The 72,089-nt window shown below is 42.2% G+C and overlaps 2 protein-coding genes across 2 annotated transcripts in view; both read right to left on the minus strand.

The window, feature by feature from the left end:
- Window positions 1-483: 483 nt before the first annotated feature.
- Window positions 484-49,804, minus strand: MAP1S (microtubule associated protein 1S). Its single transcript, XM_075281076.1, has 7 exons — window positions 49,567-49,804; window positions 37,041-37,142; window positions 25,809-25,891; window positions 20,889-21,032; window positions 17,644-20,773; window positions 4,894-5,129; window positions 484-2,623 (listed from the first exon to the last, which is right to left on the minus strand). Exons 1-7 carry the CDS (start codon window positions 49,679-49,681, stop codon window positions 2,468-2,470), a joined length of 3,966 nt encoding a protein of 1,321 aa, XP_075137177.1. The 5' UTR covers window positions 49,682-49,804; the 3' UTR covers window positions 484-2,467.
- Window positions 49,805-68,408: 18,604 nt separating this feature from the next.
- The window catches only part of LOC142194836 (cocaine- and amphetamine-regulated transcript protein-like), a 4,074-nt gene continuing 393 nt past the window's right edge, over window positions 68,409-72,089 (minus strand). Inside the window, exons 2-3 of the mRNA XM_075264219.1 lie at window positions 69,919-70,002; window positions 68,409-68,516 (exon numbers count right to left, since the gene is read on the minus strand). Coding sequence (XP_075120320.1) covers window positions 68,409-68,516; window positions 69,919-70,002 — 192 coding nt within the window. The remainder of the gene's footprint in view (window positions 68,517-69,918; window positions 70,003-72,089) is intronic.

Below are 72,089 nucleotides of genomic sequence, written 5' to 3' on the forward strand. Positions count from 1 at the left end.
CCATCTCAAAACTGAAAATTGTTCTGGCTATCGGAGGTGCAACATTTCTGGAGATCCTTGGCAGCGAAAGGGTTAAAGAAACCAAGAATGATCTAGCCTCTGAAGAATGGGATGCTACCCCCCCCCCCCCCCAAGAAACGCTGAACTTGAGGGGAAGCCTTGGTTTGTTGGTCAGACATGCTGGGCAGGAATTCTCCCCTTTAGGAATCAGAAGCTCATTGGAAAAGATTTAGGGTGCAGTCACACAGAGTTTTGTGGCGCTGTTTTTGCCACAATAAGAAAAATACAGGCTGTGTAAAGAATACAGGCTGAATATAAGAATCCCATTGACTTCAATGATATTTTTACACATGTAAAAAACTCTTTAAAAAAAAAACGTTGCGTTTTTGATGCGTTTTTTATTCGTGTAAAACAAGCTCATTGAAGTCAGTGGGAGTCTTATTTTCAGAATGACATGGTATAAGAATATAAAAAAAAGCCACAACCACTAGTTTTTTTCAGATTTTTATTTGCTTGTCTACTCAAAGCTATGTGAATTCACAATACAAATTTTGTTGATTATCGTCAAAGTGGTACATGATATATGTAACCTACCCCATCGTTGCATTCATTTGACTGTCAATGACAAAGGGTGTTTAAAGCCCCATTTATACTCCTCCTTGGGGTTGACTGGCACTTTGAACATGACACATTAGAATGTCAAAAACTTTTCTCCACATAAGTAGGTGAAGAGAGGAGGAGGAGGAGGTAATGATCCTTCATTTACTACAGCATACTATCATACAATTAAAAAAACCAAAAACATACCTAGTTAGAAGAATGTATCACATGAAGAAAATGGTGTGTGTAGTGTTTGGACAAGGTACAACTTCTAGAGCCATTGAAAATACAAGTAACAATCAAGGAAGATATTAGCGATAAACTGGTTTCTTTTTCTTGGGCTTCTTTGTTTAAATAAGCATTTTAAAAACATTAAGTTAAATAACAGTATTAAAGATTTTCTTGTCTAATAAGCATAAGCAAAATTCAAACTGTGGGATATATGGAAAGTGCAATTTTCTTTTGTCGGAGTGCACCCCCTGCCCCTTAATTGTAATCTAGCAAACTCTAGCATGACAATTACAATAAAAAGGTGTATATGAAATTGCTCATAAATAGAGATGAGCGAACACTATTCGAAACAGCCGTTTCGAATAGCACGCTCCTATAGAAATGAATGGACATAAGTGATCAAATATTTTCCATGCTATGAGGATGCAAGTATTCATAGAAACTATTACATTATTGTGAAAATCAATTACAACTGTCTGAGAAAAATGGAGAGAATGCAGCACCAGCCAAGAAGTCACTCGTGTTATTACGTAGACTACTACAAGCAAACTATGGAGTTGCCTTTTGAACAGGTTTGTGAACAGAGGGGTATAGTCATTGTTAGTGACAAACTATGTGTCCACATGGAGTAGGATATGATAGAGGCAGATATTCAGGAAACATCTAGTGTAGACATTGTACATAATTTACTGTTGAAGTGTTGAGAAAAGGCTTGATCTTATAAAAGAATGCTGATATGAGTGTTTTCATCTCAGGAATCAGTACCCTGCTTTACCGAGGACAGATTTTCTAATCATAGGAGAACATGCAGGGCTCTTTCCACAGATATTTCAGGTGCACACAGCTTCAGAGACTCATGTCCACATCACATTTACAGGGAGCAATATTTTCACTATGGTATGAAACAGGCGAATACCCACATACATATTTAAGGTGATGGCTTTTATACAAGTTGCCACAAACCTTAGGCAACAACAAATGCAATAGCTTCTGAATCCAAACACCCCCCCCCCCAAAAAAAACAACAAACAAACAACAACAATTCAACTGTAAACATCTGAATGTGAAGTGTAAGGGCCCATGCACAGAGTTAACGCGCGCATATTTTAGCATAATACATGTGAATAGAATTCACGTGTAAAAATAACACTCCCATTGACTTCAATGATTTATTTTTTTTTTTTGCAATGTTTTTTTTACACGTGTATTTTTGGCGTGTTTTTTTACACGTGTACAAAATTTCATTGAAGTCTGAGTGTGTTATTTTTTGATATTTTCTATTTTTGTTATTTTTATGCTAAAATGCACGCATGTTAACTCCGTGTGCACGGGCCCTTAGAGTCTTCAGCATAGCTGGAGGGAAAGTCTATTGTTTACAGGAACCAGATTCCATGCCAGATATATGGGAAGTTCCATTTGTGCTCTTCAGTTGTGCACAAATTATCCCAGTTTCCAAAAAATAAAAATTCTTGCAGGTTCTTCTATGTCGAATGGGTAGGAATGTGGATGTCCTCCAGTGTGAAGTACTGCAGCTGCTAATAAAAAGCCTGTGCAATGGAGTAAGGGAAAACATCCCTAAATCACAAGGTCCTAAAATAATTCCCAATGTACAAGTACATAGCAGGATATGAAATGATTAGAACTCTACTTTGCAAGCAGGGAATGTTTCGCCCTGCATGGATACACTGCTAGTGCTGCCCAACACAATGATACCAAGTGATTGTTGAAGGCCATGTGTTTCCTCATACCAAGCACGAACTGTTGTCGACTCAAAAGTAGGTATCAATGTAACCTGTAAAAAAAAAAACAAAAAAAAAAAAACACTTAATAAAAGTAAAGCAAGAAACACAAGTGAATAAAACTGGCCATATGCATAAGGGTAAATGGATTTTGATTTCTGCAAGCTGCATCCAGATGTATGCCAATTCTACAACAAATCTGACATGTATCAATATTCACATATTGCAGATTTGCCTCAGTATTTTAAAGTCAACATGAGGAGTGGATTCTTAACACAAAGAAATTATCAAATGTGCAGTGTATGAACAAGTATTAATTATGCAATCTGCAACACTTATAAAAGAGGAATGAAATCCCCATACAAAAATCAGCACAAAGAATTACCAAAATATACAAAAAAATCTTTATTAATGAAGAAGATGCAAAACAAGGAAAGATTAAAAATAATTTAAAAACCAGAAAAACCAAAAGGCAAGGTCATGGTGCTTCAAATTGGTAAATATCAAGATAGGCAACAATCACAACTGCATATAGCACAGGTAAAAATGCTAGAAGGCAGACGCAGTAATATACATAGGTACTGCAAGTACGAATATGTTAATAAACAGGTCTCAGAAATAGATAGCTGCCGCAATATGTAGAGAAATATACCTGCTATAACAATGCATATGAAGCACTGCAAGTACCTTATACCAGGGAGTGTGATGGATGTGGATGGATTCGCAGTAGGATAGGGTCCCAATCCGTAATGTATAGCAGAAAAGATCCCACTTGGAGCAAATAGATTTTTTTCTTTGTAGTTGCGTTTATTCACAAAGGGGTGTACAATGCTTGGTGCAAAATTTTGCACCAAACATTGTACACCCCTTTGTGAATAAACGCAACTACAAAGAAAAAAATCTATTTGCTCCAAGTGGGATCTTTTATGCACTGCAAGTACCAGTATACTTTGCAAAAAGAGAAAAGTCTCAAAGCATTTCTTGTGTAGTTAATGTAGAAACACACATCTATATATACGCACTAGCAAATGAATACAGATTGAATACCAGAAAAATAATGAATAAGCAATAATATGCAGTCACACATCTCGGTAGCAAGCACACATCGATCCAGCACCATTCAGTACTAGGAAATATTAAGCACTTCATAGAAAGTATTCCAACACCTACTGTCCACCTCTTGTACACAATAACCATGTGGTCTGAAGTATCATGACCTCCACCTGTAGCCCCTACGCGCATTTCGCCTTTGCTTTGTCAGGGGAGCTGCACCTGTTTCGCATATTAATAAAGATTTTTTTTTGTATATTTTGGTAATTGAGCTTTTGTGCTGATTTTTGTATGGGGGTTTCAATGTGTGAACGAGGTCTTAATACTAGAGATGAGCAAACACTATTCGAAACAGCCGTTTCGAATAGCACGCTCCCATAGAAATGAATGGAAGCGGCTGTCTACGTCCATTCATTTCTATTGCAGTGTGCTATTCGAAACGGCTGTTTCGAATAGCGTTTGCTCATCTCTACTTAATTCCATTAATTTATGCCAACTATGGCGAGAAGCATAGATCTAATGCTTTTCAAGCAACAGCACTACAAGCACTGAGGTGATCAAGTAAAAAGTCTATGGATTTTTTAAATTTATTTAAACTTATTTAGCTCCATGAGCCAGATTTCATTAAATATTTCAACATTCAACTGTTCATACTCATCCCTCTGAAGACAAAAATGAAAGCACCCACCCACCAGGTGGTATTGGTAGTTGTAGATATTTGAATAAGACTGGGGTCACATCTGCACTGCAGTCAGTCACAGAAAGGTGAAAATTGGCGGAGAGAAGAGTACTGCACAGATAGGACTTTCCTCTTTGCTGCTTTCAGTTTGAAAATGGGAGACTTCATCGTAGTCAGTGCAGTCTGCGACTCTCAGCAGACCTGAATGACAGCCCACAATGCTAGCGTGAACCTAGCTTGAGTAATCGATAACCTCATCATTATGGGGGAGGTAGGAAATCAAAAGTGCTGAACTGCCATTTTATTGCCATTTTGCCCTCCATAAAAATGTCATTAAAATGCAAAAAATAAAAGTTATGGCTTTTGGAAGAAAAAAAGAAAAAAAAAGAAAAAAAAGAAATGGCTGTGTTGGGAAGGGGTTAAATGCATCCTGCCCACTGTTAGCCAATTTAAGGTCTAGTAGTGGTCATGGCCTAACTGCAATAAGAAATTGTTCTGTTTAGTAGGCCCTTACGACCACAGGGAAGAAAAAACAAAATAATAATAATAAAAAAAAAAAAATCATATTTAAAGAATCATTAGTAAGAACATTACCTGCATCTCTTGAGGCCAATTACTTTTTCCGGCAAGCAGAGAGTCCAGAATCTTACGAGTAAACTTTTCCTTCACAGGATCTTCTCCACTAATAACATAATAAGAAGAACGCAGCAGCTTGAAAAACTCTTGATCCACTGTCTGAGCAGCAGGTCCACCAGGTAGGTAAGCAAGGTCTACATAAAGTGGTAGTGCAGGGGGTGAAGGGGAGATGGACTGTGATGTTTTGCTGGAAACTTAAGATGAGAAAACCAAAAAATGTGAGTACATTAAAAATATATACCTTTATATATACACACACACACACACACACACACACACACACATCTTTATTTCAATACTACAATAAAGAAAACACTTGAAAACCCTGGCAATGACTGGAAATGCAGTATGGGGTATCAGCAAGCCATGTAGGTGTAACAGTCTTATGTGGGTGGCACGTTCGTTTAGCCTCCAGAAACATAATGGAAACAAACTAAGTGTAAAGTAAAAAAAAAAACACACACACACACACACACACACACACACACACACACCACAAACCCAGAGTTGTAGAAAATATTTTTTACCCATCAACTAAAATGGGTGGGCTTAACTGCCACGATTTCAGAATAAACTAAACAATTGTGGTTACATGACATCTGAACACTAGGAGGAAACTGATACTGCAATAATGAAAAAAAACAAAAAACAAAAACCCCATTCCATGTTACCACTTCTAAGGCATATCATGCCAACTAAAACAAAACTACCCAGAACTACTATAGGTCCATATTTTCTGTAGTTCAAAGTAGCTTCCTTTTCGGCATAAGTGGTGAAAATAGAATTAAAATTGGCATTTTGATGAAATTCAAGGAAATCCTTGAGTTTAAAGAAGATATAAAGTATATTTTATTTCCTGCAGGGAAAGATGAAAAACAAAAACCCAAAGAAAAAACAAAAAAAAAAAAAAACCCAAGCCAAACCATACCCCTCAACAGTCTGATCCTGCAGTTTAGCAGTTTTCTTCCGCTATGGCCAATAAGCCTAAGGAGAGGGACACGGGATGTCACAGCTGGCAAGGACTTCCAGCAAAAGAAGACAGAGCTGCAGGACTGGACCATGCTGGGAGCATATGGGGACAGGAGTGCATGTTTTGTTTCCCATCTTCCCCGGCATAATTAAAAAAAAATATATATATTTTCATTCTGGACAACTTCTTTGACACACCTAAAGGTTCTTGTGCTTAACCACTCAAGCCACCAGAAAACTGCTCTACAGACAGTACTACACACCATATAGTCTAAGTTATATCCACAGCCCTCCAATACATGCTGGAAAGGCCATCAAGAAGTGGGAACAGATTTACATATATTCACCCATTATGGGAAGTAGTATTTCTATATATCTTCTCACAAATATTTTGAGGAATACAATTCCATAGGGGCCAGAGGTAGCGCTTCTCTCTAACTAGATAAATTACCAGTATCTGACCTTCTAGTCATATCACATGCAAATGACAGTAGTCAGAACTACTATAGTCGAGAACTGGAAATCTACAACCCTTGCTACACTTCCAGAAATTATAGCCATAGTACAAAATTATGACAGGCAAGCCAACCCTGGGACGGTCAACAAATGTAAAATAGCATACGGAATCATCTTGTGCTCCTGATCAAATTGAGGTTTCTCTTTTTAACCCCTTCATGCAAAATCACTTACATGTATGTGATTAGACACGAAGGGCAGAACTTCTCCATACACTGTGGATGCCAGCTGTATAATACAGCCAGTACCTGCTGCTAACAGCCATGATCAGTGCAGTCATCTATCACAGCTGTTATCACTTTAGATGTTACAGCAGAACACGACTGCAGCATCTTAAGTGAACAGGTGCCATGGGCAATCACATGCCATTACAGTCAGGAGCCTATTGAAGGCTCCTGGGCTTGACAATACTATAGTTCTATTACATGCTGCCATATAATAGCATTGCAGTGTATCATATGAGCGATCAGACCTCTTAGGAATCAAAGTCCCTAGGGCAGTGATGGTGAACCTTTCAGGGACAGAGTGCCTAAATTGCAAACTAAAACCCACTAATTTATCACAAAGTGCCAACACAGGAATTTAACCTTAATACTGTGTGGATCCACAATTTCAGACAATTACAGACTTGCAAAATATAGTCATGTGAATGGGGCTTTGTAGAGCGTTCTGCTCCACAGTGGGCCCCACACAGTACAGTCTGCTTCACAGTGGCCCCCACACAGTACAATCTGCTGCACAGCGGTCCTCACACAGTATAATCTGTTCCACAGATGGTCTCTGAGTGCCACCTTTTTTTTTTTTTTTTTTTTTTTTTTTTTTTTTAAATCTAGTAAAAAAAATTAAAAATTTACAATATCTATCTCTCTCTCTCCCCCCCACATGGTGAACACCACAGCGAGGGAAAAAAAAAAAAAAAAAAAAGCCAAACACGTTGATCTCTTGCTGTCCAATTTAAAAAAAAATTTTTCAAGGAGGCAAACCATCAGACCTTCACCAAAATCGTGCCAATAAAAACTACATCTGGTCCCACATAAAACGATTCTTATCCTTAATCCTATGTACGGATGCACGGTAGGGCCCAAAAAGATGGGAGAACCAACTGGACTTCAAGACACAAATTTTGCTTGCAGATATTTTAGGCCCATTGCACATTCAAACAAGATTTGAGTTACCAAAACATTTGAGAACCCCCATAAATGACCCCATCTTATAAACTAGACCCCTTAAGGTATTCATTGAGGAGTATAGTGAGCATTTTGACCCTATAGCAGTTTCACAGATTTTACTAACTTTGGGATGTGTAGGTTAAAAATTACTAAAATATCCCTTTATCCCCAACTATTTCATTTTCACAAGGGGTTAAAGGAGAGAAAGCCCCCACAGTTTGTTACACAATTTCTCCTGAACACGGCAATACCCCATATGTGGCCATAATCTGCTGTATGGGGACATGGTGGGGCTCAGAATGGAAGGAGCTCTATTTGGCTTTTGGAGGGCAGATGTTGCTATAATAGTTTTCAGGTGCCATGTCGCATTTGCAGAGGCCCTAAAGTATCAATACAATGGAAACCCCTCAAAAGTGACCCCATTTTAAAAATTACACCCAACAAAGAATGTATCAAGGCGTATTATCATTTTGAGCCTAAAAATGCCTCCCAAAAATTAATGTACAAAATAATTTTTTTTCAAAGAAATATGCCATTTCGGTGCCCAATACGTTGCACCCACTTTGTGGGACCTGCACTCTTAAAACTATTAAAGTGGCCGTCGCGAGGGGCAAAAAATTATATATGCGGGTGTAAACTGCTGCTTGGGCACACAGCAGGGCTCAGAAGGGAAGGAGCACTGTGCATTTTAGCTTTTGGGGTACAGATTTAGAGGGACTTTCTGGGCACCATGTTTTTGCAGAGCCCCGGAGGTGCCAGTAAACTGGAATTCACCAAGTGACCCCATTTAGTAGGGGCAATTTTAGGGTCTCTACAAATGTGACATGGTGTCCAAACACCAACAATCTAAATCTGCACTCCAAACGCCATATAGAGCTCCTTCACATCTGCGCCCTGCTTTGTACCCAAATGGCAGTGTATGCCGACATGTATGACACTGGTGTACCCCGGATAACGGACTTAATGCCATATGTGGGTAGATACTGCTGTTTGGGCACAGAAGGGAAGGAGCGCTATTTTGGCTTTTGGAGCACAGTTTGGTTTTTGGACGTCATGCCATTTTTGCAAAGCCCCTGAATTGCCAATAAAGTGGAATCTGCAGACATGTCACACCATTTTAGACACTACCCCACTGATGGGATTTATCAAGTGGCGTAGCAAGCATTTTTAACCCTTGAGTGTTGCATTTATTTAGTTTCCAGAAATGAATGCGCAGCTGATAATGAAAAGTTAAAAATGACATTTTTCCAGAGATTTGCCATTTCAGCGCGCGATATGTTGTGCCCAACTTATGTCAGCAGAGATACAAACTCCAAAAACTGGTAAGCGGGTATCCCGGGCACAACAGCTTTTAGAGCATTCATCTGATACAAGTCGGGCACAACATTTTACGCACTGAAATGACGTATTACTGGAAAAATGGTAATTTTCACCTCTCACAATCAGCTTCGTATTCATTTATGGATAATAAGTTATAGCAACACCTGGGGGTTTAAAATGCTCTCTGTACCCCTGGATAAATCCTTCAGGGGTGTAGTTTCCAAAATAAGGTCTCCTATCAGGGAATTCCACGTTACTGGCGTTTCAGCTCTGCAAAAGTGTCATGGCATCCAAAAACCAAACCGTCTGTGCTCCAAAAACCCAATAACCCTTCTGTATCCTGCTGTACCCGAATATCAGTTTATACCCACATATGACATTACGTACATTATCCTGGGTACACCAATGTCATACATGTGGCATAGGTTGCAGTTTGGGCACAGCAGGGCTCAGAAGGGAAGGAGCGCGATGTGGCTTTTGGAGTACAGATTCATATGTTTGGTATCTGGACGCCATGTCATATTTGTAGAGCCTGTAAGGTACCAGAAAAGTGGATTCCCCAAAGGAGTGACCCCATTTTGAAAACATCACTCCTCAAAGAATTTATCAGGGGGTGTAGTGAGTATTAGCATCCCAGATGTGACTGCACAGTAGATGGTGAAGAGGGAATATATAAGCTGTGTGGAGTACATTGCAAACACCAAACTCCCTACTATGTCCCAGTAGCTCCTATGATTGGGGGAGTCACTCTAGGGGTCACTTTTAGGGACACTTCTGGTGTCTTTTAGCTCAAACTGTAAATCTGGGGTGTCCCCTGATATCCGCTCGCACAGCTTTATACATTCCCTTCCTGCCGCAGCCAGTTGTATTCTAATGATTTGGCGATTTTTGCGGGTTTTTGTCTTCATATTGCTAGATGCTATATTTTCTTTATTTTTCTGGAGACGTGGCCATATAAGGGCTTGTTTGAGGGATGAGATGCATTTTGTAATGACACCATCTTTGGGTGTCTACATCTTATTGAATACATTAACCCTTTTTTTGCTGGATTTAAAAAAAAAAAAAAAAATCTGGCATTGAGTTTTACCTTTTAAACTTTTCGCCATGCAGTGTACAGTATAAGTAACATGTGACCTTTATTCTGCAGGTCGGTACTATTAGGGAGATACCTCATATGCAATACCAATTCTGTAGAATAAAAAACACATTTAGGGACATAAATCAGGTTGAGGGCTTTTGTGTGGGAAAATGTGTGCTTTTTATGGGTACTGTTGTGGGGTGTATGACTTTTTGCTCACTTTTTATAGCATATTTTGTAAGGAGAGATGGCGAAAAATCACTACTTCCGGCGGGTTTCCCCCTCCCCGTTCACCATGTACATGAAATATAGTTTGTTTTATTGTACCAAATATGCATTGTTTTTATTTATATATTCATTTTCTATTAAAAAAAAAAAAAAAAAAAAAAAAAAAAGGGGGATTTTGGGGCTTTATAACTTTATTCATTTTTATCAGACTTTATTTTTCACCTTTTTTTTTTTTACTTTTTCAGGTGTCCCTTTAGGTTACTTTAATTAGTGATGCTTTGATAAAAGCATCACTAATTCTGTATTAGACGCTGCAGGACACAGCATTCAGTATCCTGCAGAGTGTACAGGAAGTCAGCCGCAGAAAATTATATTTTTATGTAAGCACCTACGGTATTTAATTTACATGCACAAAACTGGTAGGCACTTTCCAGCGATTTTTCCATTTCTTTGACTGTAAATATGTGTGCTATGTATGAACGCCTCACATCTTACAGTTATTTTGGAAAATCCATTTTGTTTGCAGAAAAAAGTTGCTTGAGCCAACAGTCCAGTGGCAAATTTGAATTTTTGTGCAATTTTTGCTTGGAGTCTGTTAGCTGCAAAGTTGCATGAAGGTAGTTGTATATATGGAATATTAAGTTTCATTTTAATATATGGTATTCTGTGCAACCTCAAAAAAGTTAAATTTTGTTTTCAGTCCCAGTGTGCTACATTTAGTAGAGATTTTTAGCATATTCGTGAATGACAGCAAAATATTACTAGTCTTTATCAGTGTTCTTTAAAGTACAATCTCTTCTTGCAGCTGAATTTTGCAGTATATATAAATTCTGTACACCTAGATCTATTTTATATGTGTGGTGTGTGAATACACAATTGAATGACTTAGGTGCAAATATATGTTTCAGTGCATTTTTTTTTTTCAAAAAAAAAAAAAAAAAAAAAAAAAATTGTGTTGGTCATAAAGTTACATGAAGGTGGATGCCATGTCCACTGATGTTTCAATGGATCATCAACATGTAATCTTCAGGTTGTCTACTGTCAATAAATATAGGGATTATAGGTGAACTTTCTTTTCATAGTGGGTAATCCCTACATTTTATAGGATAATTTAACATTTCCAGCTTCAAAGCAGATTTTCATTTCTTCCAATTCTAGTGAAGAGATGTGCATCCAGGAGTAGGCCTTAAAGGGGTTGGCCACTTTCAGACCAATACTGACAAACAAATGTACAATAAAAAGATATACAATTTTCCACTATCCTTTCTGTATCAATTCCTCAGTTCTCTAGATCTCTGCTTGCTGTCATTGATTGTTACTTCTAGAGGATAAAACTCTGACCATGGTCATGTGATTTACGGTCCATGGTCATGTGATGAAGACACAGGTGCACAGCTGATTACCAGGCAGATGTCTGAATATTGTGCTGTGACGTTAACGAGCGGCACCTGTGTCCTCATCACATGACCATGGTCCGTAAATCACATGACCAGGGTCAGACTTTTATCCACTAGAGGTAACAGAATGAATGACAGCAAGCAGAGATCTAGCAAACTGTGAGGAATTGATACAGAAAGTATATTGGAAAATTGTATATCTTTTTATTTGTTTGTCAATACTGGTCTGAAAGTGGCCAACCCCTTTAATCCCTTCCCGACATCCAATGTAATAGTACGGCGCTGCCGGGAAGGACTTCCCGCAAACCACCGTAGTACTACGGCGGCTGCATGGTGCGCACACAGAACCTGTGTGTGCACCATGCCTTGCGAGTGTCAGCAGTATGCTATGGCTGACAATGCCCTTTAACACCCGCGGTCGGAACCGGGTCCGATCGTGGGTGTTAACCCCTGAGATGCCGGCGGCATCTCAGGGGTTTCAGTATATTATGGTGCCGATCGGCACCCCCCGCAACGGTTTCAGGGGGTGCCGGTGTTGGTAATTGACAGCCTGAGGTCTGATCAGTGACCCTGGGTCTGCCCCATGCCGTCCCCTCCACATACCTGGTTGATTCTGCCAAAAAGGAAGCTGTCAGCCCAGTGCGTGTGCACGGGGCTGAGAGCTTCCTGTGCACTGCAATACACGTGTATTGCAGCGTACATGTAGTTAAGCAGTAATCATGGGGACAGAAAAAAAAAAAAGTTATAAAAAAGTAAAAATAAGTTTAAATAAGTTTAAAATAAATTAGAAATAAAGCCCCCAAAATCCCATTTTCCCATATAAAATGATTATGTAAAATAAAGAAAAAAAAAAAAAACAAAAAACAAAAACAAAATTACATATTTGCTATCGCTGCGTCCGTAATAACCTGAACAATAAAATTAACACATTTAACCCAAACGGCAATCATAATAAAAAAAAAAAAAAAAAAAAAAAAAAAAGCCCTCAACCAGCTCTGTCTATTGAAAAATAAAAAGGTTATGCCTTTCAGTAAATGGCAATGCAAAAATAGATTTATAGATTTAATGAATATATATATATATATATATATATATATATATATATATATATATATATATATATATATATATATATACACATACACACACACACACACATACATACACACACACGTGGTCTTATCAGATACTGGGTCTTGCCACAAGGAGGGGTTAAAGCACTTCTGTTGATGCCATATGAAAAAGACTACTTTTGGGTACTGTAGCTTTTTCTGCGAGATCATTGACTGCTACCTGGCTACGATACAAGACATCTTTCTCAAGATGGTCATTTTGATGAACTGTCTGCCTAGCTGTTAGGTGGTATAGGAACTAGGTACTTGGAACCATGTTGGAACCATGGAACCACCTTGGAACCATGTTACTTTTAAATATCCAAACACACCTTCACTACACAAGCACATATAACAGTGTGTGGAATCAGAATTCCACTTTAACTATCACATTAGGCTACAAAAAAAAGTGAAGAGGCCCTAACATCTGTTCACCAAAACAGCTGCCATAGCCGGTTACTTACGGTAAACAGAGACAGATATACCCAGAACACTCACCTGTGTCCTTTGGTCCTACACACTGAAGCACTCACCCCCACAAAGCAGGTCTACTTCACCACACTCATATCTGCAACGGAGGAGCGGAATAACAGCATCGCTTCTGCCACTGCTGGCTTCATGCAGGGCAGAAGCATAGCGATGTTGCTGGCTTCACCTGTGCCGGCATCTAACACTCCCCGGCGCAGACGCCGGCACAGGTGAAGCCAGCAACATCGCTATGCTTCTGCCCTGCATGAAGACAGCAGCGGCAGAAGCGATGCTGTTATTCCGCTCCGGGGTCACATATGCAAAGCCAAGCGGCGAGATGCCGCCGGCCCTGCGTGCACACTCATAGACCAGTCTAGCCTTCACAATGCGAATACAGACCCGGCACCCTGTCGGGTCTGTATTTGCCTTTCCTGGATCTACTCATACCTCACATTCAGCGTCTCCCACTCGCACACCACCTCCTCACCTCTCCCTCTCTCTGTAGGTGTCCCCCAAGGCTCCGTCCTAGGACCCCTCCTGTTCTCCATCTACACCCTCGGCCTGGGACAACTCCTAAAATCTCATTGTTTTCAATACCACTGCTATGCCGAGGACACCCAAATATGCATGTCTGGACCAGATATTACCTCCCTGCTGACCAGAGTTCCAGACTGTTTAGCAGCTGTAGCCTCCTTCCTCTCCTCCCGCTTTCTCAAACTCAACATGGAGAAAACAGAGTATCATTTTCAGCCCATCCTGTATGGCCCCACCACCTGACCCATCTATCAAAGTTAACGGAACCACTATTACCCCTGTCTCACAAGCCCGATGCCTTGGGGTAACCCTGGACTCCGACCTATCCTTCAAGTCACACATTCAAACCCTCAACACTTCCTGCCGCCTTCAACTCAAAAACATCCACCGAATCCGCTCCTTTCTCACCCCTGAAACTACTAAGATGCTCGTCCAGGCCCTCATAATCTCCCGCTTAGACTACTGCAATACCCTTCTCCATGGACTCCCAGCTAACACCCTCACCCCCCTCCAGTCCACCTTAAACTGTACTGCTCGTTTAATTCACCTCTTCCACCCCCCCCATCTTCATCAGCTGCTCCCCTCTGCCAGTCCCTCCACTGGCTACCCATAGCCCAGCGAATTGAATTCAAGTTACTAACGCTAACATACAAAGCCATCCACAACCTGTCCCCTCCATCTATCTCCAAGCTAATCTCCCGCTACCTGCCCACAAGTAACCTCAGATCCGCCAATGACCTCCTACTCCGCTCTCATCCGCTCCTCACACAACCGTCTCCAAGATTTCTCCCATGCATCCCCCATACTCTGGAACTCCTTACCACGACACATAAGACTGACCCCCACAATCACAAGCTTCAAGAAGGCCCTGAAGACTCACCTATTCAGGAAGGCCTACAACCTCCAATAACACTATCACCTCACTGCCATCTGTACAGTATCCCCCTCTCCTTCTGTCTCTAACCCCCTTCCCTCATAGATGTAAGCCCTCGCGGGCAGGACCCTCTACCCCACCGTGCCAGTCAGTCATTGTTAGTATTATATCTACCTGTATATTCTGTGTACTGTATGTAACCCCCAAATGTAAAGCACCATGGAATTAATGGTGCTATATAAACAATAAACAAAAAAGGAAACAAACTGTATTTTCTGTCTTCATGGCTGTGAGGATGTTCTACAGCTCAGGACAATTTTATAAAATGTTAGGTTTTTATATACACAAAAAGTACAATGCTTACAGAAAAAGGCTGTAATAAGGCCAATACAAGAATATACATAAAAAGGGAATAAAGTCAAAAGACTATGGAGATCAGCAGAATAGTATAGAATGATTGCCCGTCCAGTTATTTAACCAAGGAGTCCTATTCATCATGCTTTTTGAAGGATCCCTAACAGGTCGCTTTTCCAAGTCTCCCATCTGTGACAGGCGTTGGCTAATTACATGTACCAAATCAAGAGTGCTAGGACTTATTTGGAGTATATGCCAACGCTCTGGCGAGTACCTAAAATAGGCATGATTTGCTTGCTAAATGAAGTCAAGGCATGTCAAACATGAAGATAAAGTCATAATTTGAGATGGTTATTACCATTTAAAATCCAGATCCTCAATGTCACTGGCCATATTTTGGTACGTGGATGGTTATGACACAATGAATTATGACCTGCGTGCCTAAGCTCTTTGCATTGTCCTGTTAGCTAGCTCAGCTGCAACATCAGTGCGCAAATGTGCCATAGGATACCATGCAGAACCTGTATGCCTCTATGCCCAACCATACAGTGTTGGCCAAAAGTATTGGCACCCCTGCAATTCTGTCAGATAATCATTTTCTTCCAGAAAATAATTGCAAGCACAAACTCTTTGGTATTAATATCTTCATTTATTTTGCTTACAATGAAAAAACACAAAAGAGAATGAAAAATAAATAAATATCATTGATCGTTTTACACAAAACTCCAAAAATGGGCCGAACGAAAGTACTGGCACCCTCAGCCTAATACTTGATAGCACAACCTTTAGACAAAATAACTGCAAACAACCGCTTCCAGTAACCATCAATGAGTTTCTTACAATGCTCTGCTGGAATTTTAGACCATTCTTCTTTGGCAAACTGCTCCAGGTCCCTGAGATTTGAAGGGTGCCTTCTCCAAACTGCCATTTTGAGATCTCTCTACAGGTGTTCTATGGGATTCAGGTCTGGATTCATTGCTGGCCACTTTAGAAGTCTCCAGTGCTTTCTCTCAAACCATTTTCTAGTGCTTTTTGAAGTGTGTTTTGGGTCATTGTCCTGCTGGAAGACCCATGACCTCTGAGGGAGACCCAGCTTTCTCACACTGGGCCCTACATTATGCTGCAAAGTTTGTTGGTAGTCTTCAGACTTCATAATGCCATGCACACGGTCAAGCAGTCCAGTGCCAGAGGCAGCAAAGTAACCCCAAAACATCAGGGAACCTCCGCCATGTTTGACTGTAGGGACCGTGTTCTTTTCTTTGAAGGCCTCTTTTTTTTTCCCCTGTAAACTCTATGTTGATGCCTTTTCCCAAAAAGCTCTACTTTTGTCTCGTCTGACCAGAGAACATTCTTCCAAAACTTTTTTTGGCTTTCTCAGGTAAGTTTTGGCAAACTCCAGCCTGGCTTTTTTTTAGGTCTCTGGGTAAGAAGTGGGGTCTTCCTGGGTATCCTACCATACAGTCCTTTTTCATTCAGACGCCAACGGATAGTACGGGTTGACACGGGCTGACCCTCGGACTGCAGGGCAGATTGAACTTGTTTGGATGTTAGTTGAGGTTCTTTATCCACCATCCGCACAATCTTGCGTTGAAATCCCTCGTCAATTTTTTCTTTTCCGTCCACATCTAGGGAGGTTAGCCACAATGCCATGGGCTTTAAACTTCTTGATGACTCTGCGCACGGTAGACACGGGAACATTCAGGTCTTTGAAGATGGACTTGTAGCGTTGAGATTGCGCATGCTTCCTCACAATTTTACTTCAAGTCCTCAGACAGTCCTTTGGTCTTCTTTCTTTTCTCCATGCTCAATGTGGTACAAACAAGGAAACAGGACAGAAGTTGAGTCAGCTTTAATCCATTTCAACTGGCTGCAAGTGTGATTTAGTTATTGCCACCACCTGTTAGGTGCCTCAGGTAAGTAACAGGTGCTGTTAATTACACAAATTAGAGAAGCAGCACATGATTTTTCAAACAGTGCCAATACTTTTGTCCACCCCCTTTTTATGTTTGGTGTGGAATTATATCCAATTTGGCTTTGACAATTCTTTTTGTGGTTTTCCATTGAAGACAAATTAAATGAAGATAATACCAAAGAATGTGATTTCAATCATTTTCTGGAAGAAAAGGAGTATTATCTGACAGAATTGCAGGGGTGCCAATACTTTTGGCCAACACTATCTCATCTTGACTAGAGGCAGCACCAACAGGACAAGAGCCTGCTTTCAAGTTGTAAAGTTTTCAACAATAAACCTCTCTCACCAAATGTGAATGTAACAACATATATAAGTGATCACAATGGTAACGTATCAGAATGTTATAACACATTGTCATTGCCCATTATATAAACATAAAGCGATTAATCCCTTTAAAAAGCTATGCACTTCGTGGTCATTTTTTTTAAAAATTCTTGCATCTTTAATTGGCCAGAACACTTTTCAGATAAGATTTTATTACAAATTATGCTTGCTTTATCTTCTGCTGCCTTCTTTTGGTTTAATCTGCTATATTCCTTTATTCAAACAGGCCATCTGAGCAGCCGCTTGCCAACTCCTAAAAACTTATTCATGCTCACATTTTAATCTGTTCGGATGAGAGTTTTTCCCAGGAAGGAAGGCTGAAAACATGTTTTAGTAATACAACCCTCTCTTGCTCGGTTCTCACTGGTATATTGTTCTACTAACATTACCTACCTGCTGAAGTTATACGGTTTCCTGCAGAAGTGGATCTGATTGTATTCCCAATACTGTATCTTGCAACAGACTGTTTGGCTTCCACTCCTGTGCGGGTCCTCTCAGACATATCAGCTCTTACCACAGAAGCCTTGCTATTTTTTTCTCCAACTCCCCTTACTTTTCCAGATGGGCCTGCTATTTTGCTGGTGTTATTACGCAAGGTTGAAGGGGATGAATGGCTTTGACTTTTTTTGTCAGCTACATCTGTAGGCAGGGCCTCAGGGTCAACCATGCAGGTTCCAGGTTGAGGTGGTGTGGGAGGTGGATCCTTCAAGGGTGGAGGGAAAGGATCCAAAAGTCTTGGTGTATTATCACCCTCAGAATCAGATGCTCCATCAATGGCAATTGATGAACCTTCCTCAGGCCCAGAATCAGAGATTGTTGGCAAAGACTCACTTACTGAAGTAGGTGGCGTTTCAGGTCCATTAGGAAATTTTTTTCCAGGGGAACATTGAGGCTTAGGTAGTTCCTGTGAAGGATCACTGTCACTGTCTCGTGGACTTGCTATAGCATCTGATTTATGATGCTCAAACTCACATGGTGAAACCAAGCACAAATCAACATCATGGGGAGAAGCTGACCTTTCAGACTGTCCTTCATGTTCATTGGAGTGGGAAGGGCGCACTGGCAAGCTCAGGCCTACCCTACTAGCAGCATGAATATCTGGTGAGACATCTCTAGGAGACTCACTAACTGGAGGGAGCGTCTGCTCAAAGGAAGAAATGGATAGCGATTCATCTACTTCTGTGGAATGAGGAGAGCCCACTTCAGCAGGCAAAGAAGGAGTGGTAATTGTAGGAGAAACATCAGGTAGGTCCTCCCGAAATGGACTCAAAGATAAGCAACTAGTTTGCTTTCCTTGTGAGGAATTAGAGTTCTCTTGAGAAGATTTTGGAGGAGCTTTAAAAGAATTGAGATTTTTTCCATCCCCAGAGGAAAGGACCTGCTCACTACTGTGTTGTGCAACTGCTGGTGAATGGTGCTCTGAACTGACAGGTGAGGTCATTTCCAAAGTCTTTTCTTCAGAGCTTCCACAAGGATCATCCAACCAGTCTTGCCCATGATGGCTGCATTTGTTTTTTTCTTGGATCTCTAGGTTTGTTGGTGTAAGATCAAAATTCACACTAATTTCACTTCTGGGTGTTTTAGCTAATGGAGAAATAGATGTTAGGCACTTTAAGGGACTGGTCTCCATGTAACGGAATCCGTTTGGGCTCTCTGGTTCAACAGCACTTGGACCATTCTCTGTACTTTTCCCAAGTCCATTTTCAGGGTGGGCATTGCTGTCAGACACTGCACATGGAGGCTCATTTACTTTACTAGTATTTTGAGACCTAATAACTTCACAAGAAACTGGGGTGCTGCTCATTGCAGCTACATCCTTCTCAGCTGGCTGAGTTTTAGTTTCCTTAACTTGCTCCTTTTTCAGGGTTTTGCCCTTAACTACATTCTTGCCACCTGCAACCATGTCTTTTTTTATTGCTCCTAGATCCTTTTTCAGTGATCCTACTTTAGAAACTGGCCTTCTGGAATCAGCAGGTGTAACTAATGCCTTCTTTACATCTTTTACCGCCATTCGTGAGATTTTTCCTTCCTCTACTTTGCTTTCTTTTAATTCTCTCCTTGGAGTGTCGATTTTTCCATCATTAAGATGACGCAGATCTTTTTTAGATTCTGGTTTGGCTACTTCTTTTTTTTTATCTGCTTGAATTTCATCTTTTTTCAAAGACTTCTTCTCATCCTTTGTTTGCTCTTTCTTTAGCAAAGCTTTTTCTTTCACGGTTTTCAGTCTTGAATCCAGCTTTGTTTTTTCTGTCGTAGTTTCTGTTTTACCCTTGCCCTCTTTTTGTTTCTCACCCTCTGTTCCACATTCCTTGCTAGTTTCCACAAGATTTTTAGATCTGTCTTTTACATCTGGCCGTAGATCTTTCTTTTGTACTTTAAAGGGCTTCTCTTTTCCTGAACCAAATTTTGGTTCAACACTTAGTCGTCCTGATCCAGACCCCAGACTCTCTTTGCTCTCAGTACGACTTGGTTTTGCACCAATCCTATCTAGGTTACTGCTTCTCATCAAATCCAGATCTTTCCGAGTTATAACTGGGTCTTTCAGAAAGTCTAGATGTTTCAATTTTTCAAGTCCTTCAAAAATTTTGTTCTGAGGCGTGCAACCTGGAAACAGTACCCTAACAATCCTCTCAGAAGGTGCAGAAGGGTGCCAGACAAGTAAAACACAGGCTGAAGTCAAAGAAGTTATAGGTAAATCAGACGTATTATGCTCCTTGTCTCCAAGCCACTTTTTGAAGGCTTCAGCATCTTTGCTGCCCTTTACTGGGTTCAGGATGTACATTTCTAACTTGCCAACACCCATCTTCTGAAACAGTATAACTGGGTTCACAGCTTTCTCACTTCTGTGCAATGGCTCTGGATGAATACTTAGTTTCTGTAAACATTGCATTGTGAGCAAAGCCTCTTCTCGAACCCTAACCAGACTAGGATTTTCTTCAGCAATCAACTTTTCAGCAGTGTTCATAAATACAACACCAAGCTCTGGCGATAGTAAATTCTTTAACCATTCATTGTTAGGTTGTGGTACTTGAGAAATATCCTCTTCTGTCTCGGCTATCTTCCTTTGTAGCAAGCTATTAATGCCAGGCAGATTGTCTAGACCCATGTGAGTAAGAAGGATTGAGTCCACCCTATCCAAATGTCGTATTAATTTCCAAAATGGAGATCTAACATCAGAGCCACCATTCACTAACATGTTAAACCCATTTATAGCAAAGAAAGCAGAGTCTCCTCTACCCCCTGGAAAAACATAGCAGCACGGTTTAGATAATTTCAAGAAACCAACAGTTGTGGGGGATTCCAGCAGTTCAAATGGAGAAGGGGGTTCTAGGGACTCCGAGAGATACTCCTCCAACTCTAGTAGACCCTCAGTCTCTGGAAAGATTTGATCCTTGTTGAACTGCAATCCAATAAAATCTTGTAGGCTGCATTTGTCAATCTGTGATAAATCCCAATTATCTGGGCAAGAAACTGTCAAACACACACGAGCTGTAGGATCAGATGAGCCTAAGGTTTCACCAATCTGAAGAAATGCAAAAACAAAAAAAATATTATATCTATATGTATGACATGTGTGAGCTTTTAGCAACTGGCAAAAGTTAAAATATCCTGTCCCTTCTAATATTCTTGACCATTACCTCTTTGTCTGTAAAAATATGAATAAAGTCATCAATTGAAAAACCTCCTCCACCTTGCAGGACCATTTCCCCAGTATGTTCAAGAAAGGGACCAGTAAATATCAATAGCTTATGTTGTGAGGGATGGCAGATCAACTTGCGGATCTAAAGATGGGAAAAAAAATAAAATAAATAAAAACAAGTTACACAAAATTAGTTGGCCATTTTTGTTTGAGTATGCAAAGAAGTGTCAAACACTATGGAACAGATACACTAGTAAATACACACCAAATTGTTGACAGAATTTGCAGTAAAAGATAATGTACATGCTTTACACCTAATTTATTATGCGGTTTTGCACAATTTCTAACAGTTTCTGTGCTTTAACAAGTAGGTAGGTGGGGCTTGTTGCAAAGCATGTGGGGTTTAACCCTTTTCCTGTCATGGACATAAGTCCCTGTACTGACAGGATTACACAGTAGCAAAGGATGTATCAAGGACATATGCAACACATCCTTGATACTAATGGTGACATCTCAGGAATTATAAGGACTATTAAAAAGGATCTTAGATTCATTTTAACCCCTTAAGGACCAGGCCATTTTTTGGTTTCGCATTTTCGTTTTTCCCTCCTCACATTTCAAGAGCCATAACTTTTTCATTTTTCAGTTCACAGAGTCACATGATGGCTTATTGTTTGCGGGACAAATTGTACTTTGTAATGGCACCATTCAATATGCTGTGCAATGTACTGGGAAGCTGGAAAAAAATTCAGAATGAGGCGCAATTGGAGAAAAAATGCATTTGCGCCATTTTCTTATGGGTTTAATTTTTACAGCATTCACTGTTTGGTACAAATGACATGTTACCTGTGTTCTACGTGTCAGTATGAACGCGGTGATACCAAATTTATATAGTATTTGAAATGTTTTGATACTTTTAAAAAAAAACGATAAACTTTGCAAAATAGAAAAAAAAATTTGTGTCATCATGTTCTAACACCTGTAACTTTTTCATATTTCCATGTATGGAGCTGGTTGTGGTGTCTTTTTATGCGGGACAAGATGACGTTTCTATTGATACCATTTGGGGAAAGATCTGATGGTTTGATCACTTTTTATTAAATTTTTTTTTATAGGCGGCAAAGTGTTGAAAAAAACGCTTTTTGGCTGTTTTTATTTTTTTTGCCGCTACGCCGTTCGCAGTACGGGATAAATGTTTTAATATTCTAATAGTTCGGGCATTTTGGAGCGCAGGGATACCTAATATATGTATGTTTAATGTTCTTTAATTACTTTTATAGGTAATCTAGGGAAAGGGGGTGATTTGAACTTTTATATATTTTTTATTTTTTTAATACTTTTAAAAACTTTTTTTTTTTCTTCTGTTACATTTATGATCAGACCCCTTAGGTACCTTGAAACCTAGGGGGTCTGATCGCTCATACTATTCACTGCAATACTACAGTACTGCAGTGAATAGCAGAATCCCAGCACTTCTATTAGACGATGCCTCTGGCATCGTCTAATAGATCTCGTGCAGAGACAAGCCTGGAAGCCTTCAATAGGCTTCCGGCTGTCATAGCAACCGATCACCGCCCTCATGTGACGTTCAGGAGGGCGGCGATCGGCGAAACATGGCGGCGCCCATGCCGCCGGCGCCGTTTACACACTGCGGTCACGTTTGACCGCAGTGTGTAAAGGGTTAACAGCAGCGATCTGCTCGGGCACCGACCGCTGCTGTTATTGGCAGGTCCTGGCTGTATGATACAGCCGGCATCTGCCCTGTATGGAGCGAGCTCAGCGTGTGAGCTCGCTCCATACATCCCCATGCGACCCATGACGTACAGTTACGTCAAGGGTCGCTAAGGGGTTAAAGAGGAGAGCCCTAACAGATCCAGAGCGGTTAGTTGTTAAAGACACTGTCAGGAATGGAGATCCGCATAAACCCTGTCAAACCCTAGTAAATCTGAAAATATTTGGGGGGGGGGGGGCGGGGGTTGCTACATAGAGAATAAAATTACTCCATTCCCTGCATAAACTGCATCTAATCCCAGGAGGACTTCTATTACCCATGTAATTCCTTTCGCCTATTAGACAACATACTGTACGTTTGCTCTCGTCAGACAGAGGTGTGATGTAATACCCCTATGAGACTAATAAGGCCATTTATTGACCCAAGAGTTTACCAGTGTCCAGATCCTTTGAGCCAAAACAGTTGCATCAAATACACAAACACTATCAATAAAAGTACTAGGAACCCTAGTATTAGTTATGGACGACTTGTCAGGCTGGTCATTGCTCAGCGTCACGGCTGGGCCGTATGGAACACCTCCTCTGACAGTATAGCGCTACCCACAGTACTGTGAAGAGCTATCTGCAATTGCACAGATCTCTTCTCCTGGGGCCCAAAACTGAAAAGCTGCGTTGAATTCAGTGGACTGTATGCTTTCTACTGGTATATAAAACCTTATGTGCCCGAGGACATGAAAGGTCCTCTTTAAAAGAGGTTGTCCAGTAATTAAGATGTTAGAGCCAGCGTCCCTTGTAATAAGTGATCAGCTCGCTGCATCTTCAGATTCTGCAACATAATAGTCCGTCTGTTGACCCTGTGACCTGCTCATCTCGTGGCCTCACCCCTTTTAAACTGAACATGGCCACATCTACCTTTATTTTTGTCCCTACCACCCCAGCATGTACAAGATCCCACCCACCCAGACTAAACTCCCTGGTGCCTTTGATTTTCACCCCCCACAGGCTAGTGCAGAGGAGATATGGGTATATTAATTTCCATGTACATTTGTATGGGGAGAAAGTGGCGCAAAAGAAGTGGAGTGAACACTAATGGATGAAATCTGTCTAACCTCGGCATTAGCCCATTCAGTCTGTGGAATGGAATACAGAGGCATCCAGTTTGCTCTGGGGTGAGAGAGGAAGTTGGAAGTTGTTTAAAGGGATTCTACCATTAAAACAAGTTTTTTTCTAATGACCACGTCGGAATAGCCTTAAGAAAGGCTATTCATCTCCTACCTTTTGATGTGGTCTCCGCCGCGCCGGTCATCTGAAATACCGGGTTTTTCCCGGTATGCTAATGAGTGTCCGGCAGCAATGAGGGCAGGCCCCAGCACTCATACGCAGATGGAGGCGTCTCCACTGCTGCCGGATCTGGGAAATCCAGCCACATCTTCTTCCTGATCTGCCTCCTCCCCTTCTGTGTCCTCTTCTTTCGTCGTCATGGGCAACACATGCGCAGTCGGCTCTGACAGCGAGAACCTGTTAGAGCCGACTGTGCATGCTGGCCGGCGGCCATATTTGCGAGGCCGCAATTGCGTGCATGTGTAGTATGCTCCGCGAAGTATTTGCCGAACAGAGTGTACTGCGCATGCTCAGTAAGGTCCGTACAGCCCTCCGACGTCTGGATGAGTGCACTTGCGCATCGGAGGGCTGTACGGACCTTACTGAGCATGCGCGGTACACTCTGTTTGGCAAGTACTTCGCGGAGCATGCGTGTAATTGCGTGGACGGATTGCCCAGTTCCGGCAGAAGTGGGGACGCCACCATCGGCGTATGAGTGCTGGGGCCCGCCCTCATTGCTGCTGGACACTCATTAGCATACCGGGGGAAAAAAAAACGGTATTTCGGATGACTGGCGCGGCGGAGACCACATCAAAAGGTAGGAGACGAATAGCCTTTGTTAAGGCTATTCAGATGTGGTCAGAGGAAAAAAAAATAAAAAAAAAAATAAAAAAATTTAATGGTAGACTCCCGTTAAGTTTATATTTTATACATCTCTAATTGTATATATGTATTCGACTCCTGAGGGTGGATACGTGGTGTTTTCCTCCAAGAGATGTAGGCCCCACATTACGGAAACAGTATTTTATTGCAGATTTTGTTGTGGTTTATTGCACCAAAGTCAGAAGTGGATGTAAAAAAAGGGAAGTATTTATATAATTTTTCCATTCCTTTTCAAGCCATTCGCAATGAGGGACACCATCACCATGGTGAAGAACTAGGAGACAGAGGTCAGATTGAAGGGGAGCGTGACAAACAAAGGACATAAAACCATCGTGAAATGAAGAAAATGTTGACGATCAAGTGCTAAGAAAATGTGTAGCTAGGCATCGTGAGTGTCAAATGGCAGGGATCTGCTAGACTGCAGAGATGCCACCAGCGATTGTAGGGATTCCAAGTGTCGAAACCGCTCAGTTCCAGGAGTCATCAACACTGGCAAACCAGACCTCCAGGAAGGAGAGCAGCTGTTGCCTCTTTTCTTCGCCTATAATGTTTTTTCCTCCTTCCCGTAAGGTTGTTTTTAAAGTATACCTAATAAAAGGACTTGATTTTTAAGAGAATTTCATCAAATGGCGAGTGCCCTTCCTGCTTTACTCTTTTCTTAAGATACGTTGTTTTGCCTACACCTTGGAACGCTGAGCACCACCAATACTTCAACAGTATGTTAAAAGAAAATCCTTAATCTGGTTTAAATTTCTCTGTTTAAGTGAAGACCTTCAAGAAAATACACTTTAAGAACTAGCAGTGCCATCCATTTTCTTCTTTTTTATATATTTATTTGTTTAGACAAGTCTAAAGTTAGGGAAACAAAATCCTTTGAGTGTTTTGTTAAACAGATTGAGTCCTGTTAGGGTTGAATGATTGAACTATACCAAAATCAAAACATTTTACCTCTGTCATGATTAACTAACAAGTTTAGAATCACCTCTTTTTACATGTCATGCCCCCTTTTTTTTTAATGCAAACCATGCCATTGGAATTAGTTTTTGCTTATTCACATATCAGCAATCATTCAATAGCATACAGTTAGTGACTGCAAAATAGCAGTAATCAATGTAAGCAAGCTTACATAGATTAATTTAGCCAATTTTCAGTTCCGATTAATTGCCCAGCCTTAGTTCCCATCGTTACATAAACCTCAACATACCTCATCACATACTGATATCTTTGAAGGATTAATCAGAACCAATGTCTCCAATGTGTCCCCTGCATGATGGAGACTTCTTTGCCCTATAATCAAATACAACAATTAAAATAATCAGTAATTGACATTTAATACTTTCAGATCAGTTTCTTACAAAATTTGAAAAGCAATTTAATAAGCGTAGCAGGGGAATCATGCCTTAGCAATAATACCGTATTTTTGGACAATAAAAAGCAGTTTAAGCGAGGGGGAAAAAAAAAAAAAAAAACCCAAACAAAACACACCACTTGTTATATACCCCTTCACACACAGTATCAGCAAAAAAAACAAAACCAAAACTGTATGATGTCCCCTGTCAGTGCTTCTCCCCACACACTGAGGGGTCCCCCCAGTATAAAGTCTCATATTATGAGGGGGCACCATTGAAACTTTATACACTGTGGAGGCCACCAATGGGTTTTTTGTGTATGTGAACCTTAAATTTTAGCTAACAATCCCCTTTATCTTCCCTAGCACACTAGTTTGGGACACTGACACCCCTCCCCCCCTTTTGACCATTAAAAGATAATTAAATTGTAACCATTTTATTTATTTATTGCTTTTGTGTCGTGGGTTGTTTACGGAACATTTTTATAATATACTTACCGGTAACTAACCTCTCTAACTGGCTTTTAATAGAAAACAGACTAACATTCTTACTTTTAACCCTCTAACTGAGCTGTTAGAGGAAAATCCGTACACATTTGTATTGCCAGTACGTAGAACTGTAGCATAAAAGGGCATATAAGTCACTTCAAATGTCTACCTCCAGTTTTATAAAATGGGTTGTCAAAATGCTGCCAAGACAGCAGTATGAGCTATAAAATATCACTAGTTATCCCCTTCCCAAACACCTGCCATACTATTAAGGTGGATGCCAGGTCTTTAACCCCTTAAGGAAGCAGGGTCTCGACAACATTTTTCATACTTTCCCTCAGTCTTCCAATATTTATAACTGTCAACATAGCTACGTGAGGGCTTTTTCTTTGCGAGTAGAGTTGTACTTTCATTTGCCACCATTTTGGGGTACATGTAATGTTTTGTTTAGCTTTTGTTTACTTTTTTGGTTCAACGTGAAAACACAATTCTATCAATTTTTTGCATTTTGTTTTTACGGCGTTCATTCTGCATTAAAAATTACACAGCTGCTTTGTTTGACAGGTCATTATGAGTACAGAGATACTATATTTGCATTTATTTTTACTACCTTTTACAAAAAACTTTTTGCAAATGTACAGATTCCCTGGGGTCACCGTATTCTGAAGCCTATAATGTTTTTACTGTACTATTGACAATGATATGTTAGGGCTCTTTATTTATGGCAATTTATCACAGGGGGACTGAGGAATGACGATCTTGTCCCTAGACCACTTGGATGCCATGATAGAGAACAATAGTGAACAAACCGCATCATGAAGATCAAGTAACTCACCAGACAGCTCAGACAGTTATGGAGAAGATTAAAGCAGCGTTAGGTTATAAGAATATATTCCAAGCTTTGCGCATCCCAAGGAGCACTGTTCAATCCATCATTCAAAATGGAAAAGTATTCTACACCTGCAAACCTACTAAGACATGGCGTCCACCTAACTGACAGATCAAATAAGGAGAGAACTGGTCAGAGAAGCAGCCAAGAGGCTGGATGAGCTGCAGAAATTCACAGCTCAGGTTGGAGAATTCGTCCACAGGACAACCATAAGTTGTGCACTCCACAAATCTGGCCTTAATGAAATAGTGGCAAGTAGTAAACTAGTGTTGAAAGAAATACATAAGTAGTGCTGTTTTCAGTTTGCCACAAGCCATAAAGGGGGCACAGCAAATACAGTCATGGCCAAAAGTTTTGAGAATGATACAAATATTAATTTTTACAAAACCTACTGCTTCAGTTGTTCTAATGGCAATTTGCATATACTCCAGAATGTTATAAAGAGTGATCAGCTTAACAGCAATTACTTGCAACGTCAATATTTGCCTAGAAAATGAACTTTATCCCAAAACAGATTTCAACATCATTGCAGCCCTGCCTTAAAAGGACCAGCTAACATCGTTTCAGTGATTGCTCCACTAACACAGGTGTGGGTGTTGATGAGGACAGGGCTGGAGATCAATCTGTCATGATTAAGTAAGAATGACACCACTGGACACTTTAAAAGGAGGCTGGTGCTTGGCATCATTGTTTCTCTTCTGTTAACCATGATTATCTCTAAAGAAACACGTGCAGTCATCATTGCACTGCACAAAAATGGCCTAACAGGGAAGAGTATCACAGCTAGAAAGATTGCACCTCAGTCAACAATCTATCACATCATCAAGAACTTCAAGGAGAGAGGTTCCATTGTTGGCAAAAAGGCTCCACGGCGCCCAAGAAAGACCAGCAAGCGCCAGGACCGTCTCTTAAAAGTATTTCAGCTGCGGGATGGGCTACCAGCAGTGCAGAGCTTGCTCAGAAATGGCAGCAGGCAGGTGTGAGTGCATCTGCACGCACTGTGAGGCGGAGACTCTTGGAGCAAGGCCTGGTCTCAAGGAGGGCAGCAAAGAAGCCGCTTCTCTGCAGAAAAAACATCAGGGACAGACTGATATTCTGCAAAAGGTACAGGGAGTGGACTGCTGAGGACTGGGGTAAAGTCATTTTCTCTGATGAATCCCCTTTTCGATTGTTTGAGACATCTGGAAAACAGCTTATTCTGAGAAGACGAGGTGAGCGCTACCACCAGTCTTGTCTCATGCCAACTGTAAGGCATCCTGAAACCATTCATGTGTGGGGTTGCTTCTCGCCAAGGGAATCAGCTCTCAGTCTTGCCTAAAAACACAGCCATGAATAAAGAATGGTACCAGAATGTCCTCCAAGATCAACTTCTCCCAACCGTCCAAGAGCAGTTTGGCGATCAACAATGCCTTTTCCAGCATGATGGAGCACCTTGCCATAAAGCAAAGGTGATAACTAAATGGCTCAGGGAACAAAACAGAGATTTTGGATCCATGGCCTGGAAACTCCCCAGATCTTAACCCCATTGAGAACTTGTGGTCAATCATCAAGAGACGGGTGGACAAACAAAAACCTAGAAATTCTGACAAAATGCAAGCATTGATTATTCAAGAATGGACTGCTATCTGTCAGGATTTGGACCAGAAGTTGATTGAGAGCATGCCAGGGAGAATTGCAGAGGTCCTGAAGAAGAAGGGTCAACACTACAAATACTGACTTGCTGCATTAACTCATTCTAACTGTCAATATAAGCTTTTGTTACTTATAATATGATTGCAATTTTATTTCTGTATGTGATAAAAACATCTGACAAACACATAAAAACCAGAGGGCAGCAGATCATGGGAAAATATAATATTTGTGTCATTCTCAAAACTTTTGGCCATGACTGTATGTGAAAGAAGGTGCTCTGGTCTAATCACATTCAGCACTCTTCCCAGGGTGAAGTAGGGGGAACAAAAGGGTCATTACTGTGCTTGAAGCACGAAAAACCATCTTGAGTATGTTTTGGTACTCAGTATATGAGCTTAAAGTGCAGGTTCTCAGCTTTAATTTGAAGATATTCATATCAAAATTGGAAGAAGGGTTTTTAGGAATTACAGCTCTAATATGTAGATGTCTCTTTTCAAGGGACCAATGATAACAGGACAATTATCTGAAAAGCTATTTATTGGTCAGCATGGGCTATTCCTTAGTTAATCCATCAATTAAAAGGAGTAAATCCATTAGAGAGATATTGGAAATGATAAGAGTGGCCTAATCAACAGTAGGAGCTTTAATATATCAGACATTTTTTGGAATATTCTATGGCTTCTTAGTAAGGCTGGGCTATTAATTGAAAAATCAGCAAAAGCAAGAATCAACACTGATAACAGAGTATGTCAGTTCCACAGAGGGGAGGGGATAGAAGGGAAACAGCCTGCTAACAGGACAAAAGCAATACAAAAGTACAACATAGAAAATACCATATCATTTTAATGCTGCTCTACCCCTAAACAATTGGACCAAAAAAAAAAAAAAAAAAAAAAAAAAAATGCTAGTGTTAACACTCCCTAACATATACGCTTCCAAGGACCATATCTTTTGAAAAGGTGGACAGATTAAATAAAATAAATAAAAGGTCGAATTGTTCAGGGGCGCAGCGACAATCAAATGATGTAAGGGGGCAACACTGTGGCTCAGTGGTTAGCACTGCAGCGCTGGAGTCCTGGGTTCGATTCCCGCCAGGAACAACATCTGCAAGGGTTTTTTTATGTTCTCCCCGTGTTTGCGTGGATTTCCTCCCATTCTACAAAAACATACTGATGGGAATATTTAAAAAAAAAAAAAAAAAAAAGTACATTGTGAGCTCTATATGAGGCTCACAATCAACATTTAAAAAAAATTAAAACAAAATAACCCAAAACAAATGATGTATGGCATTTAGCATTTTGTACTTGCTGACAGGTCCTCCTTAACTGCGCACACACACAGTCCTAAAATGGTTAAAGCAACAAAAATGTTAACTGAGATTCCAGTGAAGTCTATGGTGGAAAATAACACACATCAGGGATGGAACAGCTGCGAGTAGCAGGCGTTCCCAGCAACAGAGATGTACTGCCTGAATAGATCAACAAATAGCACAACAAATGCAGTCACCCATACTGTGAGCATCTACTACATAACACTTGTCAGAACAGTTCATATTCTTGAAAAAAAGGGTGAGAAATATATACATTTCTCTCTATACATGTCTGTTTAATGCAACAGTTAACAGTCACCTTGAAAATGTGATCCAATGTGCAGACATAGTATAGGGCAGGAGGAGCTGACCACATTAATGTATAATGTAGTTTTGTGGTAATAGATTCTAAATTATTCTATTTAGGTTTTAGTAAAGGAAAATCTAATAGTGTACCTCCAATTATGAAGCCACTTTTCATAATTAGTGCACGATAATATAAGAAACTTTGTAATATCCCTTATTAATGTAGTAAATTCAGAAAAAAAAAAAGAAAAAAAAAAAAAGCTGCATCAGTTAATCCGCAAGTGTGTCTGCAGACTTAAGGGGTTTTCTGAAGAAACAAAAAAATAAAAAACAAAATATGGGGGCCACGATAGGGAAAAATGTACATTGTGAGCTCTATGTAGAGATTCGCCATTTCAGTGTGCAACATGTTGTGCCCGACTTATGTCAGCAGAGACACTCCAAAAACTGGTAAGCGGGTATCCCTGGCACAACGGCTTTTAGAGCGTTCATCTCTGATACAAGTCGGGCACAACATATTAGGCACTGAAAGGACGTTTTCCTGTAAAAATGGTCATTTTCACCTCTCACAATCAGCTTTGTATTCATTTATGGATAATAAGTTATAGCAACACTTGGGGGTTAAAAATGCTCTCTGTACCCCTGGAGAAATCCTTCAGGGGTGTAGTTTCCAAAATAAGGTCTCATATCAGGGGATTCCACTTTACTGGCGTTTCAGCTCTACAAAAGTGTCATGGCATCCAAAAACCAAACCGTCTGCGCTCCAAAAACCAAATAACCCTTCTTCCTTTCTGTGTACGGCTGTGCCCTAATATCAGTTTATACCCACATATGACATTACGTCCGTTATCCTGGGTACACCAGTGTCATACATGGGGCATAATCTGCAGTTGGGGTACACAGCAGGGCGCAGAAGGGAAGGAGCGCTACGCAGCTTTTGGAGTACAGATTCAGATGTTTGGTATCTGGACACCATGTCATGTTTGTAGAGCCTGTAAAGTACCAGAAAAGTGGATTCCCAAAAGGAGTGACCTAATTTTGAAAACTGCACCCCTCAAAGAATTTATCAGGGGGCGTAGTGAGTATTAGTATCCCAGACGTGACTGCACAGCGGATGGCGAAGAGGGAATATATAAGCAGTGCGGAGTACACTGCAAACACCAAATTCCCTACTATATCCCAGTAGCTCCTATGATTGGGGGAGTCACTCTGGGGTCACTTCTGGTGTCTGTTCCCTCATAAGCTGTAAATATGGGGTGTCCCCTGATATCCGCTCGCACAGCTTATATATTCCCTTCCTGCTGCAGCCAGTTGTGTTCTAATACCGTATATACTCGAGTATAAGCTGACCCGAATATAAGCCGAGGCCCCTAATTTTACCACAGAAAACTGGGAAAACTTATTGACTCGAGTATAAGCCGAGGGGGGGAAATGCAGCAGATACTGGAAAATTTAAAAAATTAAAATGGTCAGAGTTTTTGGGTGCTGGGAAAGGGGAGGGGGTGTTTTGGTTGTCTGTCTGCCCCTTCCCTGAGCTTGAGGACTGTTTTTTCTTCCCCCACTTGGAATTCAGCCTGGCTGACTATAGGATATCTGCAGTGCTATTAACCCCTTCCCAATGGAACAGGAGCACTGCAGATTCCCTATATTCAGTAGACCGGGTAGTTTCAGACACAGGGATACCTAATGTGTTTGTATTTCACAGTCATTTTCTACTTTTATATGTATTCTAGGGAAAGGAGGGATTAAGAACTTTAATTTTTTTTTTTTTTTGCACTATTTTATGGGAGATTCTATACATTGATATTGTGGCTGGTCATAGACTCTCCCATCTTAAAAAAAAAAAAAAAAAAAATAAATAAATTTTTTTTTTGCTGACTCGAGTATAAGCCGAGGGGGGCTTTTTCAGCACAAAAACTGCGTTGAAAAATTCGGCTTATACTCGAGTATATACGGTAATTTGGCGATTCTTGCAGACGTTTGTCTTCACATTGTTAGATGCTATATTTTCTTTATTTTTCTGGTGACGTGGCTAAATAAGGGCTAGTTGTTTGCGGGATGACATGCATTTCGTAATGACGCAGTTTTGGGGTGTCTACATCTTATTGAATACATTTTATTAACCCTTTTTTGCTGGAAAAAAAATAAATAAATAAAAAAAAAAATCAATCCTGGCATTGAGTTTTACTTTTTAAATTTTACACCATGCAGCGTACAGTATAAGTAACATGTGACCTGTATCCTGCGGGTCAGTACGGTTACGGCGATACCTCATTTATAGTATTTTTTTATGTGTTACTAGTTCTGCAGAGGAAAAACATTTGGGGACATAAATCAATGTTTTTGCATCGCCATCTTCTAAGAGGTGTAACATTTTTATTTTTAGGTTGACAGTGTTGGTTGAGGGCTTATTTTTTGCAGGACAACCTGCGCTTTTTATTGGTACTGTTGTCGGGTGCATATGACTTTTTGATCACTTTTTATAGCATATTTTGTATGGTGAGATGGCGAAAAATCATTACTTCCAGCGAGTTTTTTCCGGGTTTTTTTTCCGGCGTTCGCCGTGTCCATTACATATTATTTCAGTTTTATTGTACAGATTGTTATGGACGCGACAATACCAAATATGCATGGTTTTTATTACTTTTTAGTTTTTTTTATATAATTCATTTTCTATAGAGAAAAAGGGATTTTTGGGCTTTATAACTTTATTAATTTTTTTCACACATTTTATTTTTTTTTCCATTTTTTTCACTTTTTCATGTGTCCATTTAGGACACTTCAATCAGCAATACTTTGCTGATATAGAATGCAATGTGAGACACAGCCTGCACGTGTCCCACATAGCATTTCGTAGCAGGATGTCAGGCTGTGCAGACGCACAGCCTGACATCAGAAGGTCCTGGCAGGATCACCAGGTATGTGGGGGCTCCGGTAGTCTGGGGTCACTGGCCAGACCCCAAACGACTTTTTACTGGGGGGTGCCGATCAGCTTCAATTGCCGGCGGATCCCTTTCGATCGCGCCGCGATCGAAAGGGTTAAAACGTCCAGTCGGACTCAGTTCCGACTGGACGTTATTGAGGGGTGGGGGAGGGGGGTGGGGTTAGGTGTTAGTAACACCTAACCCCCCCTCCCGCACCCCTCCCCCTGCCAAGGAGGTCTCTGAAGACCGGCCGTATTTTTACAATAGGCCGGTCTTTAGAGACCAGGATCACTGGCCGTAATTTTACGGCCAGCGGTCCTTAACCGGCTAGAGGATAAAACACTGACCCTGGTCATGTGATTTACGGTCCATGGTCATGTGATGAGCACACAGGTGCACAGCTGATTACCAGGCAGATGTCTGATTGTGCTGCGATTATAACGAGTGGCACCTGTGTGCTCATCACATGACCATGGACTGTAAATCACATGACCAGGGTCAGACTTTTATCCACTAGAAGTAACAGAATGAATGACAGCAAGCAGAGATCTAGAAAACCGGGAGGAATTGATACAGAAAGTATATTGGAAAATTGTATATCGTTTTATTGTACATGTGTTTGTCAATATTGGTCTGAAAGTGGCCAACCCCTTTAACTTCTCTCTAACTGACCCCCTCCTCCCGGTTTCTATTTGCTAGGCCGCCTACTACACCATCAGCCTACATCATTAGAATAAAAGATATCCGTCACAACACCTTTAACCCCTTAAAGACTGAGCCAATTTTAGTTTGCATATCTGTTTTTTCCTCCCCACCTTCCAAGAACTATAATTATTATTATTTTTTTTTTTAAAGGGGCTCTATCAGCAAAATCATGCTGATAGAGCCCCACATATGCGTGAATAGCCTTTAAAAAGGCTATTCAGGCACCGTAAAAGTTATATTAAACTACCCCCTGTTTTAAAATAATAACCTAAAAAAGAATGTGATCTACTTACGGATCGTGCACGCTGGGCGGGCATTCAGGGTGTGTCTTCATCTTCATCCACGCCTCTTCTTCCTCCGTTGTCCTCGGGTCCCGTCCTCCTCCAGCGCTCACGAATGGATGTCCATTCGCAAGCGCCGGAGGAGGATGGGACCCGAGGACAACGGAGGAAGAAGAGGCGTGGATGAAGATGAAGACACACCCTGAATGCCCGCCCAGCGTGCACGATCCGTAAGTAGATCACATTCTTTTTTAGGTTATTATTTTAAAACAGGGGGTAGTTTAATATAACTTTTACGGTGCCTGAATAGCCTTTTTAAAGGCTATTCACGCATATGTGGGGCTCTATCAGCATGATTTTGCTGATAGAGCCCCTTTAAGAGTCACATAATGGCTTATTGTGTGCAGGACAAAATGTACTTTGTAATGGAATCATTCAATATCCTGTACAATAAGGGGTAATGCGCCTTATAGTCCTGCCTAGGTTCATATATAAGGCCCACCGGACTATAGGGCGCAGCGCTGTCCGGTGCGCCTTATGTTTACTACCGTATGTCTTACATTTACTATGTCTTACTTTCGGGGTAAGTCTTACCCCGATTAGCCCACCCCCCAAAAGTCCCACTACGTCTTACGACCGGGGGTGTCTTACTATCGGGGAAACATGGTAGAACTGCCTTAAGCAAAGAGGGGATAGTAACTTCAAATAGTTTACCTCTGGTTTTATACCACATACGCTACCATGAGTGAAGTGCTAGCTATAAAAGAATTAGAGATACCACTAGTTAAAAACACAGTTGGGAATGTGATTTTACATTCAGCATGAACTCAAGTTCAAATTCCCAAATGTGTTTTTCACTAGTGATAGCTCAGGTTCGGTAATAGCTAGTTCTCCAATATTAGCTTTCTTGTGATACCCAAACCATTTTTCAAGTCACAATAAAATCAGAAATACACCCATTTGAACTGACTGTGTCCCCTTTGTTAAAATGCTTCAGCACTGCATTTGCAATACAAATGTGTACAGACATTCCCTAGTAAAAGCACAGTTAGGCTTAGTTCACACGTAAGTAACGTGTGGCTTATTTTGGCACCGGAAAAAAACGCTTCCTAATTAGGAAGCTTTTTTTGACGTTGGCACGCTTTTGTAAAAACAGCTTCCAGGGGGGCTTTTTCCCCATCCTTGAAGAGAACAGGCCGCAAAAAACGCGTCGCTTTTTTACCACGCTGTTTTTAAACACGCCTCCCATTCACTTCTATTGCTTTCTTCAGGCAGAAAACACCTGAAGAAAGGTCATGCTGCTCCTTTTTCTCTGCTAGCAGAAAAAAAAAAAAAAGCTAGCAGTCTACATAGATTATTGTATGGAGGAGGATTAGGACGTGGATTCCGCTGTCAAAATCCTCCTCCATGTCCCTGTGTAAACTAGCCCTTAGAGTAGACCTGGGCAAAGCTCGGCCCCCGGGCCATATCCGGCCCTCTGACTGATTCAGTCTGGCCCGCACAGCTTGACTAGGGAGGCGTGTCTAGGTGGCGTGTCTTAGTGCCGGCAGGACAGTTCAAGAAGATGGAGACATGTGGAGCGTGTCATAAGGTACTGAGAGATGTAAGGTGAGCTGCAGGGTGGAGAGTGCATCTGTGTCCATATGTGTGCGTGTGTCTCAGTAACCTAGGGGCAGAGATGGAAGGAGAATGTTATACTGGGGCAGAGATGGCAGATGGAGGGGGGGACATGAAATTGGGCAAATAAAGGGGGATATGAAACTGAGGGAGAAATGGAGGGGGGGGAGGGGGGACATTAAACTGCGGACAACTGGAGGGGGCATTAAACCGTGGAGGAAGCTGTAGGGGGACCTGTCTGCCTCTAGTCTCCCCCAGTTTAAGGTCACCCTCCAGCTACCCCTACGGTTTAATGTCTGCTTCCAGCTTCCCGATTTTAATGTCCCCCTCTAGTTGCCCCCAGTTTCATGTCCCGCTCCAGCTGTCAATTTATTGCCCCCCTCCAACTACCCCCACTGTTTAATGTCCCCCTCCAGCTTTCCCAGCTTCATGTCCCCTCTAGTTTCCACCAGTTTAAACTGGGGCACCAGGAGAGGGACCTAATACTGTGGGCAGTTGGAAGGGCACATTATAATGTAGGGGAATATAGTGTATGGGTGACTGTAGGAGGATTATACTTTGTGGGGGCACATGGAAAGATGATTGGGAATGGGCGGAGTCAACATAGAAGTGGGTGGAGCTAAATTTGCCGTGGCGCGGCCCTCTAGCATAGTTTCAATTTCTTATGTGGCCCCATGGGAAAATTAATTGCCCATCCCTGCCTTAGAGAGTTGATAGAGAAAATGTTACAGCCTGTTAGGAATTTAGACAGGATAATAAAGTATAGTAGAAACAGTTACATTTTAAGTCCATTTCATGACCTGTTGTTATGTGAATAGATAGGACAGCATTTGTGAATATAAAAAGTCCCGACCACAAAAGTTCACTCATTCTATATTTAACGTGTGAACTAGACAAAGACAAACACAGTACCCTGCAATAACTGGATAACCGTACCTTTAACCTCTGGGGAGAAAGTGGCTGAATGACGAGATACAAATAGTTTCAACTGTTCGTCCAAATTACAGATTGATGGATCTATGGCCCAGGAACAGAAACCTATATTAAAGAAATAAAAAAAAATAAAGTTTATTGTTCACATGAGAAGTACTGACTGTACTGACCAAATGATTTATTTATTTATTTTTTTATATATTGAGAAGCATTTTCCAGGATTATATTGAGGACTTCTCCTTAGACCTATACTCTGAAACCTTGCAGCCCCCACCAATCAGTTCTTTGAAGAGGCTACAGCCTACATTATATAGCAGCTGCACATAGTATTGCCAACAGTCCATGTGACTAATGTACCCGACTGTGGAGTTCAGTCTCACACTGATCTGATATTGCTGACTTATACTGGGGAAATCTTCAACATACGTAGCACAAAGTTTTCCGCACGAATCAGGCGGAGAGAAAATTACTTATTGCAGTACTTTTCTCTGTACATGATTCGTGTGGACACCACGCAGAAAACACACAGACCCCATTATCCTCCTCAGACCCAGAAGTCTCATAATAGAGTTATTTTACGTACAAAGGAAAAATATACTAGAACAAGGCCAAGTAACATTAGCTACAGTCTTGAAATTTAAAAAAAAAAAAAAAAAATTCACATGACCTTGACTGTGCACCATAGTGCACAATGGGCTCTACTCGGATAAAAAATTATCCACAATGAAATTATATTGTTTAAATCGTGAGGTCTGAGAAGGTTAAAGTCTAGGTGGTCCTGTGGTTTCTTTGCTACGCACTTTTTAATGCTTATAGGTTTCCGTCAGGGGGTCCCCAAGTGGTCTCCCCGAACAGAATACCAAACAAACATGTGAACCAGGCCAGTGTCATATGATTAAACTTTGCCCATGTTGAACTCTTTTTTTTTTTTTAGGAGGTGTGGTGCATTTAACTTTGTTTGGTTTCCACTTTTAGCAAATAAAAAAATTTGCATTTTTTTTAATAAAACATACTTTAAATCACAAATTGCATGAAGGAGAAGATGTTTACTTAAAAATAAATAAAAATATAGTAGAACAAGGCCAAGTAACATTATATATAATTTTTTTATTTCAAGACTGTAGATAATGTTACTTGGCCTTGTTCTACTATATTTTTATTTTTAAGTAAACATCTTCACCTTCACGCAATTTTGACAGAGATAGATAGATATTATAGTATATATTAAGCCGATGGCTGATCAGGTAATGGAGGGGGTGTACATCTCACCCAGACTACTCAGGTGGGTGAGATGAGAAAACTCCAGGAAGGTTTGTTCTCAGCAGACAACTTTCGTCTGCTGAGCATTTTGGTAAATGCTCAGTATTGGGCTGGATTTTTAGGAATGACAGGTAGGTTGGTAGTGGGACCTGTCATTCCACCCCCCTCCAGTTCACACTTTTTTTTTTGAATTTCTGTTATTCTAGGTGAGGTAACCTAGTCTATGTTTAGTTAGAGCCTAGCTGGGCAGGTATTCATTTCTGTATTGTTTCCTTTTGTTGCTGCACTACAGTTTTGAGTGAAAGTAAACTCTACCTTTGTTTTGGAATTAAAAAAAAAAAAAAAAAGGACTTGTGTGTCTATGCCACCCCAGACAAAAATATATACATTTAGTATAATTGTTTTTGATGTTGCAAAATTGAAAATTGATCTGGCCACCAGAGGTACAAAAGAACCAACAACTGTTTAAGATGGCCATACAACTTCAAATAGTGGACTCATAAGCAAAAAAAATAAAATAAATAAAAATTCAATATGCCCAGTCCTTCATTCATCCAACAATATCTGTCTGGGGAGAATTTCCACACCTCTATACACTTAATTAACCTCTTTCTGTAATATAGCAGATATGTAGTCTTTAAATATCGTGCCTTCTCTGAAGCAGATAGAGTATCATAACTGGTTTCTGCTGTTTCATACACTGGAGATCCAACAGTATTGCCCACAGTCGGACTCTAGCCCAAACGTGGGCATTAACCCTTTTATCAGGCCCCTGTTCCACCCCAGATACCACTCGAGTCACATACACACAATACAGTGTATTTTTTAATTCAGCAGTCTCATCTATTACATGCCAGTGTTGAAAATGGCATTCACACATCTCCTGTCTGTACAGAGCTATGCAAGCCATTATTTAAAGGGAGCTGTCTGTGATTTAAGTCGATGGCCTATCCATGGAGGTTTGACACCATGCAGAGTACATGTTTCACTATTATATGGATTGTTAAGAACACAACAATAACATATGTATTGTTTTTATAAATTTTTAGGCTTTTCTTTTATATAGGAAAGGGGTATTTTGGGACTTCATGTATTTGAGATCTAAAAAACATATATAATTTTTTTTTTTTTTTTTTTTTTTTTTTTTTTTTTTTTTAAACCCACTGTTTAGTGATGTCCCACTAGGGAACCTGAACCAGCGATGCTCAGTTAATCTATGGATGGGGGCTCCTTGCAGCCCGGGGTCACTGGCCAGACCACGGGCAGCAGAAAATACATAATGGCACCCCCAATCTCACCGTGGGGGACATTAACATAGTGGAACCCCTTGAATGCTGCACTCATGTTTGACCGCGGCACCAAAGAGGTTAAAAACCCCCATTGCAGCTCAACTCTCACTGGGAGTTAATGGAGCAGGTTTAAGATGTCATTTACAGTGAGTGAGCGGCTAGCCAGGGGCGTAAAAACACATGATTTTGTGTTAAGGCCCAGGCGGCCAGAACATACCATTATGTATGTGGCCATTAAGGGGTTAAATTTACATTTCAATGTAATCTTGTCTGACTTTTACAGCAAAACGATCCATATTTAAGCTGAAAATGGGGCTATAAGAATAGTCTGGACTAAGTCTGCTTTGGGGGAGCGGGCAGAGGATTCCAGTAGAAGATTTCAAATATCTTTCCAGCCATATTTTACTTTGAACAGGTAATACTACTGGCCTGGACACTTACACATTGTGCTTCATGCTACCCTGCACCCCTACTACTGTATTTACGTGGTCACAGAGAGAGATATTGCCAAATGGAGCAAAGCCATGTGTTCAAAACAACAGAAAGAGTCCTTGTGCCAGGTTGATATGCCTTGGGTGCCGACTCTGGCAATAGTGTTGGGGGTTGCGGATCCCTGTGATATAGGTTTCAAAAAAAATTTATGCACTATTAAATAAAATAAATAAATAAAAAAAGGAGTGTATCAAAACTGGGTGTTTGGTAGACATAATTTACCTATAATCAATAGTTGGGTGATATAGCCTGTTTCAGATATATCTTACCGTGCCAGTTCACTAAACTTAGAGGCTTTTTTTGTGTTTTTTTTTTTTTTTAAATAAGCAATATGCAGTCCATGCTATGCTGGCTCTTCAGCTACATGTTTCTTGGGAACTATAGAATTTTTACATTATTTATTCCCCCATTTTGGAAACTTGTTACTGATTATTCATAAAAGAAGAGAGGAAACCACGCTGCAAGCATTTGCTGTAGTGTTTCAGAGTAAGGGTAAACCATATGACTATAATACGAATGATGAGCCTAAATCTTGTGATTAAAATTAAAATTAGCATGGACAAGATATGAATATGCCTTGTATACTCCAATGCGGGGCTAAAGAGGACCTTTCACATCTTCAACGTGCAGTATTATATACCACTAGAAAGCCAACAGTGCCCTTTCTAGCGCTAAATAAAACCGCACGTTGATGAGGACGTGAAAGTCCTCTAACTGAGGTTTTGTGTTGTAAATGGACAGTTAGTAAAGTCTGCAGGAAGTAGCCGCATCCTGAGGCAAAAGCAGCATGTGTTAAAGGGATATTCCCATGTACATAATCATATCTATATTTGTAGATAATTAAAAGTTAAACATTTTTGCAAATATAAGTAATTGAAAAATTCTGCCGAGTTTTAAAGATTTTCTCTAACTTTCTTAGTGGTGACGTCTGTTGTCTTGATCGGTTGCCAATGGATACGACCACTAATGCAGAAACTTAAAAAATAATTATGTAGATGGGAATACCCCTTTAATGACATATTAATAGAAACAGACAGCCCCTTCAGTCTGGCTTTGTTCTCGTTGACTAGAAGGGTCAGTTCAGATTTTTTTGGCGAGGATTTTGACGCTGAATCTGCCTAAAAATCAGCCTCCCAATAGAACTGTATTGGGAGGCATTTTTTGGAGGCTGATTTGGAGTCTTTCAGCGTCAAAATCCTCGCCAAAAAAAACTGTTAACTGACGCTAATGAAAAACAAAGAAGCTTTCTTCAGTTACATTTGTTTTGTAACAGAGGGGGGTACTAACTGCAATTGTCTTTGATGCCTGGTGCAGTCATCCTGTGATGGATGAGCACAATGAATCATGGTAGTGTGAACCCACCTTTAGACCTCTATGGCATATCCAAAGATTATGCCAAAAATATCTGAAAGATGCAAGCCCCACCTTTTACCCTCAACCCTTCCCCTTCAAAGAAAAGCAGGGGGGGGGATGTGAATGGCGAAGTGGCCATCCATGAACTGCTCCCTCCATTACTTTCTATGGCAGTTATTGAAACAGCCTAGACCTAATAGAAGTGAATGAACAGTCCCATCTCCACACACAGAATTCAGTGGTGGGACAAACACCGATCTGATATTTATGGCATATTCTGTGTAAACCCCTGTGGTGCACTCTGTCCTATATAGGCTATCCCTGTGAGAACACATCAACTGTTAAGTAAAGTTCAGACATGAAGGATTACTTGAGTATGAGTAATAGATTTGAGTTTTCAAAATCCATTCACATTTACAATATTTTAACAATAAATGAGAGGGGAACTTTATAGCTTTAGAGTATGAACTGGTCTAGGTGATATAAGCACAGGCTGAGAAATAAAATCTGATTTATAGTCGTACAGGATTACCAAAAGTTTCCACCATCTGTCTCACTACATGTCCGCTGTGAATTTCTTCTATGTGGCATACTGCCATGCTACAGCTCAATTGTTAGTTTCTGCATTTATGGATGGCCCTCAGTTTCGAAGCTTGTGAACAAATTTTAAAGTATTTTACTCTGTCATGCTTTGTGCACAGATATTATTTTGCTTCAGTACTAATACAATATTGCTGTGACCAGTATGACAGAGATGGGTTCTTTCTAGTAGTTCACTTCCATAGTCCTCACAGATGTGGGTGAATTTTGGAGTTGTTCCTAACATCCCACAACAGGACAGTGGAAGCTAACAGGCTTCCCATTGAAGAATGCGTGGAAGTTTAGGCAGTAATGCTGCCAGCTATGCTGTCCTCAATAAACTGTAAGGTACCAGCTTCCCTGTGCAAGGACAGAATGTAATAGTGATACGACTCTACTCATATATAATAAAGTTTCTAAGGGACACTAAATCAAGTCTGATTTATTAAAAAAGGAGCCCATCCATCCTGATGCTGCCGACAGGTTTCCCACCCCTCACTTCATTTTGGAGATGCAGAACTAAGCACAGTTCTTTATCAGTACACGGTGGAAATGTTTAGTCTTAAGGAATAGGAGCTATAAAAAAAAAAACAAAAAAAACAAAAAACAAAAAAAAAAAACACTTTGCAAGTCTTCAGTAGGTGATACCTTAGGAACTAACAGCTTAATATCCTGTACAAGTGGTTTGCTCTAACCTTGCATGGTCAACACTTGTGCCGGTTTTTTGGGGGTACACTTAGCAGAGCAATTGTATTAGAAAAGTTTGGAAATTTACATTTCTGTCCTAAATTGAGTCCTATTTTTTTGTGGAAGATACTAACCGCTGCTCTGACACAAATGGCCAGTTAGAAAAAAGAAGCGTCAAAATATTGCCTGACGTGCACAAGTGGAAGGCCACTTTATAAATCACATTTGTCGTTTGCCTTAAAATAAAGTTGAGACCTTGTTCACATCTACATTCGGTATTCCTTTCAGAAGTCCACTTGGAGACCCCCCCGAACGGAATACCGAACGCATTAAAAAGCGGTTAGCTAAGAAATCACACAGATCCCATAGACTATAATGGGTCTGTGTTTTCCCCACACAAATCATGCGGAGAGAAAAGTGGTGCTTGCAGTACTTCTCTCTGTATGATTCGTGCGGACACTGCGTGGAAAACACATGGACCCCATTATATTCTATGAGGTCCATGTGCTTTCTTAGCCAACAGCGTTTTAATGCGTTTGGTATTCCGTTCTGGGGGTCCCCAAGAGGACTCCCCAAACAGAATACAAAACGCAGATGTGAAGCATGCCCAAGACTGATTCATGGCTTCACAAGTTCTGCTTGTGCTGCCCACTCTATAGTGTGCTGTAGGACTGGGGTACACAAACAATTGCAGCTGCATTGCACAACATTGTGACTGCTCCTATTTTGTTAAATCTAATTGGCTATGAGAATTAGTTCTCAAATGTCCTGAGGGAGGTCCCAATCGCAATATATGCTCCAGGTATCACTTTTACCCAGCTTCACTCTTTTACCCTATTAACAGTATCAACCTTTTCCATCATCACTGATATCCAAACTGAAATCTCACAACTGCTGATTGTTGTCACCGCAGCACATCTGCGATATGCCCCGTGCAGAGGGCAACAGCTCTTTCTATGTGTTCTACTGATAGCTGCTTTGTAAGAGGGGAAATAATCAGATTAATTTGACATTCCAGAGGAGTACAATTCTGATTTTTAGCAGAATAATGAAATCGCTGATTAGACCTCTATGCAGATTCTTCTGTCACCACACGCTATGCTCTGATTCCTTAGGCCAGGGCCCCACGGGACGTAAACGCCGCGATCTGCCCGCAGCAGAGACGCTGAGGGAATAATCGCGGCGTTTTACAGTGCAAGCAAAGGGGATGGGATTCATGCGAATCCCATGCCCACTTTGTGGAAGAAATTGCAGCGCGGACACGCTGCGATTTGCTAAGCCGTTGCGGCTTTGCAAATCGCAGCATGTCAATTATATCTACAGAAACGCTGGCGGCTTTCCCGTAGATATAATGTTAAGTGAAAGTCCGCAGAAGAAAACTGAACTTTCACTTAAAAGCGCTTCAGAAAGAACCGCAATGCGTTTGCCCGGTGGGGCCTTAGCCTTACTGTAGTCAATAGATGCGTGGTAAGCATAGGAAGCCAGTGTCAAATATATCTTATCCTAGGTTCTCACTTGTGCCAGCTATATGTCAGCTGCCAAACTATAGAAAAAAAATATTTATCTGTCTATATCTATCTATCTATCTACACATACACTGGGACAACCTGAACAGACACCTGATCCGTGGTTACCTGACTATCATAGGGTATGCCAAGTTTCCACCCAACAACGGCAAAAAATGCAAAGCGTTTTTCTCTCTGCATTTTTCAAGCAGAATGGGGAACGGAATCCCCAAGAGTAGAGCAGGCAAAGGTATGAACCTAGCCATAGTCAATTAAGGTCCATAAAACAAACAAACCAAAAAAAAAACGTCCGTTTATTGACAAATCGTTCCCACTCACCCCTTTATTCATTCTGAGCAGACAGAGAGCGAAAAACTGATTGCAAAACAAACAGATTACTATTTGTTGATATTCAGTTTGGAACTGCCTCGCATACCCCTCAATTATAAAAAACTTAAAAAAAAAACATTGCTGTCTGTCCTGCAAGACCAATGTTTTCGCCGCCCAAAAGAGCAGATACCAATTGGAAAAGCTTCAAACGCACATCTGCACATTGTTTTTACAGCCCATTGGAATCAATAGGTTTTTTAAAAAAAAAAAAAAAAAAAAAAAAATATTCAACACCAGTTTGAGATGTTCAAAAACAGACTTCCCATGGAGAACCGAATGCTGATGTGAAACAAGTCTGACCCCAGCTCTCTGTGCAAGCTTGCTAATATTTTGACTGTTATTGCTTAAAGAAACCAAAATTGAGATAAATGTAAAATTGCCCAGCCCCATCTACAATGGCACTCAACCACTTATTTTCATGGTACCAGTTAAGGACCGTTATTATGCAAAATTTTGAGTTTGGCTGAAACGCAGAAAATGTAGGTTCAGTTTACCATAAATTCATAGAAAATCTCTGTTAACAATAGCATGGGGGGGGGGGTTGGTACACACTTTAACGGCCTGAGGGCTATGGTACCCCTAAAGTGGTTTTCCAGGACAAAAAGAACTATTAGTACTATTAATAGGTGCACCCAAGCACCTTTAGCAGTGTTTTGAGCGATTTCTGGGTACTCTGAAGTCTTGGCATCCTCTGCATTTGTTTACGTCTACATCTTCCTACAACTCCCATGATTCGTTGATTCATAAGAGACTCACTCTCCCCCCTCCTGTTTCCCTAGCTAGCCTGCCTACCCTTAGCAGCCATCTTTAGACTCCTAGTTATCATTCAATAACCTTCTCCTTTGGCTGGAATATTGTAATCACCTCTGTATAACCCTCGCCTGTTATGGGCCCTATTTCTGCTTACCAATTCCCCACTACTGCTCACAGGCACCTCAACTTCCCTTTTCTGCATTCACGTGTGGAATCGGTAAGTAAGGCCATTGTCAATCGTATTTGTTGTCCCCAACAAATACTGCCATTATTCTGGGGTCTCTTTTCAGACCCTGGAGTATAATAAACAAAGGCCCAGGGGAGGTGAGCAAACATAAAAACCAGGGTTACTCACCTCTCTTACACTCCAGCATGACTACCTGCAATATTTGGGCCTCTTTAGTGACATTCCAGATGTCAGGTGGCCCAGGCCGGCATCATTATGCATTACAACGCCAGCCTAATCCATGTGACATTTGTGCCGACATTGAACAGGGTAGAAAAGCACATGGGAGAGGCAAGTACAACTGGTTTTTATTTTTGATCAGCTCCCATGGGCCCCCAAGTCATAATACTCTGGGAGCTAAAAAGTATAATAGTTCACGGGTGGTCCACTGTGGGGTATTGTACACAAGATCCCCCCCCTCCCCATTATACCACATGTGGGGGGCATTGATGGGACCATTATGTAATTGTTAACAAAGGCTTCAAACAAAGCCTTATTTTATTAATTATAAGTGACTGACGCTACTTTGGGGTCTCTTTTTTTTTTTTTTTTTTTCTCTTTTTCACCAAGGAATACTTCACTTGAGATGGTTGAGAACCTCTGCTTTCGAGGACACCCATGTATTGCCTTGAGCATAGAAGCTGTTGCAGAGAAAAAGTGTAGCCAATGATGGCAACACCATCACGACTGAGGTATAATAGCAGATATGGGTGGGTCGGGATTCATCTAGGTCAGTGTTTTGGTTGTCATCTAGATTTCAAAGAAGCAAATGGTTTAAAAGGGATCCTATCACTCACACACTTTTTTTCCCAGGTACCATGTCGGAAAAGCCTTAAGAAAGGCTATTTGTCTCCTACCTTTTGTCGTCTTCTCCGTGCTGCCGTTCGCCTACAATCCCGGTTTTTCTCGGTATGCAAATTAGCTCTCTCGCAGCACTGGGGGCATCCCCAATGCTGCGAGAGAACTCTCTCTAGCGCCGTCTCCATCTTTGTCCGCAGCGTCCTTTTCATCTTCTTCTGGCGGTGGCTTGTAATATCTAGGCCTTGGGCAGAGCAGACTGTGCATGGCCTTGAGAAAAATGGCCACTTGCACAGTATTTTAAGCGGCCATTTTTGCTCTGCCCAAGGCCTAGAACTTACAAGCCACCGCTGGAAGAAAAGGACGAAGAGGACACTGCTGACGGAGATGGAGGGAGTTGTCTCGCAGCATTGGGGATGCCCCCAGTGCTGCGAGAAAGCTAATTTGCATACCGAGAGAAACCGGGATTGTAGGCAAACGGCGGCGCAGAGAAGACGACAAAAGGTAGGAGAAGAATAGCCTTTCTTAAGGCTATTCTGACGTGGTACCTAGGAAAAAATAAAATAAAATTGTGTGTGAGCGATAGGATCTCTTTAATTAAATTTAGAATTTTTTTTTTTTAATATAGGGCTGGGCAATTAATCGAAAAATAACTGGAAATTGAAAGTCAGCTTAATCATTAATTGGGAACTTGCTGACATTGATTACTTCAATTATATTGCATCTATGACATCCTTTCCTACACTGCGATTGGCCAAAGTATATGTCACTATCCAATCAGGATTGCTGATATATGAATACCAGAAACCAAAATTCAGTCGCATGGTGTAACATATTAGTTAGGGGTGTAGTGTGTAAAGAGAAAAGGGAGGGGGGGGGGGGTCCTAACATCATTCATTAACGGGGTTTTCCCATCTCAGCCAGGCTGTATGCAGTGTCTGCTTCTCACTTCTGGTATTTCTGTCTCCCTCCTCCTGAACAGGACACAGAACACTGCTGCAGGTCAGCTAATCTGCAGATTCTTGTACAGAACAGACTCCGTGTTATCTATGCGTTTACTTATAGAGATAACTGACCGGTCTATCAGCAAAGTGCAATTATCTGAATGGATTTTGATTGTCCTGCTGGTAACCAATGGGAGGTATAAGGTCACATAGCAGGCAAAGAAAGCAGAATTTCTAAAGCAATATATTTAGGAAAATTTACATAATTTACCAGTATAGATAGGATCCTTGAGATGGGACAACCCCTTTAATCATAATTTTCATTTGTCTCACAGACAATTGTAGTTTATGATTTTATTGGAAGATTTTACTGTAGGGCTTAATGTTTATTTTTAGCATGCAGTGGTCTGTGGTAATAAGCATGATGCAAGTGCACAGCACAATAAAATGAATTAATCATGTGATCAAATGATTTGGGACGGAGGAAGCAAGAAGTCATAACACAACTGTCGTACAGCGCTCTGAGTTTGTCCTGTAAAAGAGCATAAAATAAAGAACCAAGTTTTCCTACGAACTGCAAGTGCCGTACCTGCTATACTTCTACTATGCTTTTTATTAAAATGAACTAAGGGGGTGTTCACACTACCGTCTGTGTCCGACAGCTAGTGTCTGCTGCCAATGGCCGTTCAAAATCTTGCACGGACATTAGCAGCGGACACTAGCTGTGTCCGTGACATTTTGCATTCATTTAAATGGCGATCGGGTGCATTCTTTTACTGTCCGTGGGTGTCCTTAACTGTCTGTTCCCAAAGATGTCCGACTCTTCAAGCGGACAGCAAAACCCGACATGCAGGTTTTTGCTGTCCGCTCTCCCATTCAAACAACGTGATGAAAGGGGCACGTGCCTCTGCTCAACTTAAAGAGGACCTTTCATCAGATCGGGCACAGGCAGTTTTATATACTGCTGGAAAGCTTTCCCGACCTGTGCCCAGTGTAAAGCGCTATCGGTCCCGATACCCTAGCGCTTTACAGTCAGAAGGGCGTTTCTGACACTTAGCCAGGGACGCCCTTCTGCCCAGCGGCGTCTATCGCGCTGTACAGTGTGAGCGGGGAGGAAAGCCCCAGTCTTAGAGCACAGCGCGATAGGCGCTGCTGGGCAGAAGGGCGTCCCTGGCTAAGTGTCAGAAATGCCCTTCTGACTGTAAAGCGCTACTTTACCGGGAGCGGTAGCGCTTTACACCGGGCACAGATCGGGAAAGCCGACAGTGTACTGAATTCAGCGCACTGTCAGCTTTCCAGCAGTATATAGAACTGCCTGTGCCCAATCTGATGAAAGGTCCTCTTTAAAGCCCATGGAGCTGCATTGCCCATGCCTACTTGCATAGACTCTCTTGATAGTGATTCATGTGCTTGTATGGTAGAATGGGAGAGTTAAAAAAAAAATAAATAAAAAAAAAAATATCAGTCAGGCGCTGCCTATTATGCCATGGACCCAGTAGGTAGGGCCGATTCCTGTGACGGGTAGGCTAGGTTAACATCTGCGTCTGCACTGAAAATCAGTAGAGAGCAAAGTGCTGCAGGAAGAACTTTTCCCCTCCACCAGTTCTAGTATAAAAACGGCTGAAACCAGTCGGACCCCATTATACTTTGGAGGTACCTGCTGTTTTATCGGATGGGTTCTCCATTGTTTTTGTCCTGACACAAGTGTGACACCTAGCCTTAGTACAAGGTCTTGCCTTGTCTGGGTCAAACCGAACAAGTTAGGATTGTATATAAGAAAGCTATAGTTCGCCTCTACTTCAACAGCCCAAACTGGCAGAAACCCGACAGACCCCATTAGAGTCCATGGGTCACCATGTTGTACGCAGACAGGTTTCCATCTTACAGATCCCCATGAGGTCTTGAATGACAGAGCCAAACAACTGTGAACCTAGGGCAACACTTCACTACAAGGTGATTCACACTGACACCTGAATAAACAAACACTCACACCCTCACTCCAGTCAGCAAATGTCTGCACACTCCAAAGTCACTTCAGTATTGGGTCAGGAACTGGGTGATACATAGGACGTGCAATACACACAGGGAGACATACTGGAAGCCCGCAATGTGGGCACCATACACAGCCCCCAGCCCTGCACACACTGGGACATAGAGCCTATACACAGAACTGTATGTACTACGCTGGAGAAGCAGGCGAGCGAATACGTGAGAGCTGTGAACATCACACCCGGCTCCACCCCGGGATCTCACCTCTTTTCAGCTCACTCACGGCCAGCTTCACTAGGCTGGGTCCCCGACACATCTCCCCACAGAGTACCAAACAGGAGCAGCACGGATGCCCGGGACCCGCCCGAGGAGCCGCCATCTTGCATGTGACATCAACACGCAAAACTGGACGGAGACTGGTAAAGGCTAAATACTAGACGCCGTAAGGACCTTCTGACGTCATAAGGTCACATGAACGGATAGGCGTGTCTTTACTTGTAAGAAGGTCCCTCCACTGTATCCTGTGTAGTGGAGAAACATGGAGAGATGTGAGGTGCACGATGTAGGGGGAAGACATGTGGACTGCAGGGTGTAGTGTAGGGGAGAGAGATGTGGGGTTCAGGGTGTGGGGGAGAGAGATGTGGGGTTCAGGGTGTGGGGGAGAGAGATGTGGGGTTCAGGGTGTGGGGGAGAGAGGTGTGGGGGAGAGAGATGTGGGGTTCAGGGTGTATTGTGTGGGGGAAGAGATGTGGGGTTCAGGGTGTGGGGAGAGAGATGTGGGATTCAGGGTATAGTGTGTGGGGGAAGAGATGTGGGATTCAGGGTGTATTGTGTGGGGGAAGAGATGTGGGGTTCAGGGTGTGGGGAGAGAGATGTGGGATTCAGGGTATAGTGTGTGGGGGAGAGAGATGTGGGGTTCAGGGTGTAGTGTGTGGGGGAAGAGATGTGGGGTGTGGTGGGAGAGAAACACTGCTATTATGCAAAGCATAGCATAAAACCGGCGCTTCTAGTGCAGGCTATATAGCATAGGCTGCAGTAGGAGCGAAAGACCAACAGGCCGGGGACCCTGCGCAACGCTGAATTCAGCGCACTGTCGGCTTTCCCGATCTGTGCTCCGGGTAAAGCGCTATCGGTACCGTAGCGCTTTACAGTCAGAAGGGCGTTTCTGACAGTTAGCTAGGGACGCCCTTCTGCCCAGCAGCGCCTATCGAGCTGTACTGTGGAGTGAGGAGGAACGCCCCCTCCCGCTCCTGATAATACTCGTCTATGGACGAGCTGTGTGAGCATAGCATAAAACCCACGGTTCTATTGCAGCCTATGCATTGTATAACACCGGCTCTTCTATTGAACCCATGCTACGTAGCCTGCAATTGAAGCGCCAGTATTCTGCAATACATGGCATAAAACCGGCACTTCTATTGCGGGCTATGCTACGTGGCCTGCAATCGAAGTGTCGGTATTATGCAATGCATTACCATTGTAATGCATTGCATTACTAATCACACACCCCGGGGTTCGAGACCCCTGGAGAGTGCAATAAATGCAGAAACAAAATTTACAAAAAAAAATGACAAAAAATAACCTAAAAAACCCCCCAAAAAACAAAACGCCACTTTCCCTAGAACACATTAAAAACTCATTACATACTGTGAAAAAAATACATCTTAGGTAGGGACTAAGGGCGGCGCGGACGAAGTCGCGGATAATGCTAGTTATCTTATAATTCTTATGACCTTATCTTGTCCCTTTATTGTGAGATTTACAAACATTATTTACAGAGAGCGGTCAGCGGCAGCCAGGGACCAGAACACGCTCACCGAGGCCACGGTTACGCTCCCGTATGCTGGCATAGATGACCCCCGACGACTGTACTATGGTACTATGAATGCAGCGTATTTTCAGACTGTTGAATTATTAGTACATCTGGATCGGTGTATGTAGAGTTTTTAGAGCAGATTTATTAACCCCTAGGCGATGAATGCCATACTATTATGGTGGCAGCCTCCAGCCCACGCAGAGTCTGCTGCATAATCCCTGGTCTGATCACTAGTTTTAACCCCTTACATGCTGCGGTTAAACATTTAAGCAGCTCTGTTTATCTAATGACCCACAACCCCCTTCCGCCTGCGACAATATCGAGGAGTGCCGATATGTATTTTTCGCAGCCCAGGGTCTGAGCAGCTACCATAAGCTGCCAGGAGGGCAGACATCCTCTATACCTGTGTGAATCTATTGTACCTGTGCCAGAGGGGACACTCAGAGCCCTGCATGTGCACCGTAGCCAGGATCGCTCACTAACAAGGAATCTGGTATAGAATTCCCCGATAGTGAGCGATCACTGAAAGCCATCAGTATAGGCCATGGGACCACGGCTTACACTGACTGTAGACTGTGACCTCTGCCCCGATAGAGATGCTGATGACATAAGTCATCAGCGCCTGCATTGAGAAGAGGGAGGATGCTACTTACCTTCTCCTCATGGGACTGCAGATAAGTAGCTTATAATACTATGTGTAGGCCCTCTGTGGAGCATATAATACTGTGGAGGGCTACTGTGGAGCATATAGTACTGTGTGTGGGGCTACTGTGGAGCATATAGTACTGTGTGCAGTGGACTACTGTGGAGCATATAAAATGTAAAATATCAATCACTTTGCCTCCATTACTGAGAGGCAGAAAAAATGATGGGGTGGTCCTCAAAGAGGTCTGTGTTCCCTGGTGGGTATAGAAAGCTGAGGCCCAGCACCATGACCACCTGTCCAAGGGACAGTGGTAAATGTAATGCAAATATAGAGGAAAAAAACAGTAACACTAGAGCGCTGGTAATGAAGACAACAGTGGACTGACCAGTGAATAAAGGTCTGAAAATTTATTCCACAAGACTGTACATAAAAAGGCAACGTGTTTCACCACCGTCCTGGTGTCTTCATCAGGCCACTTCAACATTAAAAAGATATAATATAGAAAAAAACATCAGTACAATATTACAGACAAATGCTAAATAAAGTAAGACTTGAAAAGTACCAGTTACATGCAGAAAATAAAGCAAAGGAAATAGCATTGTCTAATAACAATAAAATACCAAACAGACTGAGAGAATAAAGATAATCATAAACATATCAATAATAATTAAAATCACATAAAAAATACAGTAAAATACAGTACAAATGCTAAAAAAACAAAAAGGGGTTAATGACTAGAAATTATATAAGATCATATTGTAACATCTCTGCCTGTTCGGGTCACTGCACCACCCTCTGCTCGCATGCTGCGGCGCAGGAGGCAGGTGCAGTTTGGTTCTTGGCTTAAAGTTTTTGGTCGCATTGTGTGAACTCGGCTCTAGTTCTGTGATTGTATTTGCACCACACCCGTCTTCTGCCCTTGTTGCCTCTGTCCATTAAGTGGTTAATTTTGTCTTGCCTGTGATAGACAGTCTGCCTTCCTGTCAACTCCAGGGGCGGGTTCTTCCTCCCCTATTTTATCTTGGCTCTCATTCACACCAGTGCTTGCTATTGCCTTGTGCATACTTGCTCCTTACTGTCACTATTTCTGCTTGCATTCTTATCCTTGACCTTTGGCTTTCCTCCCTGACTATTCTTTGGACTCTGATTTGTCACTACATCGCTCAACTGTTACTGACCCTTGGCTAGTTGACCTCTCTTTGTTGTTGTCCGTCTTGTCTCCGTTTTGTGTTTCACATATCCAGGAAGGGACTGTCTTCGTGGTTGCTGCCTATTACGTAGGATAGGGCCTGGCAATAGGAAGGGTCAGTTGGGGGCTTCAGCTTAGGGCTCACTGTCTCTTGTGTCCTGTCCCAGCTACCGGGGAATTGCTGTCCTATCAATTCCCTAACACACATACAATAAAATAGAAAAAATGACCCATCCTATTAATAAGTTTGGATGTTTGTGGGTTTGTGTGTTTGCAATCACGCAAAACCCGCTCGACCGATTTGGCTGAAAGTTTCCACAAACATAGTTAATACACCTGATTGCGCAATAGGCTACTTTTCGTCACAATAGCGCACATACAGTACGTTTGTGCCAGGACCCCCACAAAACCCAAACTCACACCACCATCTCTGCAATCTCACACACTTTGGACCATAGCAAGCCACAAAATTCATATTGCCCTCTGCAGCCTAGCCCCTAACCCCACACAATCTCATATACATATACTTTACCACTTTGCCCCTCACCTTAACGATACTCCAGGAGGTTCTCTTTAACACTTCGGAGCAGCCATGTTTGCCGACCCCCACCGCTCTGACAATCCGCGACACCGCCCACCCATGTCAATACCCCTAGGAGGTCTAATAAATGCAAAAAAAAAAAGTTTAAAAAAAAGTAAAAAAAAATATAAAAACAAATAAAAAGGATTAAAAATTCAAATCACCCCCCTTTCCCTAGAACACATATAAAAGTAGTTAAAAACTGTGAAACACATACATGTTAGGTATCCCCGCGTCCGAAATCGCCCGCTCTACAAAGCTATACAAATATTTTTCCTGTTCGGTAAACGCCGTAGCGGGAAAAATGGTCAAAAGTGCCAAACCGCCGTTTTTTCACTGTTTTGATTCTGATAAAAATTTGAATAAAAAGTGATCAAAGCAATAACATTTCCCGAAAATGGTAGAACTAAAAAGTACACCCGACCCCGCAAAAAAAGACGCCCTATACATCCCCGTACACGCACGTACAAAAAAGTTACGGCTGTCGGAATATGATGACTTTTCAAAAAAAAATTTTTTAACAGTTTTGGATTTTTTTAATGGGTCAAAATGTAAATAAAACCATATAAATTTGGTATCCCCAGCATCGTAACGAAACACAGAATACAGGGGACATGTCATTTTGGTTGCACAGTGAACGCTGTAAAACCAAAGCCCGTAAGAAAGTCGCAGAAATGCATTTTTTCTTCAAATCCACCCCATTCTGAATTTTTTCCCTGCTTCCCAGTACATTATATAGAATAATTAATGGTGGCATCATGAAGAAAAATTTGTCCCAGGAAAAATTAAGACCACATATGACTCTGGGAGCGGAGAAATAAAAAAGTTATGGGGTTTAGAAGGAGGGGAGTCAAAAACGAAAATCAAAAAATGCCATCGGCGGGAAAGGGTTAACTTCAAATACTTCTGTCCCAAAGTCACTATGAAAAGTTTCTCACAACACCTTATAGCAGCTCAAATACAAATTAACTTCAACACAAAAGTCTCACGTATTCTCTGAATTATAGCAACAACAAGATACAAACTTACATTTCATATCCCATACCTTATACACACTACGAAAACCTTACCCACGCCTGTATATACCCACTTCTACAATCACCGCAGACAAAGTCGCGGGTACCAGCTAGTAAAATTATAAGTGTATATAGATATTGGAAATGTAACACAGTATTGGTGTGTAACCCAGTATCTAATGGTCTAATAGTCTGGGTGAACACAAACTACTGAGCAGATCAGGGCTCGTTCACATCAGCGTTGTGCTCTCTGTACTGCAGGTTTCTGTTTCCTGCATAAAACAGAGGCAGGAGACGGAAACCTGCGGGAGTCTTTCATACCCATTCATTTGAATGGGTGAGAGAGCTGTCCGGCCGTGAGCGGCGGTGAGCGTTTTATGCTCTCTGCCACGAAACCAGGTTTTATAATCCGGACACAGAGTTGGACATGCAGTACTCTGTGTCCGGATAAAAAAATCCGGTTTCGCGGCGGAGAGCATAAAACGCTCACCGCTGCTCACGGCCGGACCCGGTCTGTGCTTTCCGTCTTCTGGCATGCAGAAGACGGAAAGCACAGAACGGAAAGAAGAACGCAGGTGTGAACCTAGCGTCAGTAAATGAGAAGATGATAAAGTGCAAAAGTAGTGAGTAAAGGAAAAGAAACATGCCAGATTAACAAGGACGAAAATAAAATTAATGGGATGAGGGAATGAAAAACGGCACAGACATATGGAGGAATGTGAAATAATGGTATCTAAGGAGGAAAAGCTTACCCACGTGGAGTCAAATGGAAGACAGATGCAGAGTGATGGAACAGGCAGAATAAATGTACACCATGGGGAGAGCACGAGGGACAGGCGGGAGCGAGCGAGGAAAGCCGGCAAAGAGAGGTGGCCGCATGAGCAATAGAAGACGAGACCGGGAGGGAGCTGGGAGGAATTCACGAGGAGACGACACGGCAAAGTAAAAGAGGCAGAGTGCTGAGAAACGGCAGAGGAGCCGGCGGGCTCACAGCGCATGCGTAGGAAATAAAGGAGCAGATAAGAGCGGTAACTAAGAAGGAAAAGGAGCGATGAGCGATAACGGGCAGCAATGAAAGGATGGAGAGGCAGGGATGGGTGAGTGTAGAGAAATTGAAAAGACACAGAAGTGAGAAAGTGGGGAAAGGTGGAAAAAGTGAAAGAGGGTAAAAAATACGGGGAGTGAGAGTAGACTAGGAATAAGAGATAGTGGTTTGGATTTATGTCTTTTTATACAAATCTTTGAACTAAGACAGCCATAAAGAATCTGGGAACTGGGGATTGATTAAACTGATACGCAATTTTTCAACTTTTTTCTGTTGTTTTCAAATGAATAGGTGTATCTGAATGGATTTTTTCCGCAGATTCTGAAAATGATCTTCAAATTTCCGTATCACGTCAGGTTTTTTCAAAAATGATGGAAATGTGAAAATTGAAAACAACGTAATTTTTTAATAACATTGCTATATGACAACGTTTGTAAAGTGTGAAAATGTTCTCCGGAGGGATGGAATGATTGTGTAAGGAATAGATAAACATAAATACATATTTAAAAGCAAACATACCTAACATACTGTCCGGTTGGTACATCCCATCACTTGTATCACCGTCTGAATCGGTGTCTGTTGAGGGCTCGACAATGGATGGGGATGGCACAGGGATGTATTCGCTATGGGGCACTGGTCTTATGGCAGATGGGATATTGGGATACACAATGTTGCACTTACTGGTTCTGGTATGGCCCAAGATTTTCACTGTGCAGAAATAGCAGTCATCACTGTGATTTTTTGGCTCACGCTACACCATGGGTACACCGAATGGCATTGATGCCCTTTTTCCACTTTTCCAGTTCCTCAACCCCTCCACACATGCGACTAAACTTTGTTCTGGTCTGCTAGTTTAATCCCGAAGTATTGGAAATAAGCATTTTTCACGAAAGGCGTAATATTTTGCCTTCGTTTTTTTCCTGTTGTATAACAGTCACATATGTAGCAGAATACGTCTGGATGATTAACACAACCACGTGAAGCCATTGCACACACCACAAAGAAACAACCAAACGCGACCAGTCCCTTCTTCGCACTGACTAGATCTCCCCAGAATGGCGGCACGTGACCAATAGAAAGAAGGGAGTGATGGCGTGAGGTATGAGTCATACTGCCGTGCCAAGATAACATTATCTCATTCTCTGCTTTTGTTAGTGCAGCAAATCATGACGTCATACAGATAAATAAGTTGCATTTCCATTGTTGTATTTATTCAATCAAAAGTTCACACAGTGCCGACAAAGCCTTGATCGACTCAAACAAGATATTAAGCACTATATACCAAAAAATAATAATATATAAAACTTAATAAAAGACAATTACGCGTCTTCTGACAGACCTTATGCAGAATATTTTACTTTTTTTTTACATAAAAAAAATTTGGTTACAATATTCTGAATAAAGTCTGTCAGATGATGTGTAATTGTCTTTCATTAAAGGGATTCTACCACTAAAACACATTTTTTTCTAGTTACCACGTCGGAATAGCCTTTAAAAAGGCTATTCGTCTCTTACCTGTGGAAGTGCTCTCCGCCGCGCCGTTCGTTCAAAATACCGGTTTGTACCGGTATGCTAATTAGTTCTCTCGCAGCGATGGGGGCGTCCTCATCGCAGGAGCAGCGATGGGGGCGTCCCCATTGCAGCTCGAAAACCGACCGCAGCGCCGCCTCTCTGGTCTTCTGTATCCTCCCTTGCTTCTTCAGCGTACTGTCGGACGCCTGCGCAGTACGCTCTGTTCAGCGAAGATTGCCGAACGTACTGCGCATGCGCGAAATTGCGGTCCCAGCCATAGTGCGGGCACCGCAATTTCGCGCATGCGCAGTACGTTCGGCAATCTTCGCCAAACAGAGCATACTGCGCAGGCGTCCGACAGACGCTGAAGAAGCAAGGGGAGGACACCGAAGACCAGAGAGGCGGCGCTGCGGTCGGTTTTCGAGCTGCAATGGGGACGCCCCCATCGCTGCTCCTGCGATGAGGACGCCCCCATCGCTGCGAGAGAACTAATTAGCATACCGGTACAAACCGGTATTTTGAACGAACGGCGCGGCGGAGAGCACTTCCACAGGTAAGAGACGAATAGCCTTTTTAAAGGCTATTCCGACGTGGTAACTAGAAAAAAATGTGTTTTAGTGGTAAAATCCCTTTAAGTTTAATATACACTACAGTCCTATGAAAAAGTTTGGGCACCCCTATTAATCTTAATCATTTTTAGTTCTAAATATTTTGGTGTTTATAACAGCCATTTCAGTTTGATATATCTAATAACTGATGGACACAGTAATATTTCAGGATTGAAATGAGGTTTATTGTACTAACAGAAAATGTGCAATATGCATTAAACCAAAACTTGACCGGTGCAAAAGTATGGGCACCTCAACAGAAAAGTGACATTAATATTTAGTAGATCCTCCTTTTGCAAAGATAACAGCCTCTAGTCGCTTCCTGTAGCTTTTAACCCCTTAGCGACCCTTGACGTAACTGTACGTCATGGGTCGCATGGGGATGTATGGAGCGAGCTCACACGCTGAGCTCGCTCTATACACGGCAGATGCCGGCTGTATCATACAGCCAGGACCTGCCAATAACAGCAGCGGTCGGTGCCCGAGCCGATCGCTGCTGTTAACCCTTTACACACTGCGGTCAAACGTGACCGCAGTGTGTAAACGGCGCCGGCGGCATGGGCGCCGCCATGTTTCGCCGATCGCCGCCCTCCTGAACGTCACATGAGGGCAGTGATCGGTTGCTATGACAGCCGGAAGCCTATTGAAGGCTTCCAGGCTTGTCTCTGCATGAGATCTATTAGACGATGCCAGAGGCATCGTCTAATAGAAGTGCTGGGATTCTGCTATTCACTGCAGTACTGTAGTATTGCAGTGAATAGTATGAGCGATCAGACTCCCTAGGTTTCAAGGTACCTAAGGGGTCTGATCATAAATGTAACAGAAGAAAAAAAAAAGTTTTTAAAAGTATTAAAAAAATAAAAAAAGTATAAAAGTTCAAATCACCCCCCTTTCCCTAGATTAGCTATAAAAGTAATTAAAGAACATTAAACATAAACATATTAGGTATCCCTGCGCTCCAAAATGCCCGAACTATTAGAATATTAAAACATTTATCCCATACTGCGAACGGCGTAGCGGCAAAAAAATTAAAAACCGCCAAAAAGCGTTTTTTTCAACACTTTGCCTCCTATAAAAAATTGAATAAAAAGTGATCAAACCATCAGATCTTTCCCCAAATGGTATCAATAGAAACGTCATCTTGTCCCGCATAAAAAGACACCACAACCAGCTCCATACATGGAAATATGAAAAAGTTACAGGTGTTAGAACATGATGACACAAAAAATTTTTTCTATTTTGCAAAGTTTATCATTTTTTTAAAAGTATCAAAACATTTCAAATACTATATAAATTTGGTATCACCGCGTTCGTACTGACACGTAGAACACAGGTAACATGTCATTTGTACCAAACTGAACGCTGTAAAAATTAAACCCATAAGAAAATGGCGCAAATGCATTTTTTCTCCAATTGCGCCTCATTCTGAATTTTTTTCCAGCTTCCCAGTACATTGCACAGCATATTGAATGATGCCATTACAAAGTACAATTTGTCCCGCAAACAATAAGCCATCATGTGACTCTGTGAACTGAAAAATGAAAAAGTTATGGCTCTTGAAATGTGAGGAGGGAAAAACGAAAATGCGAAACCAAAAAATGGCCGGGTCCTTAAGGGGTTAATCAGTTCCTGGATAAAGGTATTTTGGACAAACAATTCAAGTTCAGTTAAGTTAGATGGTCGCCGAGCATGGACAGCCCGCTTCAAATCATCCCACAGATGTTCAATGATATTCAGGTCTGGGGACTGGGATGGCCATTCCAGAACATTGTAATTGTTCCTCTGCATGAATGCCTGAGGATTTGGAGCGGTGTTTTGGATCATTGTCTTGCTGAAATATCCATCCCCGGCGTAACTTCAACTTCGTCACTGATTCTTGAACATTATTCTCAAGAATCTGCTGATACTGAGTGGAATCCATGCGACTCTCAACTTTAACAAGATTCCCGATGCCGGCATTGGCCACACAGCCCCAAAGCATGATGGAACCTCCACCAAATTTTACAGTGGGTAGCAAGTGTTTTTCTTGGAATGCTGTTTCTTTTTGGACGCCATGCATAACGCCTTTTTTTTATAACCAAACAACTCAATTTTTGTTTCCAAAATGAAGCTGCCTTGTCCAAATGTGCTTTTTCATACCTCAGGCAACTCTATTTGTGGCGTACGTGCAGAAACGGCTTCTTTCTCATCACTCCCCCATACAGCTTCTATTTGTGCAAAGTGCGCTGTATAGTTGACCGATGCACAGTGACACCATCTGCAGCAAGATGATGCTGCAGCTCTTTGGAGGTGGTCTGTGGATTGTCCTTGACTGTTCTCACCATTCTTCTTCTCTGCCTTTCTGATATTTTTCTTGGCCTGCCACTTCTGGGCTTAACAAGAACTGTCCCTGTGGTCTTCCATTTCCTTACTATGTTCCTCAAAGTGGAAACTGACAGGTTAAATCTCTGAGACAACTTTTTGTATCCTTCCCCTGAACAACTATGTTGAACAATCTTTGTTTTCAGATCATTTGAGAGTTGTTTTGAGTAGCCCATGATGCCACTCTTCAGAGGAGATTCAAATAGGAGATCAACTTGCAATTGGCCACCTTAAATACCTTTTCTTATGATTGGATACATCTGGCTATGAAGTTCAAAGCTCACTGAGGTTACAAAACCAATTTTGTGCTTCAGTAAGTCAGTAAAAAGTAGTTACGGGAATTCAAATCAATAAAATGATAAGGGTGCCCATACTTTTGCACCGGTCAAATTTTGGTTTAATGCATATTGCACATTTTCTGTTAGTACAATAAACCTCATTTCAATCCTGAAATATTACTGTGTCCATCAGTTATTAGATATATCAAACTGAAATGGCTGTTGCAAACACCAAAATATTTAGAACAAAAAATGATTAAGATTAATAGGGGTGCCCAAACTTTTTCATAGGACTGTATATACCAAAAATAATTTTTTGGTATATAGTGCTTAATATCTTGTTTGAGTATGTATTTATGTTTATCTATCCCTTACACAATCATTCCGTCCCTCCAGATAGGATTTTAACAAGATACAAACGTTGTCATATATCAATGTGATTAAAAAATTATGTTTTTTTAATTTTCACATTTCCATCATTTGTGAAAAAACCTGACGTGATACGGAATTTTGAAGGTCATTTTCGGAATCTGGGCAAAAAAACCATTCCGATACACCTATTCATTTCAAAACAACAAAACCTTGCGTATCAGTGTTATTTGTTTTTATATGTATATAGTAATAAGCCTCTTCCTTCCTCCCTCCTGAAATCCTATCCCTGTATCCAGCCTGCAGAAAGTGTTTTTAGATATATTTGAAGAAGGAGCTCAGAGGAAGCTTCGAAACGTCATATTCTGTCATCATTATGAGTTAGCCATTAAAAAAGGTATCACCTACCGAAGACTTGCAAGTTTTTTGTTTTTTATATGGCATATTAGGGCAACTAAAAGAACACCAGATACTTTACTTCCACTGTTAGAGCCAACAAAGCCTCTTCAACCCGCATGGTACTTTCAATTAGATATTCTCCAATAAATATTCTACTTTCAGCAATACAAAGGCAATTGCCCAAAATTGACTTCTCAAATTGGATTAAAGGGATCCTATCACTCACACACAATTTTTTGTAGGTACCACGTCGGAATAGTCTTAAGAAAGGCTATTCTTCTTCTAACTTTCATCGTCTTCTTCATGCCGCCGTTCGCCTACAATCCTGGTTCTTGTCGGTATGTAAATGAGCTCTCTCACAGCACTGGGGACGGGCCCCAGTGCTCAGACAGCACTGGGGGCGTCCCCAATGCTGCGAGAGAACTCTCTCCAGCGCCGCCTCCTATTCTTCAGCAGTGTCATCTTCAGCCTATTCTTCCGGCGGTGGCTTGTAACTTCTAAGGCCTCGGGCCTTGGGCAGAGAAGACTGCGCATGCCCACAGGCCCGAGAAAATGGCCGCTTACAATACTGTGAGCATTACCATATAGGCCTGAAGCCCCCTAGTATTAACATCGGATCCCGGAGAGGTAAGTAACACTGTTTATTATGTTCCCTCATCTCCCCTGGGGCTCTGATTATTATACTCGGGGGTCTGAAAAGACCTCTGAGAAGTGAGGAGTCAAAGATGTCTGTGTTTCAAACTTTAAAGAGTCAAGTTACAGCTGGAAGAAGTGGTCATAGTGGCCCAAAGGGAAGAGACGGGAAATGTGGGAAGACGTCTCCTGTGAGTATTACTGCACAAAATATTACTGCATTGTATTTATAGTAATGTTACCGCTAGCACCACCAACCCCCCCACTGTCTGAGGCGGACGATCAAAAGATGAACAGCAGAGAGGCTAGGTTCACCACTGGTAGTCAGTATTAGAGATGAGCGAGTAGTATTGGATTGAATACCTCCCCTGCATAGTTTTTGCTGTAAAAAAGCGCCAGGGAAGGTGGGAGGGGCATCGAATTTTTACTGCGTTTAACCCCTTGGTATTTGACCGATTACACCAATAACTATGCAGGGGAGGTATTCGATCAAATAGTACTCATCATCTCTAGTCAGTATGTAATCAGTTTTTTAACCAGTTTTTCTTCCCCCTTCTTCATTCTGAGCATGTGCAAAGTGGACACAAACTGATTGTTTTCAGTATATAAGGGCGGGTTCACAACTGCGCCCCTGTTTGCTTTAGGCAATCCAGCTGGGTTTCCGGCTTCTGCCCCGAGAGACAGGACAGGGGACGGAAACCCGGCAGTCAGTTTTCAAACCCATTCAAGTGAATGGGTTTGAAAATGAGCGCCCGAGAGTGTTTTGTACCTGTCTGTGGCGAAACCGTTTTTTTTTTTAACCGGACACAAAATCCTGCATGTCCGACTTTGTTTAAAAAAACGGTTTTGCTGCGGACAGGTACAAAATGCTCATGGGTGCTCACTTTTCAAACCCATGATGGGGCCAAGATCCAGTTCTACCAAGACCTCTCCTTGCTTACTCTTCAAAAACGAAAGCACCTCAGACCTCTGCTGCAACTCCTCCGAGATCGCCATATCCCGTACCGCTGGTGCTTCCCTTTTGCTCTGAAAGCTAGACGTGAAGGATGCTCTGCCACCCTTAGAGTTTACGCGGATCTTGAGGCCTTTTGCTCTACTCTGGACATTCCCTTACCAGATTGGCCCTCCTGGGAGCTCCTGCCTCCACCTACTCCTCCAGTCTGGACTGTCCAGAAACCTAAGAGGCTCCAGTTACCTTCTCCTACTGCTCCTCCCAGGAGACCGAGAATGGACCCTTCTGGAATGACCCGCTGATTCCCTTTTCTTTCCCCATTGAAGTTGGAGTCCTTGATTTTGCTTATGTTTCTAGTGTTTTTTCTTCCTTCCATTTAATAGGTCCTGTGATTTTTTTGTCTGTTGTTTCCATCATTGCAGGTAGGGTAGGCTCACACCTCCCCATATATATTTCTCTTTTTTTTTGTACTATTGGACCGTCTGTTGGTGGCTCCCTCATGTCTCCCCCCGTTCCCACATCTAGGGGGCTGAGTCCAGCTGTGGACCCTTGATGTGGGCCCACGTGGTGTTGTTATCAACGCTGACATGGACGATGGTCCTTTGCCCCTGGCCAGGGGACTTAGCCCTGGCCGGTTACTATGGTTCTCTCTTATATTTTGTTTCCCAGTTGATTACTTGCCTTTATTTGTGTTTTTGTCTGTTTTGCCCTTAAGTGTCCTCCCTTCTCCTCCCTCTGTATGTTTCCTCTAGGTCCCAGGTCCTCCGTCTACTGATCAAGGTATCCCTTTGGAGCTTCACCTCTGCCAGTGTGTCCCTTTGGTGGGTGAGTGCACCTTCAATCTGCCACTGTCCCTTTTCCTTGATCCCCAATGGTTAGATGTGTGACGATTAATGTTAAGGGCCTGGGCTCGGACGCCAAGCGGCGCCTAGTACTTGGAGAGCTCCGTTTTCTCCAAGCTGAGGAGACTCACTTTAACCATACGGGGACTTTCAATTTTGCTAAACACTACTTTCCCACAGCGTTTTCTGCTTTTCATGACCTTCACAGGGCAGGGGTTGCCATCCTCCTCTCTCGTGCATGCCCGATTTCTATTACCGCTTCCCACCTTGACCCTTGGGGCCGCTATGTTATTCTGGAAGGCCTCCTCCATGGAGCCCCTATAGTCCTATGTAACCTCTACGCTCCCAACTCAGCTCAACTTACCTTTTTGCGTCGGATTTTTTCCCGCTTGCGGTCACTCTCGTTGGCGGCCTGGTTGATTGGCGGCGACTTCAATATGATCTTCTCTGAGCGGGTCGATTGCCTCTTTGTCCCCCAGACTCCTGCACCTAGCAATCAAGTCTGACTCGCCCAGGAATTCCGTTGACTGATCCGCTCCCACTTGCTGTATGACCTCTGGCGGGTAGTTAACCCTACGGCCCGCTCCTTCTCCTTTTTCTCCCATCCCCATAACACCCACACGCGGATCGATAATTTTTTCGACAACGCTCAGATGCTCCGCTTTCTCATAGACTCTGATATCGGTCCCCTGTCATGGTCGGATCACGATTCGGTGATTGTGACCCTGGCGCCTCAACGAAATGCTCCTTAAGTCGCTGACCTCTCTCCCCATACTACACTCTCACCTGACTGATTATTTTTGGGACAGTCTTGGTTCGGTAGACTCTCCTGCAGTTTTTTGGGAGAGGCCATTGCATAGCTCTGGCTACTAAACTTAAACGAGACAAGCAGGCCTAGGAGCATCTTCTCCGAGCTCACATTTCCTCTTTGTCCGCCTCTCTTGCGGGTCATCTGTCTCTGAGGGCCCTTCGTCGCTTAGTCCTTGCCTAGGCGGATCTCCACTCTTTGGAGATGCGACATGTGCAACGGCTCCTGCTGTACTCCTGCCAGCGGTATTTTGAGAGGGGTAATAAACCCCATATGCAACTGGCCAGGACCCTCAGGGATCACCATGCTGCCTCCACCCCCCATTCTGTCCTGGACCCCTTCAACGTCCTCCAGCACCATCCAGATGCTGTAGCTCAGGTGTTCCACACTTAATACACTAAACTATACAATCTGCCTCCTCCCCGGATGACTGCCCAGACAGACGGCCAGTCTCTCTTGACCGATGACCTAGTTGATTGTAGCCTGCCGCGTCTCCCTCCTACCACCTTAGCGTGCCTTAATTCTCCCATCACGGCTGAGGAACTGGACACTCTTAAGGACCTTCCTAACAGTAAATCCCTGGGCCCAGACCGGTTTACGTATCATTACTATAAGGTGTTTCAGGAGGAACTCTCCCCTCATCTCTTGAATCTCTTTAACTCCTTCCTCTCGGGCTCTTCGATCCCTCCGTCGTTGTTCCACTCGCTCCTTACGTTGATTCCCAAACCGGGTAAGAATCCCCATAACTGTGCTAACTACCACCCAATCTGAACACTGACCTGAAACACTTTACTAAAATCTTGACGAACAGACTGAATGCTTGGCTTCCTCTCCTTGTCCACAAAGACCAGGTGGGCTTTGTCCCTTGCCGCCAAGGTTGTGATAATACCAGGAGGGCTGTGGACCTGGTGGAGGTAGCCAACCATTCATCTACCCCATCTCTTCTCCTCAGTCTAGATGCTGAGAAGGCCTTTGACCGTTTGAACTGGTCGTTTATGCAGGCTACCTTGGTTGCCTTTGAGTTTTCAGGTTCGTTTCTCACAGCTATTGGAGCGCTTTATTCTTCTCCCTTGGTGGCGGTCAAGCTTCCCCACGCTTCTTCACCCACCTTCCCCATCCGTAATGGCACCCGTCAGGAATGCCCCATCTCCCCCTAATCTTCGCCTTGTGTATAGAGCCCTTGGCGGCTAAGATCCGTCAGTACCCTGAAGTTAGGGGAATCCTGGTCCGGGATATGGAATTCAAAGTATCTCTTTTCGCGGATGATATCCTGCTCACCCTTTCCTCTCCTCATACCACTGTTCCTAATCTCGTGCATTTGCTTGACACCTTTAGCAACTTCTCGGTTTATAAGGTGAACCCCTATAAGACTGAGGCCCTCCCTCTCAATATCCCGACGCCTGACTTTGCACTACTCCAGGCTAATTTCGATTTCCAGTGGTGCTCTTCCTCCATTTGCTACCTGGGGTCCAAATTACCTCCTCCTATTCCACCCTCTACTCGGCAAACTAGCCACACCTATTTCACGACCTGAGATCCCTCCTTGATAAATGGCAAACCCTCCCCATATCCCTCCTAGGTAAGATCACCGCGGTTAAAATGACCCTTCTCCCGAAGCTTTTGTACTATTTTGAGACCCTTCCTGTGCGGTTCCACGTGTTGAACTTCGTGGTTTATAGAAGGCCGTCTTTCGTTTCATTTGGCAGGCTAAGTGTCACCGTATCCCTCGTTCGGTTGTCCTGGCTGGTAGAGACTGTGGGGGTGTGGCTGCCCCGAACTTTACATTACTATTGGGCTTCCCACCTGCATTGTATTCCATTTTGGGCCACTGCCCCAATGTACACCAGGTGGATGGAGATTGAAAAGCTCTGGTTGGCTCCCATGCATCCCAACGCTTTTCTATAGGTGGCCTCCCCTTTCCCCGTTCCCCCCTCTCCCTACTTATTGGGCCCCATTCGCTTTAACTGCTCCATCTGGTTGACCTGTAAGTCCCAGTTTTCCCTAATGTCCCCGCGATCGTCGATGGTTGACCTGTAAGTCCCAGTTTTCCCTAATATCCCCGCGATCGTCGATGGTCTCCATCCTTTACAATCCCCTCCTACCCTCTGGCTTGTCTTCCACCATGATCAAGGTGTGGTCCACAGCGGGTTTATTCTGTGTTGCCAATATGGTACACCCGGTGTCGTTGGAGCTCAGGCCCTTCGATTATTTTGTGGCTAATACAGATCTTCTCCGGACCGAATGGTTTCACTATTTTCAGGTCGCTCGCTTCATCCGATCTCTCCATGGATCCTCCAGTGTTTCCCTTCCCACAGCCTTTGAGAGGATCTGTCGTGCTGGCACGTCCACCAAGGGCTTTATCTCCTCAGTTTACCGGCTCCTCTCTTGTCAGGCGCTTGGCTCCCCTATTCGACATCGCTATATGTCCAAATGGGAGGAGGCCCTGGGTGTTCCTATTTCTCAGGGACAGTGGCAGATTGTTTGGTCGCAAGCTCAGAAATCTTCCCAGTGCATCACTTTCAGGGAAACACAATTTAAACTCTTGATGCATTGGTACCACACACCGACCCTCCTCCATGATTTGCATGATTTGAAACCTACTCTCCTCCTGAGGTTCTGGCGCTGTAACACTGCTGTGGGTACCTTGAATCACATTTTTTGGACCTGCCCCCTCATACTAGGCTTTTGGCAGGAGGTTAGAGCATTAACGAACTCTCTTTTCTTACAAGGAGTTCCCTTAGATCCCCTTATCTATATCCTAAACCTCCCACCTAGGCATCTTGGTAGTAAGACTTCCAGACTGTTTCTTCAACTTTGCACGGCCGCTAAGACCCTTATAGCCAAGCATTGGAAGAGTTCTAATCCCCCCTCTGGCACAGAACTCTTGGCCCACATTAAAGGGGCTCTATCAGCAAAATCATGCTGATAGAGCCCCACATATGCGTGAATAGCCTTTAAAAAGGCTATTCAGGCACCGCTAAAGTTATATTAAACTACCCCCCAGTTTTAAAATAAAACCCTAAAACAGAAAATGATCAACTTACCCATCGTGCACGGTGGGCGGGCATTCAGGGTCCGCCGTCTTCTTCAGTCACGCCTCCTCTTCCAGCGATGTCCTCGGGTACCGTCTAACTAGCTAACTGATATTGTTAAAAAATGGCGCGGGTGTATGTGCAGTAGCATGCTGCTTCTACTACGGCTACTGCACATGTGCCCACGCCATTTTTTATCAATGTCAGTTCGCATGATTTTGCTGATAGAGCCCCTTTAAGGATGTACGGAGTCTTGAATTTTTGACGGCTAGTCTTAATGATTTGTTGGACGCTTTCAACTCCATTTGATCCTCCTGGGACGTCTGTTGCACCCTGCAAGGCCTGTGACCTAGAATCCCCCCCTCCAACCCCCCCCCCCCCTCTCTGTCTCTGTGTGTCTGCCCCCCCCACAACACACAGATAACACTGAGGCCATTCTCTACAAGTATGTGCATATTATCTGATCTATTGTGATAATTCAGTTCAGCAAGGTGGGGGATACAGAAAGTGAGAAGAAGAGACTACAGGCAAATTGCTGAAAGAATAAGATGGAAAAACTCCTGTAATGTACACGTGGTTTTACTGTATATTATTATCTGTTCCTGAGTGGAATAGTGTGAGGGTGGATTAAGAGACAATGCAGATATGTCTTTAAATAAGAATTCATTATCAAATAGTATACAGTACTTACATTTATTTTAAAAATGTTTTGGAGCAAAACCATGACATATAGTCACTGGGAGACCCATACCTTTCCAGGATCACTAGGAAGTCAATGGACAATACAATGACATGTACAGGATAGAAGGAGAGGGTTGTAATGTCAGAAAGTCTTTATTCTGTATCTATCTGGGATTGAAGTAGAGGTGGAAATCCACTGAATGAACTAGTTTTATCTTCTTTAATAGACAGTATGAAAGGGTGATCAGGGAAATGAAATATGGGACAAATCAGAACATTTTTGCTGGTTTTTGTGGCTTTCATTAAGTGTCTCCTCTTCATAAATAGCGCTTTGACGGCTTACAAACATTTGAGGATATAGAAATTACAAGATGTTCCCCTTGGACAATTACAAAGCTTCCCAATTCGTGCTCCTTTCCTTACTGCACATTGCTCACCAGCATCACACTACAGGAAACAAAGATATCAACCAAGAGAACATTAATTAAAAACATTAATAAAAGAGACCCAAACTCTATTTAAGCAGTCTGATTCATGAGGGATTTCACCATTAAAAAAAGATGGACATGAGAAATGAGTTCTGTTCTTTTTAAAATACTGACTTTCCTCTCCCAAGTTAACTTGCATGTATGAATGGCCTTTGTACATATTATTGTTACACTGATTTTCAGAAGTATATGGGAATTGTGTAGCTATGTGTAAATGCCTTCTTTATGGAGGGAGTTTGAAAAGTTGGTTTTAAATTTGCTTGTTGGTTGTGATAAAACATTTCCAGCTCTAGTAATAGGCTAAGCCTAGGTTTTCTCCTGCTGTATCTCCCTCTCCTCAGTCCTCCCTTCTTCCCTCTCCATAGACCTCTATAGACATAGGTCGAGACAGACAGAGCAGTGATTTTCATTGTGAAACTTGTTTTGGCACAGGACTGACTCCCTATTGGTACATGTGCAAATAGAGTTGGAGCAATTGGGGGAAGAAATGTAACTGAACTGTTACTGATGCTGAAAGACTGTTCACTGGATGTTGATTTACATGAAGATGTGGCTCCAAAGCTGAATAACAGAGAAATGTTTGGAAACTGCAGAATCACCTCTACAAAGTACTGGGGTTAGGTTTATAATGAATTTACTGCCTAGAGAATCATTTTATGAAGCATATGCATATTCCTGACTCTCCCTGATGCCTAAACATCATAGCCGTAGTAGATTCGAACAACAATTTACTCCAGTTTTTGGAATAAATTATATTCAGTTTGTCAGACTATGAGAGGTCATTCCCCCAACCACTAAGCCCCTTCTTCCATTTTCAAAGTCTATATATGCAAGAAAACTGTGAATAATTACCCTGTAGGTAAATGCAACATAAGGCCTCAAATGCAAATTCCCTTAAGGCTCTGTACAGCAGAGATATACTAGGTCATAAAACAACATCCATTCAATTTATGAGACCCCACTGTTCATGGTTTGTATTTTTTTGACATTGCTAGCTATACATGCCATTTTCTAGTCATTTAGTGAATGTAACAGCTTTAGGCCCTTTGCGGATGGCTGTGGGCTGTCCACTGGCTGTAACTGAATGGCATGGGCGGTACATGGATGTCATTCATGTGCTGCCCATGCACCGGCTGTACTTCTGTGGCCCCATTCATTCAATGAATAGGAGCCATGGAAGCACAGCCCTAAAAACTGGACAGGACCTGTATGGGTGATTTTGGTCTACAACACAGTTGATTGTAAATATCATATCTGGCTTTCTAAATATCAGGGCATATGTAAATTAAAAAGTATTTCTAATATTGTACTGTAATTGCTAGCTTATTTTACCCATACAATCTTTAAAAATCACCACATACCGAAGGCACCCATCCTAGCTTCTTGTCCAGGGGAAGGATCCTTTTGCTTTTGAGTTTCTCCAGAACTTCTTGTAGAGCCTCTATCTGAAAAATGAATGATATGTTATTGATATGCAAATTTATAGGGGGTTCCCCACAAAACTTAAAGGGATTCTACCATTAAAACTTTTTTTGTGTGGATAAGACGTCAGAATAGCCTTTAGAAAGGCTATTCGTCTGTTACCTTTAGACGTGGTCTCTGCCGTGCCGTTCCTCAGAAATACTGGTTTTTACCGGTATGCAAATGAGTTCTCTCGCAGCGATGGGGGCGGGCTCCAGTACTCAAACAGCGATGAGGGCGTCCCCACCGCTGCCAGAGAAGTGTCTCCAAGTGCCGCCTCCATCTTCGTCCGCCGCGTCACAAAAAAAAAGTTTTAATGGTAGAATCCCTTTAACCATATTTAATTTTGTAGACAATAAAAGTTAAATATTTTTGGAAACATACATTTTTTTAACATCTATCATTATTTACATACCGTGTTTTCCCGAAAATAAGCCCAAGCATGGTTTTTAATGATTTTTAGAGTCTGCTTGAAATATAAGCCCTACTCCAAAAATAAGCCATAGTTACAGTTCATTAATAGAGATGAGCGAGTACTGTTCGGATCAGCCGATCCGAACAGCACGCTCCATAGAAATGAATGGATGCACCTGGTACTTCCGCTTTGACGGCGGCTGGCCGCTTAACCCCCCGCGTACCGGCTACGTCCATTCATTTCTATGCGAGCGTGCTGTTCGGATCGGCCGATCCGAACAGTACTCGCTCATCTCTATTCATTAAATAATAGTGTTCAAGCTGTTATACAGGTAAAAAAGTAAATAGAATACAGCAGGACAGATACAGTAGACCCTTCATCAAGGGAAGCAGACAGTCCCCAAAAAATCGACATTGACTTTAAAGGAGCTATCCAAGATGACTAACAAAGATTGAGCACCAGTATTACCAGCCTCTCATACACAGATCGGGTGCCCCGCTGGCATCACTTAAACCCTGAGTCCAAGAATTCTGACTGCTTCCGGCCATGAAGAGCGGCCAACTGCTACGCTTGGATATGTATATCCTAAGCTCTGTCTACATCAGTTGTTTAATGTATTTTGCTCTCATCCTGTGATGGATGAGAACAATGGACATTACATAATGGTAGTGTGGATCCACCCAAATAGTACCATGCAGTGGCCTCTAATAGGAGCAATAACATACCTACAAACCAATAACAGTGCTACAAACCCATAAAGAAATGCAGAGATTTTTTATTTGTTATTTTTCATGGATATGCCAATAAACCTGCAAGTGCACCCGGATCAAGTCCAGTTTGTAAAGTTTTTCTTTAGATATTTGTGACTCAGACAGAAGCTGGAAATGTCAGTAAAGGGGTGATATTGGGCCACAATTCCAGAAGAAAGCTGGCACAATTTGTATCTGTACATAAATCTGTCAAATCAGACATATCCCCTACTGCCCGTGAAGGCTTATTTACATATCCATGAAAAGATGATTATCTCTGCATGTCACCGTGTGGCACTATTACTAATCTGGGTGGCATTTTAGACTTGACAGACTCCATTCAATCTACCTAATATACCTGAATTGCAACATAAAAACACACCTTGTTTCCAAATCCTGGACAACTCCTTAATGTAGCCAACAATCTACCCAACCAGTCACTCAAGAATTTTCAGATCTTGAGTACTGTTAGGCTTTTCTAAGGCTGGGTTCATACCAACACTTGAACTCCATTCAGGTTTTCCGTCCCCGAACCTGCTTAAAAAATACAGAGAGAAAAGCGGTACAAGCTGCGCTTTTCTCTTAATTTTTCGCCCTATTTGGGCTGAAACCCGGCGGAAACCTGGCAGACTCCATTATAGTCTATGGGGTCTGAGGGTTTCCGTAGGTAAACACTTTTTTAAGCGGATTAGGCTTCCGTATGGGGGGGGGGCAAGCGGATCCCCCAATGGTAACCCGAACGCAGGTATGTACCAAGCGTTAGTAACTACTGTAGTAAACATATATTATATGGTATAATAATAACTATGTAATTATGATTTTGTATGAACAATATCAAGAAAATGATAATGTAGAAAGCATGGTACCACTATGATCTGCTGATGTATCATTGAATTGACAAATTATA

This window comes from Leptodactylus fuscus, chromosome 1, assembly GCF_031893055.1.
Source record: "Leptodactylus fuscus isolate aLepFus1 chromosome 1, aLepFus1.hap2, whole genome shotgun sequence".
NCBI lineage: Eukaryota > Metazoa > Chordata > Amphibia > Anura > Leptodactylidae > Leptodactylus > Leptodactylus fuscus.

Bases quoted from the DNA above. Each gene is read 5' to 3' on its own strand.
- MAP1S (XM_075281076.1), bottom strand. From the start codon at position 49,681: ATGGCGGCTCCTCGGGCGGGTCCCGGGCATCCGTGCTGCTCCTGTTTG. The intron at 25,892-37,040 runs GTACGGTTATCC...ATTTGATTATAG, and splicing joins TTTCTCCCCAGAGGTTAAAG to GGCAAAGAAGTCTCCATCAT. The intron at 5,130-17,643 runs GTAGGTAATGTT...TCTCATCTTAAG, and splicing joins AAACCGTATAACTTCAGCAG to TTTCCAGCAAAACATCACAG.